The following is a 72,089-nucleotide window of genomic DNA, read 5'->3' on the forward strand; positions in this document are numbered from 1 at the left end:
GGTGGTAGGATTCAAACTTGAGAGACACATCAAGGTAGCAATGTTAGGGATGCAAATCTAGTGGAGTTGGTTTAACCTAGGTTCAAGTTTAAACTTGGGTGTAGATCGGGCTGTTTGGGTCTAGGACTAGCTTGAACTGTTTCGTTAGTTCTGGGTTGAGTTAGACCTTGCTCAGATTTGAAATTATCTATAGTTTTTGGTATGTGAGTGTGAGAAGCATATGTGTCCAATTTATCTACATCCAATGTGTAGGAAAAATGATGAAATTCAAATTCTAACATACCTTTCGTATCATCCTATCAAGATTAGATGGCTAAAAGCTATTCTAGTCATTTCTTGATGGGGGTAGACCTGACTATTACCTACATCCATAGTTAAACCAAATGATCCAACTAATGTCTTGTCCTATAATTCGACAATGGACAACTAGAGATGCATACCCCAGTCACCACTTTAGCATACAATTGTCCATCTCTTGCAATCTTTTTTACTCATTTTCGAATCCAACAGCAAGATGTGCAATTATTTTTTATGTGCCTAATGATAGCATGCGCCATAACCATCTTTGGTCCATATAATATATAGGAAATTTTTTGTAAATGTATCCACTTTGTACTATTGAAGTAAGGCGCATCTAAAGAAGTTATAAAATAAAGTTCGTTTCAATACTAAAAAAAACTCTCAAATTCATCATCCCAATCCTGAGTTGAATGGTTATAAAAAAAAAAATATTTTAAGTCATTAAAACAATATTTGTAATGCATTATCAAGCTTCTAGACCATGTATTATAAAAAAATTTAACTTTTTATAGATATGCTCGACTGCATCATTTTTTGAGCTTTAAATTTTATGGTTATGGGCGACAATAGATTTTCATGCCCTCGTAATGTCTTTCGGCACCAAAACTGTATCTTTGGGAATGTTTTTGAGGAGCGCCTTATATATATATATATATATATATATATATATATATATATATATATATATATATATATATATATATATATATATATATATATATATATATATATATATTTATATTTATATGAAAAATGCTGGGATTATGCCACTAGTTCAAATGAACATATGAGCCTGACGACCCAAATTGAATCTGGGCCGATCTGACGGTTACGATCTCATTTCGTATTTTAATTTTAATTTTTTGTCTATAAATTCAAATAACTTGAAATTTTAGGCGTCCATTCCTCTCATCAAGGTGTACCTAATAAAAATATTTAAAAAATAATTAGTAATAAATAAATTGACCAAAATACTCTTAAAATATTTTAGGAGTATTTTGATCAATTTATTTATTACAAACTATTTTTTTGATATTTTTATTAGATTCTCCTATTTTTTAAAAACATACGCCTAAAATTTAAAATTATTTGGATTTATAAAAAAAATATTAAAATTTAAATACGAAATGAGGACGTGACTGTCAAATCGGCCTATATTCAATCTGGGCTGTTGGGCTCATATGAACACATATGTTCATAAGAACTAGTGGGTTATGATCATTCCTATATATATATAGAAAAGTTTATATAGAGCCGAGGCTCTAAACAATCAGATTAGAGCCTACCTCAAAACTTTCACTAGAAGAGGTTGTTTTAATGTCCAAATATTCTGATCATCTCAACATCAAGATGCATGACATGAGAAAAAAAATATTTCAAGTTTTGAAAATAACGTATTTTATAACGCATTTTTGGATCGTCAATTTTCAAGATTTTCAAATTTTCATGGATTTGTTGATCTACACTATTTTGAAGATTTAAACTTTATAAATAAATATGAAAATATATTTTAAGACATTCACAAAGATTTTCAGTATTGAAACCACATTTCTCAACAGTATTTGAAGGTAGGCTCTAATTTGATTGTTTAGAGCCTAGGCTCTATACAAACTGCACCCCATATATATATATATATATATATATATATATATATATATATATATATATATACTGCAACTCTAAATGTTGAACTTGAGGGCAAAATCTTAAGGGTACAGTTTGCATATGGATGCATCTGTAGGTGTAGAGTTAAGGTGCACCTTCAAATTTTATCATGGTATATAATTTTGATGTAAAATGTTCTTAAGATTATCTCAAAATCTATTTTTATATCTAATTATAAAATTTTAAATTTAAAAAATAGTTAAAATCAAGTAGATCTATAAACATATGAAATTCTTGAAGATGGACGGTGTAGATAATGTGTTGTAAAATGCACTATTTTTTAGACTTAAAATCTTTTTATTTTCCATAGTCATATATCTCGATATCGAGATGATCAATCAAACGGGTTTTCAACATTTAAACTACCTTTTTCAATGGATTTTTGAGGGGCATCTGTAGTTCTACATTATAAGGATCTTTATATAAACTTTTTCCAATTCTTAAAGGAAAGGTTTCTATACTTCCCATACAATATAGAAGCCGGCCAATTTTGATGAAGAGAGCCACTCACCGTTTGATCCTAGATCCGATGTCTTAAAGTATTTTATTTTTAGTTTTTTGTATACAAATTGTATGAATATGAAATTTGGTATGTGCCATCTTCTCATTGGGGCACACCTATAAAAAATGTTAAAAATAATTTTTGGATAAAATATAATAACCAAAATACCCTTAAAATTTTCAGAGGTATTTTGGTCATTTAATTTTTTTTTGAAAGTATTTTTTTTATATTTTTCGTTAATACGAGTTTAATAGAGGATTGGATGTACAAAATTTGGTATTAAAATAGTTTATAGAAAAAAATTAAAAATAAAAAAGTGTAAGAATGTGACATTGTGATTGGAGCAATCTTAGCCCTCCATTCAGAATGGATGGTTGGATAACGGGATGTATATAAGTTTTATGTTGTAGGGGAAGCATAGAAAGCTTGCCCAAATTTTAATGCCCATATCTCTTGGAAGTAAGTAATATCCAAAAAAATATTATTTGTTTCTTAAAATTGGGGATTAACGTCTCAACTAAATATGGAAATCATATCTGGGAAAAGTTTATATAGAGCCGAAGCTCTAAATAATGACATCCAAGCCTCCCTAAAAAATTTCACTAGATGATAAGTGTTGGAACCACATTTTTCGACACTATTTAAAGGTGGGCTCTAATTTGATTCTTTAGAGCCTAGGCTCTATACAAACCACACCCATCATATCTTCATGCAAGTTGCTATGGGAAATCAAGGCAAATCAACAACATAGAGAGAGTACGAATCTTCCACTGAAGAGGAATGAAAGTGAACCAATTATTATTCTAGAGAGCAACGAGAGCACTAGTTTTACCATAAATAATATAATTAGAAATCAAGATCCCAAAAAACTCATAATAATATTCAATAACAAACAAAAGCCAAATCGCCAATCAATTCATTTCATGGGTACAAATAACAATTAACACAACAAATCACGCCACATTCAACATTAATTTTAAAAAAAAAAGAGGAGAAAAAAAAACAAAAAAACCTTGACAGCTAATTAATTGGCAGAATTTTGTGGTAAAAAAATCTTACAGGTTTAGAGCTCAAAGTTTGCATATTTAGGTTTAGGTTTTATTGAATATCCTCAAGACTATTCACAGTTTGCATGTTTAGTTTTAGGGTTTACAGGTTTAGGGTTTTATTGGACCCTTCAAGATTATACCATGAATTGTTTAAGCTTTTTTTCATCAAATACTGATCATTTTCTACAAAAAATCACCCAATCACTCATTTTATCATTAATACATCGACTATATGCTATAGACAAGCTCAAGTCTTCAATTTAGGTAAGGTATTAAGATTTGGATTTCACATTTTTTTTTACTCCCAAAGCCCTGAATCTGTCATTCCTTTTTGTTCTTTTTCAAATCTCAACCAAAAAACCTGAATTTTATTTCAAAATCTTGGTAATTTGACCCACTAGCAAAGCCCTGGAGAAATTGCCTAAAAATGTTTGATGTAAGTGAGGTTTTCGTATCCAATTTGAGATTTTTCTTTACCGCAAAGCCCAATCTGCCACTACTTGTTTTTCTTTCTAAAATAGTAGCCGAAAAATTTGACATTTGTTGATAATTGATCCCATCAGCAAAACCCAAGCTAAATTGGTTAAAAAATGATAGAAATCTCCATACGAAAAATAAAACGAACAAATAAAATCCTACTAGTGAATTTTTTGAGGTAGGCTCAAATTTGATTATTTGGAGCCTCGGCTCCATATAAACTTTTCCCTTTGATAAATGCATCAAAATATGTAACATATGTATCAAAATTTTCCCACAACCAACTAAATAAGATCAGCCCTTTTAACATATTTGAAGGCAAAAGTTAATATAAGGTTGCAACCTTAAAATGTAGAATTACAGATGCATCTCAAAAACTCATCGAAAATGTTGTTTTAGTGTTGAGAAACCGTCTAATTGATCATCTCAATAGCGAGATGTATGAATATGGAAAAAAAAAAAAGTTTTTGAGCCTCATAAATAATACATCTTGCAACACATTATCTAGACCGTCCATTTTCAAGACTCTCATATGTTTATCGATCTACTTTATTTTAACCATTTTTGGAGTTTAAAATTTTCTAATTAGATATGAAAATAGATTTTAAGATAATCCTAAGAATTTTTTACAACAAAATTACATGTTATGACAAAATTTGGAGGTGCGCCTTTATTTGGATTGTTTAAGGTTGCAACCTTATAGAAACCACACCTTTATTTGAATATTTTTTAATTTTTGTATAAACCCATAATAGCCCAATACATCCAAGCTAGCTGATCCACTGAGTCGACTTGGACCCAGCCGTAGCCAGGTTGGACCACCAGACCCGACATTTCAAACAATGATATTGAACATTGGTGACACAAAATGTTCATCATATTGCTGAGCTTTCTTTTCCTCTCATGCTCAAATTCTCTCCCCCCAATTAATTAGAGTTAAGAAATATTAATCACACCAATATCTATCTCACCACGCTCTATGCATTAGCTGTCCATTTATATTTCCACTCTCTCTCTCTCTCTAACATTAGGAATAAAGGCCCGTTGGTTAATATGTAAAACTTGAAGAGAAGAGTGTTTAAGGAATCCCACATCGTTGAGGAATGGAAGTATGTCATGGTGGAAGAGTTATATAAGAGATGGATATCCTTCGTAGCCAAAGCCCGGAGCTGTGTGGTGAGCACAGAGCGAACTATTCTTTCGCCTTTTACTAAAGAATACCGTGAGCTCGTCACAAATAGCGGCATACGCCTATTTTTGGCAGGGTTATCTCCTTTGAGATTAAGCCCTAACAAAACAAAATTAAAAAAGTTCGCAGGGCATTCTCCTTTGAGATTACCGTTATTCTATATACAAAAGAAGGGTATATAAGATAACCCTTTGAGATTAAGCTCTAACAAAAAAAAATTAAACATGTTCGCAGGGTATTCTCTTTTGAGATTACCGTTATTCTATATACAAAAGAAGGGTATATAAGTGTCAAACTTTTGTCATGTTGGTTATGTCACACCTTCTATAGAAGACATCATACTCTTGTTAATGACAAAAACAATATTTTTATTAAAAGAAAAAAATAATATTTTTATTAAAAGAAAGTTTTATGTATAAAAGAATGGTATATAAGAATCTAACTTATTGAGTACAACGATAAATTACTTTGTAGTGTGAGCATCTTAATATAATCCTATTATAGATGTTGAGAATACAGTAACATGATAAATAATATGATAGATCATTTACCATTGGTTCAAGGTCACAATTATTTATGACCAACTTATGATCGTTCGATGTGGAATCTAATAGTTTGGGTATGTTATAAAATTCGAGAATTTTTTTTTTTTTGCACTTTGAGCTTGATTAATAGAATAAATGAAGCCACCCAATTTTACATCCAATGGTCAAAATTAATTGTGATAAACTAATAACTTTGTACCAAAGGTAAAAAGTCTCACTGTATATGTTTCCCGATAGATTTTGAGGATGTATTATAGATAGAAAATATATACAATGAGATCATTTATTTTTGACACATAGAGGATACAATCATAATTGATATTTAGATTTAAAATTGGATGGTTGAGGACTGACTATACAATTGATATGATCAAACGGATGTCCCATACGACCAATCAATGTGCTCAAGACGATCAAATTCATCCACTTTCACTTCGTATCTGAAATCAGGGTCTTGCTCTCTCAAACTTGTATATGGCATTAGAAGCTTAGCAATGTCATTTTTGCGTTCCCCGACGCCTTGATAAAAGAGAGGTAATTTCGTACGTCCCTATCACTAAAAGGCAAATGACGCGGTTCAAGGCCCAACTCCAAGTCCAAATGTCCGAAGTATGCACTTCACATCCATTCCAGCTTTCAAAAATAATGCAATTCGCTCTTCGATACTTTTAGGTATACTACGATGTGCTGGTAGAAAACGTAGTTCATTCTCACTCAATAATGCATAGTTACAATCATTGGTAAAATAAGATACCCTCCATTTTAGACTACTGAATATCACATATATTCATTTTAGCTGGACATCTACAACGTGCTGTTTTTCATTTCCTTTTGCCACCACTCCCTTTTTTTTGGTTTAGAAAAACCAGACACACTCTGCTTTCTTGCAATGCATCTACTTGTCTCATTCAACCCATAACTTTTATCTTGCCGTACAATGAAACCACAACTCTTGGCAAAGTTGCAATAAAGTTCATATGCCATTTGTTCAGTTGGAAATAGTTGATTCACATAAGGAAGTTCACCAATGGCAATTGATTGTATTCGGGATTGATTTGTATTTTCCGTCCCTTGCAACATTTCCTCAGATGCCATACCCTATTCATGTTGAACAAGCAACAAGTAAGCAAATATGTAGTAAACTTTGTAATATTATCCATATCACTTGGGGAATTACCGTCGAACTTGCTTGATGCAACCATATCATAAAATTCATCCATGGATGATGTAACATAGAATCCATCAATCTTGCTTGGTTCAGCCACATCATGAAAGTCATCCATGGACTAGATGCAATGGATTGGAGGTCATACACAAACTCTTATAAGATTCCAAGTGCTGAATGCTTATCAACGGCAGCACAATGTACAATTATAAGCAATTACTCAATATTCAAAGAATGAGAGATAGACTCTCATTCTCTCTCTGTCAAAATCATTTAATGCTTTTGTATCTCGCTTTGAGGTTAATGCTTCTGTCTGCAATGGCCTACCTTTCTCTCTCATCTTCCATCTGGTTTCAAATAGAAAGCTCTCTTTCTCCTCTGTGAATTGGATTTAATACCATTGTCTCTGTTTTTCTTGTTCGGTACTACTGTCTCTCTTTCCAAGTTTGAAGCATTTTCTTAAATCCATTTTTTTATCATTATCTAACGTTACTCGATGTTTGCCACTACCCGCTCTCTCCCTCTCTCGTCACTACTACTCTCCGTGTGTGTGTAAATCATGGATTCAATGGACTGCAGAAAATGTTCACCAGTATCAAGAGTTCTCTAGATCATATCTGGTTTTTCTTTCTAGATCATATCCCAACAAATCTGGTTTTTCTCTCTAGATCATAGTCAAGAAAGAGAGCAAAATCAAAGTCAAGAAATACACCATGCAAATCAATAGGGGAAAACCCCTGAAATCTAGAGAGAGAAACATTTAGAGCAACAAAATTGCGTAAGAGAAAAAGCAAAATTATACCCAAGAATGGAAAAAAAAATGACAGTCAAGATTAAATACCTGTTTGTCCTTATAAGTATTGAGATTTTATATTTCCTTGTTCAGTTGGAATGAGAAAGAGGGATCCTGAGAGAGAGAGCAAAGGGAGATAGAGATCGCTTGGAACTGGAAAAGGAAGAGAGAGAGAGCTTTGTGTTGGTATCAGTGTTTGTAAAATCGAACCGGAACGTTAACCGGTCATGAGGTTGGGAGCGGTTCGAATCAGAACCGGACTAATCGGAGCGGTTAACCAAACTAACTGGTCAAGTAGATTTTTTTTTTTAAAAACTGGATCAAAACCTCCCAAAAAGATAGAAAAACTTAGATTAAGTATACAATATCATATTACATATATTTATCTTATAAAACAAAATTGAAACAACTTTTTATATAATTTAATATTTAAATATTATGGAGATATGCGAGACAATTTATAATTTTACATAAATTCAATTGATGAAGTTACAAAGTCCAACTAACATTGGATGATGCAACATTATATGCTTCTATATTATTTTAATGTTCATGTTGAAAAATGTTGTTTTAATGTTGAAAAACCCTTTAATACGGTTTAGAATTGGATTTCATAGCGTATTTTTTGTAACATGATGAGCCCAATTTTGGAAGGGTTGTGAGTTAAGGTAGTAAGAGAGAGGACATAATTTACGTAGTAACTTGGTTATCAAAAACAAGGTGTGGGTCAAAGTGTTAAGTGTTGCTTCAAATGGCCAAATCTCATATTTATTTTAAAAAATACTGCCCAGTTGATTTTCAAATGGCCAAATCAATTTTAAAATGGCCAAACCTCATTTACTCAATAACCTTTTGGGTTAGGTTTTAACATGAAAAAAAAAAATTTTATATAAGATGGCAACTTTAAAATGTAGAATTAAGATGCATATTAATAAATAAAAAAAAGTTTAATTTTTTATCCATTTCGGCATGTGGAAGCATGAGAGATAAGTAAAACACTTTTTAGTTTCTACCTCTTTTCTTCGTAGTGGCTAATAAATAGATTTAAGGAGTATGAAGTTGCAAAAAATGATAGATAGCTTGTAACAAATAAAAAACAAATTAGAATAAAATGTCACAACTAAACAAGAAGTTGAGAACTAAGACAACAGTAACATGCACCAAAAATATCCTTAAAAAGAAATAACTTTTTTTCTCATATTCATCACAAAAAAAAATATTTTTATAAAAAAATATATAACATTAATACCAATCCAACAAGCTCACCAAAATTATATAACATTAAAAAGAAGGAAATATTTTTTTCTCATATTCATAAAAAAAAAAAAAAACATTTTTTTGTAAAAAAAAAAAAAAAACATAAAAAACAATCCAAAAAGCTCACCAAAAAAATATAAAATTAAAAAAAAAGAATATATTCTTTTTTTTCTCATATTTATCACAAATAACATATTTTTGTAAAAACAAAACGTAATTTTATTTAAAAACAAATTTTTTTTAAGAACCCCCTAAAATCGAGCCCAAGAATACATAAACTTTAGAGTCAAAATCAACCCCAAATCTTTCATTTTTTGAATAAATTGAGATGGGATATGATAGATACTTTATTTAAGATTCAAATGCCCCAAATTTCATAAAGATTTATTCACTATTGTAATCTTTATTCAAAAATTTGCAGATTTTTCACTTCACAAAAATTTTTGAAAAAAAACGCAGCAAAGAAAATTGATATAAAAATATTTAATCGGATTGTAAATCAAAATAATTAGTTTATTTGATACATGAGACCTTTATGATCAAACTTCAGCGATCAATTTGATAAAAATCGATCAATTGATCGATCAGAAATCAATTTGTTTGGATAAATAACAGTTCTTCGAGCAGCAGTACTTCGGGCCCAAAAAAACCTCAAATCTTCATCGTTTTGGAAATTTTGAAATATGTGAACATTGAATCCTTCAACAATGAATCAAAGCACTCCATTTTTATGAAAATCTATGCGGTATTGAGGCTGCATTTGATAGAATGGCGGAAAATTTTAATTTTCAAAAATCCCCATTTCAATCCACCAAGAACTCTTTGTTTTTGGAATTTTGATTCAATAATCGACGATTATAGAAACTTTCCGGTATATAACATCAATAGTTGACCGAAAAAAACAAAAACTATACAAAAAAAAAACCTCCAAAATCTTGTTATGTGAAGAATAACGGTCATGTATCAAATAATGACCGTTATTTGATGCGTTGAAAACACTGTTATATCGGGCGTTAAAACGGTAAACCGGATTGGTTAGAAAAAACCGGCCGGTTTATATTAAAAGCCGCCTGTTCGACCTCAAACTGGCTGGTTTTGGTGCCGATTTTTTTTGGAGAGTGTCGTCTTATGAGGTGTGTCGTAAAGTTGGCACTAACCGAACTCACCACCCCACCGATCGCGATCTAACATGCCGGTTTTGTGAACACTGGGTAGAGAGAGAGAGAGCAGGACAGTGGAGGGATGTTTTGTTTAACAGAGTAGCGGGAGAGAGTATTCTTAATAAAAAAAGGACAAAAATAACCTCATTGAATGAATGTTCTTCATTTGATTTTGTGGGTTTTTTAGTCCAAAACCCTTTAGATTATGCATTCTTAAACACTTGATTTGTCTAATAACTGAACGATCTTTATTCAATGTTAAGGCTTTGCATATTTTTCAGGCGCAACAATATTCTTTTGAAATTTTCCTCTTTTGAGGTTATGTGCAAGGTTGAAGGGATAGCAATCAAATTTAGGCGCAGGTGCCCTATTCTAGGTGTTGACACATATGACTATGAGGCCTTAGGTGTCTTAGCCTACAATTGTGGGAATCCAATGTTCATTTTAATTATCCAAAAATATATATCCAATGAACGTTGGATGAATATCTTGAGATCAGGGAAACCATTTTTTTCTCAGAGACCCGTTGGAGACATATTACGGTTAGTCTTTTTTCTCCCTATAAAATGGGAAGCCAGAGAGAGGAAGTGAATAGTAAAAAAAAAAACGTAGAGGGATACAGAGCTTCTTCTGTAAACACAACTTTACTTTCTCTATCTCTCTAAAAGGCAAGCAACAAGGGTTTCCTAAAAAAAAAATCTGGGCTCTGCGATCACCAGCCTCACAGAATCTCTTTTCTGATCTCGGGTTTAGTCTCATTCGTGCTCCATCAATTTTCACTAACATTGGTATCAGAGCATCCATGTTTCATCTTTCATATTGTTTTGGTGTTATTTTTCTTCATGAGTTTCTTGTTTTTATATATATATAGGGAAAAGTTTATATAGAGCCGAGGCTCTAAACAATCAAATTTGAATATACCTCAAAAATTTCACTAGAAGACGTAATTTTGATGCCCAAATATCTTCAAATTGATTATCTTGACATCAAGATGTATGGACATGAGAAAAAAATGGATTGAAAGTTTTGAAAATAGTGCATTTTGTAACGCATTTTTTGACCATCAATTTTCAAGTTTTCATAGATATGTCGATCTACACTATTTTTGAAGCTTGAAACGTTATAAGTAAATATGAAAATATGTTTTAAGGCCATCACAAAGGTTTTCAATCTTGAAACCACATTTCTCGATACTATTTGAAGGTAGGCTCTAATTTGACTGTTTAGAGCGTAGGCTCTATACAAACCACACACACACACACACACACACACACACACACACACACACATATATATATATATATATATATATATATATATATATATATATATATATATATATATATATATATATATATATATATATATATATATATATATATATATATATATATATATGCGCAATGACGCGTATTGTGCTCCAATGGTCCAATGGGTAAGATTTTTCCCATCTAATCAGACGACTCAAAATCGATGGGTTTGAAATTCAAACCCACTGCTTCTCTCACTCTATCACTCTCTCTCTCTCTCTCTATCTCTCGCTTTCTCTCTCTCTAAGCACACAATCTCTCCCCCTGTTATGTCTCGGTGGATTTTGATATTTCCCCAAACTTTTCGCCATTTCTTGTCTGCATCGATTGTCTCAGTGAATTTTGATGCTTTCATTATCAACAAGAAACCATGTGTATGAAATTCCAACTTTTGGGGGTTTCGGTTTTACAGACATTGAATGTCTTACATAAAGTCACTTTTTATTTATTTATTCATTGATTACGGGTTTTTTTTTAAGCTCATTCATCCATATTGAACATGAAGCATTTTGCAGTAAATGATATGAAATGCCAAATGTGGCAAAAAATTCTGTGAGATACCAACAATTTTTGGGGGTTTAGGTTTTACAGACATTGAATGTCTTACACAGAGCACCTTTTTTTTTTTTTTTTATTGATAAGTTTTTTTAAGCTCCTTCATCCATATTAAACATGAAGCATTTTGAAATTTCCTTAATCATATGGGAAATGATGGGGAACGCGATTTTTTGTGTTACACAAACATTGAATGTGTTACATATACATTGTCTCAGTAGATTTTGATATTTCCCCAAACTTTTCACCATTTCTTGTCTGCATTTATTGTCTCAATGGATTTTGATGCTTGCATTATCATTAAGAAATCATATGTATGAAATGCCAACTTTTGGGGGTTTCGGTTTTACAGACATTGAATGTCTTGCATAGAGCACGTTTTTTTTTTTTTGCTGTTTTTGTTTAAGCGCATTCATCCATATTGAACATGAAGCATTTTGCAGTAAATGAAGCCATTTGATCTTCCTTTATTAATCGATCACAGATTTTGCTTACTTATGATCTGTAAAAATTAATCAGTATGAAATGTCAACTTTTGGGGGTTTCGGTTTTACAAACATTTAATATCTTACACAGAGCACTTTTTATTTATTTATTTAAACTCCTTCATCCATATTAAACATGAAGCATTTTGCAGTAAATGAAGCCATTTGATCTTCCTTTATTAATCGATCACAGATTTTGCTAGCTTATGATCTGTAAAAATTAATCGATATGAAATGTCAACTTTTGGGGGTTTCGGTTTTACAAACATTTAATGTCTTACACAGAGCACTTTTTTTTATTTTTTATTTAAGCTCCTTCATCCATATTGAACATGAAGTATTTTGCAGTAAATGAAGCCATTTGATCTTCCTTTATTAATCGATCACATATTTTTTTTGCTTATGATCTCTACAAATTAATCCATCACAAATTTTGTGGCCACATTTGGGGGTTTCAGTTTTTCAGTGATTGAATGTATTACACAGAGCAACAAAACTATGATCATAGAAATTTATTTAGAACTTGGTATCTCACAAAATTTTTGGCCAGATTTGGGGGATTCATTTTTTCAGTGCTTGAATGTCTTACTCTGAGCAACAAAACTATGATCGTAGAAATTTCTTTAAAAATCTGTATCTCACAAAAATTTTGGCCACCTTTGGGGGTTTCGGTTTTCAGTGCTTGAATGTCTTACACTGAAAAACCATTTGATCTTCCTTTATTAATCGATCACATATTTTTTTTGCTTATGATCTCTACAAATTAATCCATCACAGATTTGGTGGCCAAATTTGGGAGTTTTGATTTTTCAGTGGTTGAATGACTTATATAGAACATTTTTTTTTTTTTTTGATTGCTGTCATTTTTTTTGAAGCTCCTTCATCCACATTGAACATGAAGCATTTTGATATTTCCTTCATCATATGGGAAATGATGGGGAACACGATTTCTTGTGGATGCCAATTTACCATGGTTGCTTGTGAATGCCAATTTACCATGGTTGCTCATGGATGCCAATTTACCATGATTGCTTATGGATGCCAATTTACCATGGTTGCTTATGAATCATGTCTTGCTTATTTAAAGTTTGAAGTATAGCATCTGTAATTGTTTATTCAAGTTGGATGATGACTTGTTTATGAGACATGATACTATTGATCCATGTTTACGACCTGACTCTCCCCAACAAAAAATGCGGTGCTGAACAAATACAAAAATATTATTGAGTTCACCCATTTAATAATGTAAATTGTTTCCAATAGAAAAAAAGCAAAGAACTTCTGATTGTAGCTTATGTTCCACGTTTTTTTAAGGAAAGGTTAACTTTGTATTAAAGAATTCTTTGGCACATGTGGGGATTTGGTTTTTCAATGATTGAACAGAATTTTTGCTTTGATGCATCATCACTTTTTTTATCATGTAATCCAAGCTAAATTTGTTATTTCACTTGATGAATAGCATGTCTCAAGTGATGATATGTTGCTTGCACATTTACAAAATCCATGCTTCAATGAATTTGGTGGTGATTTTAAGATTGGTTCACTTTTCATTTGTATCATCATGTTCTGTTCAACTTTTGTTCAAATAGTTCTTTTATGGTCACAGTTATCTTAATTTTTCTTTGAACTTGGACTATATTATTTGGATTTGTGTAAGTTTTATGAAAAATTATAGTGCTTAGCCCCCACTTTTGTATATGGAGATGTTATTATGTCTATATAAAGGTTTGAATACATATATTTATATAGTTTACCTTTTTATATAGGGGTTACTTGAAAAGCTTAGATCGATCACACCGTTTCAGATTGTGTGTCAGCTCCCACTTGCGCAATGGGAGACACCACTGAGCTCATGGAGCAGGTTCCTTATCTTGCAACCCCTCCTAGAAATTTCACAGAAATGCAAGATGGAGAACCTGACTCCTCAACCAAACTCTTAGAAAAATATGTACCCCGTGTAGGAATAGAGTTTTCTTCAGAGGAAGATGCAATTGAGTACTATAAGGCTTATGCATTGACGAAAGGTTTTAGTGTCTGTAACGGCACTACCCATAATGAAAAAGGTGAAAGGATTCACATAGAAATTCTTTGCTCTAATGAAGGATTTCGCAAAGCAAATGATCAAGTCAATGGAACAGAACTTCTTAAATCAAGGTGTGGGTGTAAGGCTAAGCTAGAAGTCACTAGAAAAGAGGCCAACAAGTAGGTCGTGACTAGGTTCATTGATGATCACAATCATTCACTAGTCAGTCTAAGGAAAGCTTGTTTAATTCGCAGCCACCGAACATTATCTAGTGCCACAAAGTTGATGATAAATTCAATGACTTTGGCAATGGTTAAGCCAAGACATATGCATGACATATTCATAGAGCAAGCTGGAGGGATCAAGAATGTCCCATGTACACAAAAAGATTTCAAGAATGAAATTGCTAGTGCTAGAAGGAAACTAAGAGGAGAAGATTGTAGTCTAATTATGCAATGACTGTATAAAATGAAAGAATTGAATATATTGTTCTTCTATAGTTTGAAATTAGATGAAGACGGTCACATTCTCAGCATCTTATGGGTAGATGCGACATGTAAAGTTTCATATTAATACTTCTCTGATGTGGTTACATTTGATACCACATACAAAACAAACTCTTTTAGTATGTCCTTTGCACCCATACTTGGTGTAAATCACCACTTCAATACAACCTTATTTGGATTTGCATTCATATTTGATGAGAAGGTAGAATCATTGTTTGGGTATTTGAAAATTGGTTAGAAACAATGGGTGGACAACAACCGCGCATTATTCTCATAATCAAGACCATGCAATTTCAGCCACAGTGAGACAAGTTTTTTATAAGAGTGAGCATCATTACTGTAAGTGACATATACTTTTGAAAGTTAAAGAAAACTATGTCATGTCTTACGCATGCATCATTCCTTTTCAGATACCTTAAGGAGTTGTATAGCTAGCCTAACAATAGAAGAATTTGAATTGGAATGGAAATTAATGATTGAAAAATATGAGTTGGATAGCAATGAATGGCTAAATAGGCTTTATGGTTGTTACATGCAATGAGTGGATGTATACCTGACTAGCAGGTTCATAGCGGGTATGACTTCTACCCAAAGAAGTGAATGGATGAATAAGCATTGCAAGACGTACTTGACATCTAAAACTAGCTTACGTACATTAATGGAAATATGTGCATAGGTGCAAGCTAAGAAGGTACGAAAAGAAAAGGAAAACGACTTAAAAAACGTTCAATCTACTCCAATATTAAGAACAACTTCTTTATTTGAGTCATAGGCATAAAAAATATATACTCAAAAGATTTTCAAGATATTTATGGAAGAGGTTGCCAATTGTCTGAATTTTTGAAATCCCTCTAGCATACATAATGAGGCATTAGTCAAAGGACGTACGGAGGGGCTGTTTTGTTGATGAAAGTGGCAAACAACTTCATGACAAATTTGTGCTACCACCCTCCATTCGATATAATAATGTCTTGCAGACTGTTCGATACCTCGCTGAGCATGCGTAGGAAAGCATGGAGGTTCATGATTTTGTAATATCTTTAATACACAATGATATTATAAAGGTTGATGATAAATTCGGTTGTAAGCGATGTCCACAGGTTGACACCATGACCCATGTCAATGATGAGAGGGGAGCTTCTGGTTCTATTGACACACCAAGGAAGTTACAACTGCCTTAAAGTCCTTGATCCTCCATGAGCACGGGCAAAAGGGCGGCCGACAAATGCAAGAAAAAAAGCTCGATCAGAGGGATGGAAGCCAGTGGAAAATATTAGGAAATGTGCAGTTGGTCAGGGCAGTGGGCATGACAAAAGAAATTGTCCATCATTCGTTCGTGAAAAGTACTAATCTATCCCTTTATATTCATTTGAATTTTCATTGTATTAGTTGTTTTGTTTTTTCAATAATTAACTATTATGATCAAGGTTGGGCTCTCCATCTAGTTATTCTACATGTTTCCAAAGAAATATATGTTAGTAAGCCAACATGTCGTGTATGACTTGGTTTTCTATTCTTGAGATGCTTAAATGGTGGAATGGATTTCTTTTGAAAGTTATCTTACAAACTCTTAAAGTGCCACTTATGTATAGCTAGTGATTTGCATTTTATGTTTTCCGAACTGATGTGTATTTTATGTTTTCCGAACTGATGTGTATATCGGTTAAGTATGTGAGCAGCAATTTTTTCTCCTCTTCGGGTCATTAATTCTTTGCAATCGATGCAGATGATTTTGGATATTGTTGTTTCAGATGATAGAAGAAAAGGAGGGCAACCTAAGAAACTCACTCGATAAGGTATTTTCTCATTTTTCAATTGTCATTGCAATTGCAAGGACTACAGAAAACTATTCAAATATTATAAAAACTGACATAAAAAAAAAATAGGGAGGAACTATGATTATGCCACTATCTTTGAAATGTTTTACTAAAACTTGCATTGTTTTAGAACTTTTTAGATCTTAGATACCACTCATGTTCTTAGTGACTAAAATGCATAGCTTTAGACATGGTGTAAAATTGGCCATTTGATCGCAGGTTTATTTTGGTAAGACAAAGGAGATGGTTTTCAGTCTACGACGACCTCCTGACATGATGCAACAACAGCAAGATAATTTGATTGTAAAGTCATTTGTAGATTTTGTTGTGCTCAGAGTCACTTGTACATCTGGGTTTTGGTTGTGCTCAGGTTGATAGTTTCAATCCCTATTATCACATTGAAACAAATTTTTTTTTGGTCAGCTTATAACATAAGATTTGTAATATTAAAACCTTCTCAAACAGAGGTTTCAATATAATCCATTGGTTTGGATGACTATGTGAGACAAAGAAAAAGAAGTGTATTTTGGAATCTCTTGTGTGGGTGTTTGTTCCTTGGCAAGATAGAGTAAAAATGGAATCTTCTTCTGCCAGCCTCTATCCACTAACTTGCTCCAATTTTTGTTGAATGCATAAGCTATATATATATATATATATATAGCTCTTGTTGTTTTGTAAAAAAGTACAAAATTGTAGTCCTTGAATGGGGCCAGGTTCAATAGGAACCGTCAAAAGCAGGTTGAATGGGGTTGGAAATGAATTGTAGACTTATAATTAGATGTTGATTATCGTACACATGATGCAAAGCTACCCAGTTATCAATGTAGGGTTATGTTAATTTCTTTCATTAGTTCAATATAGATTTGTTTTCATGGTTTTACCTTTGGAATGTGAGTTTGTGAAATCAAATTTCACAATAGTGAAGGAAAAAAGAATTAAAATTGAGCCTTATCATTTTACCATTTGGAAAAAGAGAACATAAACACCATTTTTTGAGATCTACTCCGAAAGTCTATTATGGTCTCCTTGAAGTCCTTTTATTCTCTATATGGGTTGTGTTCAAATTTGGCTGATGTTGTATCTCCAGACTTGCAATATTATGCAGAGATGGGATTGCGTACATGTTTGGTTATACATTCCCTAGACCCTACTGCAGAGTCTTTGTTAGGATGTAAAATCGAAAGTACTCCTATTGCATGTAATGAGAACCTATTAGCTATGAGATTGGAAACGACAAAGGTAATACTATTTCCTTTCCTTTCCTTTTCTTCACTTTGGTCTTGGGGCCACATTGGGCATCCTTAGATGAGGTCTTATAGCCCTTACTTGCTATCGGTGGCATTGCCAGCTTGGCACGCCACTGCACAAGGGGGAAATACCACTACCCAACATCTTATCAAATGGAAAGAAAACAAGCAGTTTGACTCGCAGTGGATATTATGAATTACGAATGCCTATTTTTTGGTTGCACCTGCAGATGCCATTTAAAGTTCACTAGGATATGTGATGAAACAAACACAGAAACCCAACCTTGACTAGCTTCTAACATGCATCAATGGCCAAATATAAATAAATTGAAAGAAAATACCCAACAATTAAAAACTAATCAAAAAGCAAATAACCTTCATATCAGTCATTGTTAAAACTGGTTACATACTCAAATCTTATGAGAGTAAACTTGTTACATACTATCTAGTCATATCAAATACTTTTCAATAAAAGTAATACAAACATAAAAGTATTCACTACACACAAGAAAACTAAAAACTGTTGCATACGCCTTAAAATATCAAAAATTTATTGTTGAATGACCATCGGTTCAGGCTTGACCATAATACGCTCTTGCGATTCTTGTGACTGATTGTTCTGGTGTATATCACGACATCTCAAGTTTATATTGTAATTCATCCCTTCCATATATTCATCGTACCTTTGAAAAAAAGTACAATTTGTACAACGATATTACATTCTTCCACGGTTAGATCGGGAGCTTGATGTACTTAATTTGCATTGTAAATTGCACCGTGGACAGGTTCACCATTGATATCTCCTCCAGCATTTGTGGAAATTGATGACATGCTATGTACTTCAAAGGTCTAGACCTGCATCCCAATTTCATAACAAGGAAACAATGGAAATGAATTTCTCTTGTATAGCATAATCAAATACTCAAGTAACCAATAGAAAAAAAAAAAAAAAAACTCACACAAAGAGCTTTCTTGTGCTACAATTATATAGACCACAAACTAAGCATGATTCATCCAAAACAAGCCTCATTATTGACAGACTAATTGTGTTACACAGACCCCCAAATCAGGTTTGTCAATGCTCGTACGATAAAAGAAAAACCCAAAGTCCTGATTCATTTTGTAAACTAATTTTGAGCTCATACAATTTTACAGACCATAAGTCAGCATTACTCATCCAAAAAACCTCAAAAAACAGATCTATGAACATAATTTAGTTACTCCGTGTAAGACATTTAAGCACTGAAAAGCCGAAAACCTGAAATGTGGCTACAAATTCTGTGATCGATTAATTTGTACATATCATAAGAAAACATCAATCATCCACATGCAAGCATTAGTAAAATGACATCACTCATCCATAAGAAAGCATAAGTAAAATGACATTACTCATCCATAAGAAAGCATAAGTAAAATGGCATCCATAAGAAGCATTAGTAAAAAGTAAAATAGCCATGGTAAAATGGCATCCATAATAGTTTAGTTGCTCTGTGTAAGACATTTAACCATTGAAAAACCAAAACCCCCAAATGTTGCCATAAAATTTGTGATCGATTAATTTGTACATATCATAAGCAAGCATAAGTAAGCATTAATCATCCATAAGCAAGCATCAGTAAAATAACATCACTCGTCCATACAAAAGCATCAGTAAAATAGCATCACTCATTCATAAGCAACCACGGTAAATTGGCATCCATAAGAAGCATCAGTAAAAAGTAAAATGGCCATGGTAAAATGGCATCCACAATAGTTTAGTTGCTCTGTGTAAGACATTTAAGCACTGAAAAACCGAAATCCCCAAGGTGGCCAAAAATTCTGTGAGATACAAATTTTTAAAGAAATTTCTATGATCATAGTTTTGTTGCTCTGAGTAAGACATTCAAGCACTGAAAAAACGAAACCCCTAAATGTTGCCAAAAATTCTGTGAGATACCAATTTTTAAATAAATTTCTTTGATCATAGTTTTGTTGCTCTGTGTAAGACATTCAATCACTAAAAACCGAAACCCCCAAATGTGGCCACAAAATCTGTGATGGATTAATTTGTAGAGATCATAAGCAAGAAAAATCAGTGATCGATTAATAAAGGAAGATCAAATGACTTCATTTACTGCAAAATGCTTCATGTTCAATATGGATGAAGGAGGTTAAAAAAAAACAGAAAAAAAAAAAGAAAAGAAAAAGTGCTATGTATAAGACATTCAATGTCTGTAAAACTGAAAGCCCCAAAAGTTGGCATTTCATATTAATTAATTTGTAGAGATCATAAGCAAGCAAAATCTGTGATCGATTAATAAAGGAAGATCAAATGGCTTCATTTATTGCAAAATGCTTCATGTTTAATATGGATGAAGGCGCTTAAAAAACACAGCAACAAAAAAAAGAAAAGACAAAGCTCTTTGTGTAAGACATTCAATGTCTATAAAACCGAAACCCCCAAAAGTTGGCATTTCATACACACGGTTTCTTACTGATAATGCAATCATCAAAATCCACTGAGACAATGGATGCAGACAAGAAATGACGAAAAGTTTGGGGAAATATCAAAATCCACTGAGACAATGTATATGTAACACATTCAATGCCTGTGTAACATAAGAAATCGTGTTCCCCATCATTTCTCATATGATGAAGGAATTTTCAAAATGCTGCATGTTCAATATGGATGAAGGAGCTTAAAAATAAACACAAATCTAAAAAAAAAAAAAAAGTGCTCTGTGTAAGACATTTAATGTTTGTAAAACCTAAACCCCCAAAAGTTGTTGGTATCTCACAGAATTTTTTGCCACATTTGGCATTGCTATCATTTACTGCAAAATGCTTCATGTTCAATATGGATGAAGGAGCTTAAAAAAAACCAGCAATCAATAAAAAAAAAAAAAAGTGCTGTGTGTAAAACATTCAATGTCTGTAAAACCGAAACCTCCAAAAGTTGGCATTTCATATACATGGTTTCTTGCTGATAATGAAAGCATCAAAATCCACTCAGACAATCGATGCAGACAAGAAATGGCAAAAAGTTTGGAGAAATATCAAAATCCACCGAGACAATAGCATTTTCATTAACTCTGTAAAAAAAAAAAAAAAAACGAGGATGAAGCAGCAAGATTTTCCATACTTGAAATGGGGAAAATTCCACAGATCTCAGTTATTGTATGTTTGTGTTGTAAAGTGCGCTTGATTTTACAGTCTCATCCACTGCCCGGTTCCTCATCCACAGTAGAGAGAGAGAGAGGGAGCATGATAGAGTGAGTGAAGGTTTCAGCGTCAGAGAGAGAGAGAGCAGTTTCATAACAGGGGGAGAGATGGTGTGCTTAGAGAGAGAGAGAGGGAGCACGATAGAGTGAGAGAGGCAGTGGATTTGAATTTCAAACCCATCGATTTCGAGCAGTCCAATTAGATGGGAAAAATCTTACCCATTGGCGCACGACACCCAAATACGCGATATCGCACATTCAATTATTTCCTATATATATATATATATATATATATATATATATATATATATATATATATATATATATTCAGCAAGTTTGGTTCTGATAAAATGCAAAAAATCATGCCTTGCATCTTGCTGTAAATTTTGTTTAAAGGGAAAACCCTTAATCTTTACGAGCAAACTAGCCTCGTTTCCTTCTCCACCATAAATGTAGACTACAATTTTATTTCTCTATTAATTAAGAACTTTCTCTCCCTCTAAGTTTTTTCTTTTTTTTGCAGAGAAAACGTACTTCCTACTCAAAAGCACGTATTTGGTCTTTGATCCCTCTATCTTATCACTGCTCATGCTTTATCTTGTATTGGATCCATATATATTCAAGCTTATCTTCAATTGTGAGGCATACGTGAAGCATAGGTTTTAGTTTATCCTACATGTCATGTATTTGCTTGCCCTTTGATCCATCTATCTTCTCACTTTTCACACTTTATCTCGTATTGGATCCATATATACTCAACCTTATCTTCAATTGTGAGGCATACATGAAGCATATGTTTTATCTTATCCTATATATCGCGTATTTGCCCTTTGATCCCTCTATCTTCTCACTGCTCACACTTCATATATATTCAAGCTTATCTTCAATAGTGAGGCATACGAGAAGCATATGTTTTATCTTATCATATATATCACGTATTTGCTCTTTGATCCCTCTATCTGCTCACATTTTATCTTGTATTGGATCCATATATATTCAAGCTTATCTTCAGGGAAGCCCATATATTTTGTTGTCACTCAATAATAGCATATATATCTTAATTTAAGAGATTGCTTATAATTACAGAAAGATATAAAATGATGGGCAGCTATCTAAGAAAATAGTTAACTTTTAGTAGGCCCCAACCTCACGTATTAGGTGTGTGCAAGTCACTGCAACCCCATCATTAAATCACACATATATCGCATCTCTGTTAAATATTTTTATGGTGGATTATCTGTTACAGAGATACAGTCACTCTGAACATATATCACATCTTTGAATATATATTTTATTATTTTGTTGTCTTATATATTGATGATATCTCTATCAAAATAAATGAATAAATAGAAGACTTATTTTTCTCTTTTTTAGTGTTGTTGATATTTAAATGCGCTTACTGTCTTCGTGTGATATAGAAATTGATTTGTCTTTTAAAGTGAATCACATACTTGATATTTGCTCTTTTATTATAAGGGCTTACACACCCTTGATATTGCTCATGCACCCTAAATAAATAACATAAAGGAGTAATTTTATATTATTTTTGATAAGTGTAGTGCTTAGTTGTAGATAGGGAGATTTCCTATTTCATATTTTTTTAAGGCATCACTTTATAACTGATATTGTTTTATGAAATAATTGTAGCTCTTTCTGTACAAGTATTGACCACATATTAAATTTTTGGTACCTACTTTAGCTTCTTTAAAACTTAGAAAGTATTAGGTTGCTCACACAAAACTTAGCCAATGACTAGTAGAATTGCAATGGCTGAACTTTTTAAAGTTAAAATATTGAATGGAAACAATTTTGAGATGTGGAAGAGGAAGATGAAATATCTCCTCATCCAACATAGAATCACATATGTACTAAAAGATGATCCACCAGTAGTTGGTGATAAACCAACTTAAGAAGAAAATAAAAAGTTTAAGAAAATTTTTTAGAGGATGACCTCATAGCAAAAACTTCTATGTTAACTTTTATGCAAGATGACCTTATTAAGGTTTTCGAGCATCATGAAACATCAAAGAAAATGCAAGAGGCAATAAAAACTAAATATGACTCAACCTCTAAAATACACCTCCAATTACTATTAGAGTAATATAACTCATTTAAAATGAAAGAGGGTAATAATGTAGTAGAACATGTAAACAAGATGATTATTATGGCTAAAGACTTGGCCATTACTGAGAATGAAGTCCCCGAGCACATGCAAGTTTCCACTATCTTAAATAGCCTCCTACCTTCATGAAGGATGATAACAATTGTACTTAGGTTGAATGCAAAATCTCTTACATTAGCAGACTTACCTATGTAACCAGCCTTAGAGCAAGAACACATGAACAAAGATAAAATGAGTGACTTCATGCATGCTCAAGGACCTACAAAATCTAGCCAACCCAAGCCTAACACCCACAAATTTCAAGGGAAGTTTAATAAAAAGAACAATAAGTTCAAATACAGATGAACTAAACCCTATAACCAAGAAATTAAACAGGGATCATCAAAATGCTTCTTATGTAGTCAGCTCGGTCACTTCAAGAACCTATGTCCATAGAATAGAAACCTGCAAAATCCAAAGAATAGCGGGAATAGAAGCAAGAGGCGTGAAGTTGTTTGCGTGGTTTCTGAGTGCTTGTTGGCAGATCACGACATCAAAGGATGATGGGTTGACTCAGGCGCTAATTGGCATATCGAAATCTCAAAAGGCCTCTTCAAGAACTTCAAAGAAATAAAGAGAAATGTATCTACATGAAAAACAACACCTATTCTGATGTATTAGGTGTAGGAACTTATAGGTTGTATGTAGAGACAATCGACCTTGTATTAACTGATGTATATTTTGTCCTTTGTATGAGACGAAACATTGTATGTGTCCCCTTACTCATTAGAAAATGTTTTGAAGTCCGTTTTCAATCATTGTAAGTATCAATCGAAATGCGTGGACAAATTTATGCTTGGGGACATGTAATTGATGACCACAACTTGTTCATTCTTCATGTAAATGAGAAAACTGATAATAAAATTTCAACTTATTCTGGTTATGTTGATTGTGTATATGTTGTTGATGCATATACTTGGCATCTTAGGCTTGGCCACATAGGAAAAGACAAAATAAATAGGGTAATAAATAAATGTCTTATTCCAAATCTAAATAGTATCGAATTTCCAACCTGTCAGCATGCTTGTCCTGAAAAATGACTAGAAAATCATTCAAAAAAGGAGAGAGAGCTAATGAGTTATTGAATGTGGTTCACTCAAACATTTGTAGGCCCCTCAATGTTAAAACTTAGGGATGTCATACTTCATCACTTTTATTGATGATTTTTCTAGATTGGGATATGTTTATCTAATCGTCCACAAATCAGAAGCTTTAGAAAAATTTAAAATATATAAAAAAGAAATAGAAAACTAATTGGTTAAGAATATCGAAGTTCTTAAAACTGATAGAGGAGGTGAATATACATCCGAAGCTTTCAATACTTATTGACAAGAATATGATATTAAAAGACATACCACTATGCCTTATACGCCACAACAAAGTGGAATAGCTGAAATGTATAATAGAACCCTCTTAGAAATGATTAGATTCATGATAACTCATGCTAATATGCTCAAGGCCTTTTGGGGAGAAACAATAAACACATTTATGTATATCTTTAATAGGGTTTCAACTAAAGCAATAGATTTTACCCCTTATGAATTGTAGACATGTAGAAAACCTGATCTATCCAACTTAAAGAAGTGGGGGTCAACTGCCGATGTCCTAATTCCATATCAGAATAGAAAATAAGTTAGAAAACAAAACTCTAATTTATAATTTTATAAGATATCCCAAAGGATAAAAGAGATATTGATTTTATCATAAAGATAAGGGACTCATTGAAAGCAGAGATGTTGAGTTCCTAGAAGATTTTATTGAAAAAAACTTACATGTAGGGGATAATGATAATCCACTTAATATTACAAATAACTTAAAACCACTACCTACAGTGGATATGGATAGCCCTGATCAACATGATAATGTTGAAGTACCCACAAACCCAATGTTAAGTGGTCAAAAGTGGTATAGAGTTCCTCCATCATACCTTCATGATTTCTATGTCTAAGTGAATGAGAAGATAGATAACTTTATTGACCTAGATGAAATCTATGACTCTTTTGACTTCAACGATGCTATGAAATCACAATAATCTCAAGAATGACTTAATGCCATGAGAGAAGAAATATATTCTATTAAGAAAAATAAAGTTTGGGATCTATGTGATTTACCACTGGATAGGAAATCTATAGGTTCTAAATGGGTGCTTTAAAGGAAGTTAAAATCTAATGGATCAATTGATAAATTTAACGTTAGGTTAGTAACAAAGGGTTTTACCCAAAGAAAAGGAGTAGACTATGTCGACACTTATTCTTCAGTTGCAACGTTTATATCCATTAGAATAATTTTGGCAATTGTTGAATATTATGACTTAAAACTTTACCAAATGGATGTAAATACTGCATTATTAAATGGTGAACTAAAGAAAACCATCTACATTAAGCAACTTGAGGGCTTCACAATTAAAGGTCAAGAAAATAAAGCATACAAATTAAATAAGTATTTATATGATTTAAAATAATATTCAAGACAATGGTACTTAACATTTCATGATGGCGTCCTACAAATGGGATATGAAGTAAATAAATTGGATCATTGTGTGTATGTCTTGAAGAATGAAAGTAAATTCATAATACTCTTATTATATGTAAATGATATCCTAATAGTTGGAAATGACTTAGAAATGATTGATAAGACTAAGTCATGGCTTTCTTCTCGGTTTGAAATGAAAGATATGGGAGAAGCATCTTATTTCTTAGGTATAAAAATAATTAGAGATAGAAATAAAAAATGTTGTGCTTGAGCCAAGAGAGATATCTTGAGTCTGTTCTCAAAAGATTTCAAACAGAAAATTGTAAACCATTGTCTACTCTTTTTGAAAAGGGTGTAAAGTTGTCTAGGAAGGATTGTCTAGCAGAACGACAAGAAAAGCCTTACGCTCTTTGTGCACAAGGTATTTGTAGCTTGGTATATGTAGTAAGATGTACGAGACCAGATTTGAGTTATGCCGTAGGACTTGTTATTAGATATCAAAGTAATCCCGACATAGCTCATTGGATAACAGTAAAAAGAATTCTAAGGTACATTAAAGGAACAAAGCATCTAAAATTGTGTTTTCAAGCAAATAAGCTTAAAACTACAGGATATTCAGATGCATATTTTGTTGGGGATAAAGACGATAGTAAGTCCACTTCATGACATATTTTTCTCTTTGGAAGGGCGGTTGTTTATTGGTCTAGGTAGAAACAAGGGTGTGTAGCTAGGTACACACATGAAACAAAATACATTGCATGTAGCGCTGCTTGTACTTTTCCTGTCTGGATAAAGCGCTTCATAGATGAGTTGAAGCTGCAAATAATCTATGGACTGATCTAAATATTTTGTGATAATCAAGGTACAATTAAATTAATTCAAAGTGGAGCAAATAACTCCAAAGGAAGACATATAGATGTCCAATATTACTATATTCAAGATTATGGTGAGAAATATGAAGTAATTGTTAGTTACTTATCCTCATCAGCTATGACCTCTAATCTGTTAACAAAGGGTATAAGTGTCAAACTACTGTCTAAGCACACTAGTTAATAAGACTTAAAAATGTTTAAGTCAATCAGTTTTCATGATGACAAATCCGCATAAGCATGAAAATCCTCATGATGGATATTTGTTATGAAAGGCATTCCACGAAAGTATGAGAAAAACCTCATGACAAGATATTTTTTTAAATGTCTTACTCAAAAGTGGGAGTATGCATGTGACTTATTATGCTCCGCCATCATAGCCAAGTAGGAGAAGTTGACACATATGGCTCTGAGGCCTTACGTGTCTTGGCTTACAATTGTGGGAATCTAATGTTTATTATAATTATCCAAAAAATTACATCCAACGTTCATATGGTCCAACATCCATATGAACGTTGGATGAGTATCCCTGAGATTAGGGAAAACCTTTTTTTGTCAGAGACCAACAGTTAGCCATTTTTCTCCCTATAAAATGGGAAGCCAGATAAAGGAAGTGAAAAAAAAAAAAAAAAATACAAACGTAGAGGGATACAGAGCATTCTCTGTAAACACATCTTTTATTTCTCTCCTCGAAAAGACAAGCAACAAGGGTTTCTAATCCAAAAATCCGAGCTCTGCGATCACCAACCTAACAACACCCTTTGTCTGATCTCGGGTTTAGTCTCACACGCTCCATCAGTTTTTACTAACACTAGGGGCGTAAAGCAATGAGTTCTAACATTCCTATATTTTTATTAATGGAAAAACGGGTAGGGGTCTCCCCCACCCTTACCCCAAAAAATAAAAAAGCCATTAGACTTAAAATTACTCGTAATTTGGATTTGGATACGGAAAAAAAAATATTTCGTCTAAAAAAAATAATACTGTAAGATATTAGCTAGACCATTCAGATCTACACGCATTCATATATCTGCTTGATTGAAATTAATTTTATAATTTAAAGTTCTACCATTATAAATAAAAATAGATCTCGATTCATTATAAAAATTTTCCGGACCAAAAGTGGATTTTTACGACAAAGTTTGAGGCGCGCCTTGCTTAGTTTAAGATCGCAGCCTTGTGCAAAATAAGAGAAATCAGGAGAAAAATTTCGACCAAATGGCGAAGCTCTTTACCCCTGGGCTTCAAACACCCACTTCATTAAACCCTGAGTCTTATCTTCATCCATTTGTAAACCCTAGTTCTTCTCCTCGTCTCTGCCACGCTCTTGCATTGAACCCCAATCTTCAATGGCGTTATTTGGGTCGTGAATTGAAGTGTAACCCCAAATTTTATCTTCCTTTCCGCAACTCTGTTGACTTGAGTCCCGATCTTCAATGGACGATTTTGAGGCGTAAATTGAAGTGTACGCCCAGAAATTTTTGCTTTTTCTCAGAGGGAAACAGTAACAAACAGGTATTTATCTTGGTTAATCAGGGTTTTGAGAATGTGCTGATGAGTTACGGGGGGGTTTCAGTTACTAAATGCCATGTTTTTTGTATTTCGACTTTGTTTTGGGCGAATTTTGTTTTACAAGTTGCTAAATGGAATGAACGTTGCTTGCATTTTGAGTAGTTTTAGTGGGGTTATTGTTTTTTTATGGACTTAGGTCGTCTATTTATTGTTTGGTTTAGGTTATCTATTTACTGTACGGATAGCAAGGTTCCATTTTCTTGAACCACATAGTCAGATACTCAGCAAAAATGTCAACGAATGCATGCCTGTTTATAAAATTCATTTTCTTTCTCTCCTTTAAATATTGTTAAATTCGTAGTGAAATTGTTGTGTGGACATTACACATTTTGATCTTAGACTCATTTTTTGCTTAAGTTCTTTGATTTGTTACATTGTTTGCATACTTTCATTACAATCTTGGTTTATTAATTGCAATCATAGACTTAGTGCTTTTAAGCCAGCAAGAAACTCTCCATTTTTAGGGAAAGATGTATTGCCTACTTCTCAAACTATTTGTAGAAATAACTAAAACACTGCTAAATCTATAAGAAGTAAGAAGATAGTCTGTTAGAGTTATTCACTTTTGTTGGATCCTCTCTCGGAGTCATTTCTTGTACTTTTATGATTGAGATGTTCTTCTTGAACTTATCGGTGTCATGCTGTTTTCCGGTTAACTTTTTCTGTTTGAGGAGTTATTGTACTCCTTTCTTGCTCTACATTTCGTGTTAATTATACACAGCTCTACATTATGTTTTAATGATACACAAAATCTACTAACATTTATCAAAAAATAAAATCAAATTGAAAAGAACTCGTTCTCCTGAAATTTTAGACGAGTTGTATGTCTTAAGATGTATTTAGTTGTACTCAACTTTCAAAAAACATTTATTCAATTATGCTCAAAAGAAATCGGCTTTTTTATTTATTATTATTGTTATTATATTTTATTTTATTATTATTTTTATTATTTTTCTTATTTTTTTATTTTGAACTTGTCAAGTCCTGTTTCAGTGGTTGTTATTCAGACTTGGATGCTAGTTTCGGTTGAGTTTCTTCAATGTGTCATTGTCTATTAACTGCAGAGTTTTTGTTTATCACATTGGATTTATTGTTTAAAAAATTGTTATTATTTTTATTCTCACATTTATTTTCGAGAGTTCAAGCTTGATTTCTGGTCATAGTCACAAAATTAGGGTCAGTTTCATATTTTTAATAACAGGATTATACCTTTGTTGGGGTTTGGCTTCGGGCTTCCTATTGATATCAGGAGCAAGCTAGAAGAGCATTAGAAAGTGCCCTTGGTGGAAAAAAGAGTGAATTTGATAAATGGAATAAAGAAATTCAAAAGAGGGAAGAAGTGGGCGGGGGGAATAATCATGGTGGTGGAAGTTGGTTCGGCGGAGGTGGTTGGTTCGGTGGGTCTGATGGTGAGCATTTTTGGAAGGAGGTGCAACAAGCAGGTCTCACAATTGCTGGAATCATCATCTTGGTACTCACTCTCTTTGCCTATTGTATTTTCCTTCTTTTGATTGATGGATGCATGAGGCACCCGTTCGCAGGCTGCCCATGGCCTGTGGGTGGAAAATGCCCTCAGGCCATGTGAAGTTTCATCTTCCTCCCCATACTAAGGGGACAAAAGACAAAGGGGACATGCCAACCCCTCATCACTCCCAAGACTTTTTAATGAATACTTTTAAGATTTGATAAAGGAAAGATCTTTGAAAAATCAAAAGAAATCCAAAATATTTGGATTTGATTCTTTGTGAAAGAATTTTATCAACACTTGACCAGTGAGGGCATTTGTTTGGTTAGAATGGCAGTCTGGATCAGTCATGTAGTTTAACAAAGCAAAAAATGCAAAATAAATAAAAAAAAAACAAAGAAATATTAAAAAGCCAAAAAATATAGGAAGCTCAGTAAAAATTTTAAAAGAAAAATAGTAGGAACAAAAATAAAAAGATAACACACCATAATATTGAGAAGGGAAAATAATTATATCAAACTCAACTAATCCACATGGACCACATCGCTAATTCTCCACACCTATGGGCCACCCATTGGTACCAACTACAAACTATAAACTATTGACTCAAATTCTCAATTACATAATCATAATTCATATATTATATAAAAATACGAGTGTTATGCAATATATCAAAACAAGTTGATACTCTTGTTATTCACCATCATCTACTTCCGCTTCATTTCCACTATCTTCCTCATCAGTGAACTCCTCCTCTAACTCATCATCTCTTCTGTAAAGTTGTACAGTAAGTTATCAATGTTTCAATTCAAAGTTTCAAGTCTCAAGTTTAAACTTTCAATATAGTGAATATAATATAAGAAATAAATCAATAAAGAAATTTTATGATTAAAGTGCTCAAAGTTAGAAAAGAAACAATAGTAAAAAACTTAATAATAAAATTACCTTTTTGTGTTGGATCCATCTTCATTCAATTCTCCTCAATTCATTCTATAACGTCTCTGTCTTGACAACCCTACAACATCGATACTCTTCAAGTCAATGGGGTCAGACCATATGGTTTGGACAATAAGTTAAAGCGTAAATCTAAGAATGAGTTGAACAATAGCAGAAAAATGAATAAGTCTATTATCTCTGCATCAAGCTAAGGTTGTATTGGGCAAAGACCAAATTATTGAGCTGCTTGTGCTCCAACTTATTTCAAACATTGATGTGGATGCATGAGGAAACACTCCATTTCTTCTCGCAGCCACATGCATTGCAAGTTTGGCTGAGGACGCAGACAATGAATCTCTGTAGCTTTGGAGCTTCATCAAACTTCCTCACCATTCCTCTGAAACATGAAAATGGAAATTGAATATTAGAATTTGAGGTAGTTAATTAACCACATGAGAGGGCAAAGTGAGTAAACTTTATGGAAAAACATAATAATGAAATGATGTTACTTGGGAGGATCTCACTGTGTAGGTTAATTGGCATTTGTCTCGAAAACTTGTAATATCACTCCAAGCCGATGAAATAACCATGGCTCTCAACCCATTCTTCAATTGCAATATGCTTTGCAAGGTGAGCAAGTTAGTGACAAAACTAGTTATTGCTAACCTCACTACCTCTCTCCCATTTGTACGTTTTCTCATAAGATTGAGGACAAATGACGTTGTAGCTAGGTTTTGTAATCTCTTTTGCCCTCTCTGCAATCAACTTAACATGGGACATTTTCCCTGTTTGCTCAAGCATCAATCTAAGCATTGTGCAGCATATGAGGTCCAAAAAATGAGATGTGCATAGTGCTCTTGCAGCCCACAAGGGCGTAGTTGGCTGCATTATCAATAATGAATTACACCACGTGCTCTGGCGCAACTTCGTCTACAACCTCCCTAAACAACTAAGACGATGCTGAACCAATCTTAATAATATATGTTGCATCCACGGACCTCAAAAAAGCATTCCCCCTTATGATAGTAAACCAAAAAACCACCCATCAGACATAATAGAGCACCCATGGGTGGCACATATCTCCCAATAGCTCCCTGTGAAATCCTTAAACCTCTTCCACATTTTCTTAAGCAAGCTACCCCTCACATCATCATAGCTGGGGATTTTTACCTTGGACCTTTGGGTTCATTGCATCCAACATAGGGTAAAAAAATCAGAGTTGACTACCTTAAAAGGGATGCCAGTGTGATACATCTACCGGGCCAAATACATGTGTACTCTACGCTCTTTGTTACTTTCTCCCAAGCCAAGGCACATTTGATGGTTGGCTGGGAGCCCCATTGTCCTATGTGGTAAATTGCCCCCCATCTCACCTGACCTCCTAGGCTAGCTAGACACTGTCCCACTTGAAGCTGTACTAGTAGACTCCTTCCCTATCCTTCTAGTCATGGACAACTAGTCCTTCTCTTCTTCCTCTTCAGAATCCTCTTATGTAGGAGTTGGATAAGGATTCTTGATGTCATGTATTGACTGCCTCCTTTGCTTTTAAGTACCATGATCTTCAATGCTCCTTTACATCTCATGCATCATGTGAGAAGAACTTTAGGGCATTTGGTTATATTCCCTTGGTTGTGCACCAAATGCTCCATCATTCTATGTATTCCCCCTCCCTTTATTTGTTTATTTCAAAATATGCATATATTTTCTCATATCTTGCTATTTTTTTTTTCCCTTGTAACATGCCCCCATGTCGGGTGTGAGTTTTTATTAGACCTGTTAGAGGCCATATTTAAATCCTTAAATTCCTGAGACAATGATTTCAACCAACCAAAAATTACAACTTCCAAGAATCAAGCTTAATCAACCAACACCAAATCTCTTACTTAAAATATCTAAACCACCAAACTAAAGTCCGAATCCTCATCAAGTATACTTCAAAGGTCAATAATGTTAAGTTCACCAACCCTACATAAAAATAAAATAAAACGAATAAATTAGTAAATCAATGAAACATTTTCAAACAACCCACCCCCAATTTTCTACATCCAAACTGAAAATATAAAGAAATGTAACAGAAAATTTTCCATGGTCTATCATTTTCCTTGTAAGCGTTTAATATTTACTAAAACAAAAGAATGCATAAACAATAAATTTTCATGCAAATAAAAACATTATAGTATCAATTTGAAACATGTTTCACAACAAGTAGCTAAAACAATTTTCATACTTTAACAATTTTCATGATACGATGATAGCCTTCAAGCATTAATGGAACAAATAAATTCATAAAAGAATATTGGGTTAAAAATAGAATCGACCAAAAATCTAAAACTATAAAATGACTAAGAAGCCAGGAATAAAGTAACATATATCCAGTATAAATGTTTTTCATACTCTATAGTTTCATTAAACTTGGCCTTTTTACAGTTTGATGAGTGCTAAAGAATAAAAATAAAAACAACCCAAACCTAGTATAATAGTATTTATTTTTAAAGATGCATACAAGGCTTCCTAAAAAGCAAAATATACACAATAAACTTAAGATAAAACAACCTAAAATCAATGGAAGAAACATTATTTTGCATTTGTTTAAAAAGAAAATCTTTTATGGCAAGAATTGTAAAAAACGAAAATGATAAAAAAGTAATTTAATAGACTTGCTTGGGGCTTCAAATCGGGCAAAATGATGGCCAAATCTTCCCCCAAGATTACTGGAAAATAGGAGAAAAATGATTAAAATGCTTTTCTCACTCAAAGCAAAGGTTTTTAAAACCTTAAAACCCACTCTTTTAATCCAGAAGATAAAAAAGCCCCTTGGAAAAAGATAGAAAAAAGACCCATGCAACCACCAAAAAGGTGGAAAAATGAAGAAAATATGAAAAAATGGAGCGGAAAAGGTACAATTTTTTAGGGTTATTTGGACCAACCAGTTCATTCACAAATCCGCAGACTGGCCGATCTACCGATCCAGTCAATGGACGATTTCATCCATTGGTTTGTAACGGCTCGGTCTACTTCTAATGTTGGGGTTGGACGGGACTGAATTGGTCGGTTCCCAGTCCAAACTAGCTAGTCTGGTCTTTTTTACATAACCCTGTGGGAAATATAAGAGAGGAGGTTTGAAGTGACTGAAACCTTGAGATTCATCCAAAACATTCAAGTTCAGTGATCAAGCAAGAAGTGTATCCATTTTTGGTTAAGTTCATTTGTATTTGAGATCTTTCAAGATTCCTTTGTGGTGGTGTTGCATGTGTGAAATGTGATCCAACATTGGCCTAGGTACTTCTAAGATGTTGATTTATTCCCATCATTCTATTTTTAATGTCTAATTGATTATACACACCCTTTATATAAAGGGTGTGGTTTGCATAAGGTTGCTGCCTTAAACAATCCAAATAAGGTGCACCACCAAATTTTATCATAAGATGTACTTTTGATGTCAAAAGTTCTTACGATGGCCTGAGAATCCATTTTCATCTCTAATTATAGAATTTTTTATTCCAAAAATAGTTCAAATCAAGTAGATCTACAAACTAATGAAAATGTTGAAAATGGACTGTCTAGATAATGTGTTGCAAGATGCACTACTTTTGGGACTTGAATTCTTCTTGTTTTATATTCATGCATCTCGACATCGAGATGATCGAATAGAGGGTTTTCCAACTTCAAAACAACCTTTTACAATGGATTTTTTAAGTGCACTTTAATTCTACATTTTAAGGTTGCATCCTTATATAAACTTTTTCGTTATATAAAACATGTAATGTATTCCATATGTATGTAAATGCTATAAATTAGTGTTTAAAAACCCAGAGCGGCTGGGCAGATCGATTGTTCAGGGAACTAGTTCGGATCAGTGGATCAACGATCCAAATAGGTGGATCGGCTGGATCGTGCAATTCTGGCCTTAAAAAATTTCTAAAATTTTTAAAATTCATTATGAATATTTTTTTGGGTTTTCAAAACCAAAATGGGAGTAGTGCATTATGGATTATCATGATTTTGTAGAAGTACGTGAATATTGAGAGACTAGTGTCTATTTGAATGTCTGTTGACCCTCACACTTCATTTTCACAGTTAACATTGGAGCATACAATTAGGAATCGGGCTTGGGTCAAGATGGTAGAGGCTGGGTTTTCACAGCACAACGTCCCTAGTTCCATTCTTGTGTAACCTTGTCAAAAAAAAAACAAACAAAAAAGAAAGAGACATTGGAGCATACAATCATCATGAATATGAGTACATAATCCAAAAAGAGCATACAATTATGAAGATACAACCTAATATGAAAACGAAAGACAATATTCTTCCTCTTGATCACATTGTCTTCCACTCATTGATTTTTTGAGACGATTTGTAGAACCAATTCATGTACAAAATCTGGGATTTCAAACTCGTATCTGACTGACTAAATTCGATAACCCAAGGCTGGTGAACTGCCCTCCTAGCTCAAAATCCCCATGTTTGTGCATTCCTCATGCTTGCTCTCATGTATCCCTCATGCTCGCTCTCATGCTCCTGCTGCTGGGGCTCGAGCTCCGTGTATCTTGGTTGGGACTGCACGGCCTCATAATGATTTTCTCTCTCATCTCTCTCCCAATCTCCATCCCCCTCTGCTTCAATAGGTAAAAGATAACTTACATCTATGAATTGCTCAAATATTGGCTGATGACTCCTCCTTCCTCATCGACATCTTTTTCATCATCTTCATGCTCTCTTATATAGCATTGGCTCCTCCTCTTCCACCACCCTTTGCTCAGGCTATATCTATGAAAAATATTGCATCTAGATCAATTGGGTTTTTATTCTCAATTTTCTTACTTATTTTCACTCTATGTGGTTCAAATTATAATGAACATATACGAGCTTTTGAAGTTACCACTCCTACTTTTTCTTACACCCTATAACATTATTGATAAAGCACCTTGATTGCTATCTTCCTTAAATGACGTGCGTCATAACCATGTATCTCCCACCATACAATTAAATAAATTGCCATGGGCCTTGTGAGAAAGGGCTAAAATATTTCATAATGTAAATGATGTGAAAGAACACATAATAGTTAATAGATGATATGAATCCATCGCATTGCGAGAAAACCTAGGAAGCCTTGTTGGGAATGAGCCTTCTGCATCAAAATTTAAATAGAAAGCTGAGAAAAAATCATGTTTTAGTTCTTTAATTAGATGCCACAAATTTCTTCTTACTTCAAAGGTTAAGTTTTACCTCCGTCAGTGCCTGTATTTAGTTCCTATAGCTTCTCCCCATTCGTCCAATGAGGTATTTCACCCCTTTCATAACCTTGTTGGCAATGACAGATGTCTAGTAGAAATATTTGCGATAGAAGTAGAAACCGAGATAACCCTAAGATGGAGATATTATTTATCCTCACAATGATGAAATATTTAAATAATTAAATTCTTAAAAGTATAAATAAGCATTTACCTGCATAGTGACTTGGTTTACCCAACTAGTCATTCCACCCTCTCTCAATGGTCTTTACCACTTTGTTTGCACTTCTCTAGAGGAGCCGCCTTCACTCATTTGATCCCTTCATAGAGGAGCCTCATGGCGACTTTCTTGTCAGCATTCAACAGCCTTAACAATGTCGCCAAAGGAGCTATGACTCCACAATGCTGACACACTTAGGTCAAAACTTATTGTCAATGACTATGCCCTTCACTTTCATGCCCTCATGGGATCTTGAGAGGCGGTCTTTCACCCTCTCTTCAGAGGTAAAAACCCTCTTCAATATGGCTTGCGGCTATAGAATAGAATCTACGACCAAGTAGTTTGTCACGAAGCGGGTGATGGTAGACTTGATTAGGTCCTTCTTCTCAGTGTGATGTCTCATCAATGGAAGGAGTTTGGCATGGTTATAAATGAATCTCAATCTCGCTTATCTCCTCTAACATGAGGTCTTTGCAGCGGGCAACACAGGGGGTCTGCACCAGATGCTTCCTTTTGAGCATTAACTTCAACCCTACAGTATCCCATACCCTTAGCATAATTGGTGATAATCTGGTCTACATGCTTCTCTACCACCACAATTATTTGATCCATTAGTTCTGTCAAGAACTTCACTTATTTCCCTACCCCTGTAACCTCCTTGCTAGACAAGAAGGTTGTCCTATGTGCGAAATAATCCACAAAATTTAGATAACCTTTCTGATTGGCTATATCCTCCAGCCGTCACTCATACCCATTCTTGCAACACCCCTTAAAGTCCCCAATGAATTTTCAAACATTCTCTACCTCATCCAAGATTGGCTCATTGAGTTTGTATGCCGAAGGAGACTTCATCCTTAGACCCCTACCCTTTTGAATGGCAATGATCATTGGCCCGCAATATAGGCTGTTGGTTGCATTGAAGGGCATCCCTTCATCATAAAACCATTTTCGAGTAACTTTTCACTGCCCCTTGCACTTGTAATACAGCTACGGGCGATGTTCATCTATTGCCACCTAGTCTTGAAGAGGAATGGGTAGACATGACTTGGAGCCATGGGCCGAGTAGGTCTACTATGTGCACCTCGACTAGTCTCCATGGCACTAGCATTCCTGGATAAGCCAAGAGTAGTTTTTTCGACATGTGATGCATGGGAAGAGGTAGCCCCAGACGACCCTCTACCACAGGCCCCTCCAAACATGCCCATACTGGCTCTTCCATACATGCCGATGCTGTACCTCCATATCTACTATATATACCCATGTTGCTCTTCTTCCATGCTTGCTCTCATCACAAAGTCATGTTGAGGTGGAATCGCTCATCTGCTCCCATTCCATTGGATAGTATATAGAGGCTTGCAATCTTCTCATCCATCCTTTGTTTAGCAATCTTCTTACCCTTTTTGGCCTTACGAAGAACGGCCATCTGCTTCATCACATTGCTATGAACATCAATACATGCGGCAACCTTACCCCTGATCACAGCCAAGTGTTGACCACAGCGTGTTGATTAAACCTATTTATCGCACTATTGATCACCTGTAACAAAAGTTACATATAAATTTGTCCTTTTTATTTGGGTGTTTTTTGACCCCATGTTGTCGTATAGGGTCGTCTTTAGGTTGAGATATAGTGAATAAATGGAAACCATACTATCAAAGGGACAAAAGACAAACCAAAATTGTTAGACGTGGTGAAGAATTTGAAAGAATATGAATATTTTGATATGAATACTCTATTAAGTGCACAAACAAAAATGTTATACTTTATTGGAATGATCTAAAAACTTGTTTACTAACAGTCTAATTTTATATTATAAAAAAAGACTATTACAATTATTATTATTTGTTTAAATTTTATATATTCTGAGGTAATACATATAACAATTAAAATTACAAGATAATACTTTGTTTAAAAAAAAATTATACATTCTTTTGCAAGAAATACTGCAATTACAAAAAAATAAGTATTTAGAAATTTGTACTTTCAATTTTAATAAATTGAGAATTACAATTTACAACATAGTGATTTTTAACATTATTTTTTAATAGATTTACAATTACAAAAAGCAATTATCAATATTTAAAATTCTATACATTCTATTCTAATAAATATAACTACAATTTACATGATAGTGCTGTTTTAAAAAAATAAACATTTTATTGGAATAGAGACTGCAATTACAAAAATTAATTGTATTATTTAATATTTTATACGTTCTATTTTAATAATTTTTATCCATTTTATTGTTACATTATTGAACAATTATAATACGCAATAAGTTTAAAAAGAAAAACAATTATAATATTCAATATAACAATTTTTAAAAAATAATTATACACTCCATTATAATAATTGATAAACATAAAAATATTAAACTTTTTAAAGAAATTTTATTTTATAGTAAAACAAAATAAAATATATAAAGTAAAGTAAAATCAATAAAGGTTAAAAAATTCAATAAAAAAATAATATAGACCCTGTAAATCAAAATCCCTAATAAAATTTCACACTAAAATATCAAAATAATTTTTTTTAAAAAATGTGAGCTTTTATTTAGTGAATAATTAAAATAAAGCCAAGAAAAATCATGATATTATAAAACAAACGAAAGAAATTAATTTATTATCATTTATTCTTCCCAATGAGGGATCAAACAAAGCCCCTAAGAAAAGTTTAGCGAACTTTTAGCAACTTATTTTTGTTTTTTTAAAAGTGCACTTTTTAGGAAACAGCGGAGATTTTTTGTTTTTGGGATAATAATTGATTTAGATCTATCATATTGGATCAATAATATTGTCGAGAGAAAGTTAACATTTAAAAAAAAAAAAAAAAAATTGTTGAGAGATTAATGAAGCTTCATTTGAATCAAATTTGAACAAATTTGGTTCAAAATCGAAGAAGAAACCAATGATTTGGTGTATTTTCAAAATTACAATGAAACCATGATATAGATACCTGATGTAGAAGAAACCAGGCTCCTCCTAGATCCTAAACTCCCTCATCAATTTGCAGAAAATATAGTATAAACTTTGATCTTTGGCGGGTTTCCAGAACACAACTGCAATTAAAACCAAATATTTTCTGGCCAGATCCATATAAAATTGAGGTTTTATTAATTAAATTGAACATTTGATCTTGTAAAAGGTTCAGTTAGGATAATGTAGAACCAAATCTTAAAGAATTTAGCTTAAAATTAAATGAGATTTTTGATCTTTGGCGAATTTCTCAAAACACAGCCAAAAAAAAAAAGTACTGTTTTTCTCACAAAAACAGTAATTTTAGCTACAAATGATCTTGGGAAACAATTTTAGTGAATTTTGCATTCGATCGAGGTTTTAGTATAGCCCAACGATCAATAGTTTCAAAGAACTATTGATTTGTAAAAGTTGAAAAAGATTAAAAAGTCTTAATTATTAGTGGATCAATTGATCCATGAATTCCATAATAGTGGATCCCCGATTATCTAATAGGAAACAATGATCCACAACAAGACTTGGCCGGTTCCTGATACCATTGGGGAACTGGACCATCTAGTAATGATTTCCTATCTTGATCGGGAGATCTCGAACCACAGATGGGCATCTTTTACAACCCTGGTAGACATATATTATATACAGGTGCCCTCCCCCCAACCGCGCCTACTGCTTTTTAATACCTTGTTTGAAACTTAGTGATTTTCCACAAATTCTTCCAAAGTAGTAACGTATCAACAAGCATATTATATGCGTATATCTATGATTCTATGGTTTGATGGGCTCTCTTTTCTGGTTAACAGTATCTCTTGGTTGCCAAGGGCGATGTATTGCTTGCTGTTGTTTGCAATTCCTTGCTGTTGGTATTACGTGGAACTAGAAACAACTTCAGATCCATATTTCTCTTACTTAATCGAAGATCATCATTGGAGCCTGAGTCCAATGAAGCAGCAAATGAGATTTCTTCAAACAAGCTTTCGGCAAAAGAGAGTGTGATAAGGAAGTGGGGAACAGATTGATTTCTGCAGATGTGCGCTATGCTTTTCACGGATTGCCATCATAACCCTGTTTTGAGGTGGGAGCAATATCTTTGGAGGAAGCTATGGGTTTTTTGTTTCATATGTGACAGTGGGAATTACAGGTATGTAAATCTTGGATGCTTAGAAATTTTCTTGATGCATATGCAGTTTTGTTACTTCACAAGAAGCTTGTAATATTGAGGTCTCTCTGTTTGTTTTGGGATTTTGGATATTCTTGAATCATTTGTTGTTTTTGTTCTCTCTCTATCTATCTCTCTTCTAAATTGTTATTATTTAACTTTTGGTTTTGGCAACTAAAGTACAATGAGTAGAAATGGATATAAAGAAAGACAGCTTTTTTTTAGGGGTGCTTTTTGTATAGAACCTAGGCTCTAAACAATTAAATTAGAGCCTACTTTCAAATAGTATCGAGAAATGTGGTTTCATTATTGAAAATCTTTGTGATTGCCTTAAAATATATTTTCATATTTATTTATAAAATTTAAAGTTTAACAAATAGTGTAGATCGATAGATTTATGAAAACTTGAAAATCTTGAAAATCGACGGTTCAAAATTGTGTTACAAAATACACTATTTCCAATACTTGAAATCCATTTTTTTTCTGATGTCCATGCATATTGATATTGAGATGAACAATTTGAAGATATTTGAGCATCAAAACAACCTCTTCTAGTGATAACCTCTTCTAGTGAAATTTTTGAGGTAGGCTCAAATTTGATTGTTTAGAGCCTGGGCTCTATATAAACTTTTCCCTTTTTTTGGTGAGTGAAAAGTATGAGTGAAATCCTTATTTAGGAGCGAAAAAACACATAATGCAAAACTTAGAGAGCATTGTGGATTTCAAAAAAGTGATATTTCTCATGAAGGGACTTATGAGAAAGAAGTCTTGACGGTTATTGCTTTCTGTTAATTAACTTCTACATTCCGTTTATGTGTGCTTTGTTCTTCAAACTAAATTGGTTTGAAAAATGGCTGAGTTATATGTACAAGAGGCATAATAAATGAATGGTGATATCACAAGAAACGGGAAAATTTTACACATTTATACCCCATTTGGAGAAACTGATCAGCCACTTCATTTAGTTACCTATGCACCTGCTGAAATGGAATCTCCTACACACAAAATCTAGAATCTCCTCAATAATGTTTGCTATGTTCTTTGGGCAAGGGGTTCCTTTCAAGCACATTCAATCATATCAAGAGAGTCACCACCTATTTTCAGGGGTCCCTAAAGGACTCTTCGAATATTCTTGGTGCATATGATAATGTTTTTATCTCCGCATAGGCAAGCTGCAAATCCTCCTCGACTCCCAGCTCAATCCTAATCTATCCTATGAATTTTGTAGGACCTGTATTTACATGGTGCTGCTATCATATGCATTAATACCTCCTTATATTGACTGCTCCATACTTCCTGTTCCATTTCAAAGGGGCTGCACTGCCTAATTCAGTCGACATTTCTGCATTAATCCTGCGACTGGTTTAGTAGAATTCAGAGTATGACAATAAAGAGGTGTTGGAGAATATGAATGCAAACTCCTGCTATGTTGTGGAGCCTGAATGCAAAATATCTCCGCACAAAAGAGTTTGCACTTTTTATTCCTCTTTTGTACTGAATGTAGAAACTTGTTTCTTATATTTGTTCCATTGATGTCACAGTACCCTGTCGTAGATTATATGGTCTGTAGGCATCCATTCCAATTGTATATAAGATTATGTAGTAGACAATTAGTTTGGGTTGAAGAACAGATGCCATGAATAATACACTTTTGAAGCCCAATTGCGAGTATTCCTCCTGATCTTTATATGGACTCTCTGTCAAGCAAGGCTTAGGGCTAAGGGGTGCTGGTCCTGTGAAATTAATGAGATGTTGACTTATGATCGCATGAAAATCAGCGTATCTGAAACCTATGTATTCGCCAGAGAAGGTTTTAAGAACTAAATCTTTCATGCCATGTAAATATGTGTGAAAATTTTTGAATGATTCTCTTTGATATAATGAATACCATAGATTATACTTGCACACATCGTGGTAAATGACCTTAAAATTATAGAAGTAACTGAAGGCACAGCGGCATTAAATAATTACAAATCTTTCTACCGCTATGCATGAAGGGTAAAAGTGCAGAGTTGATTGACTTGTCATGTGCCAAACAAAGTCAGATCAGTGAGGCAGAGCCGAGTCTTTTGAGACAGCTGCCCAGATCAGTGTGATGAGGCTGAATCTTTCGAGATGCACTGAGTCTTGCAAAGCATTGAGATTCAGTGGAGAGTCCCATGTTAACTCACTGTTGTTTAAAACTCTTCTTATACACTATGTAAACGTACTGTATCTGTACATTGTAACTACTGTCACATGGGCTAACTACAACGAGTTAAATTCTCAAAGTTCTGGTTACCTTCACTCCTCGTGAGAAGTTTAGAATGTTTATGACCTTGGTTTTATATATGGAACTTAGTCTGGATGATTCCCAAGCCCGTTGTTGTGATTCTCAAGCCATTATCTGTTAACTTTATAAAAGTTGGCCACTGTATGGGCACAAGGATAAAGAATGGAGAGTTTCAGAGGTAAGGGGAAAGGGGATGCAGGGCAATAGAAGAGTTACACAACCCTGATTTACATACTAAGCTGGATTGTGTGACTGAGAGTGAAGTTTCAATGCAAGTGACTTGTGTTGACTATTCTCTGGGGGGATCAATAGCGCCAGCAAGAAGAACCAAGGATCTAGGGTTGCAACTCTTTACTTTTTTTGTGTGTGTGAGAAGAACCAAGGTTCTAGGGTCGCAACTCTTATTTTTTTCTTTTCATGTGATAACCCTTGAAAAAGGGTATAAGTATGGACGGTACGGAGGTGGAAACGGGGAGAGGATACTCATATAGGGTACCCGGATGTAAGGAGGTACAAGAGAACCATAGAGAATGTGATGATCACGAAAGTCGGCCAAGTAGTTTTTACTCAGTCGAGTTACTCGAGCTCTGGCCCTTGCAGAGCTCGAGTTGGGTGTCCAACTTGGGGATATTAAATTTTTTTAAAAAAATCCTGAAAAATAAGAAATTTATTTGGAATATTTTTTTATTCATGTTTTCTATCATTTTGGTAAAGATGGGAAAGTGTTTTGGCTATAAATACTTATTTTTTATATTTTTTCCATTGTTTTGGATTATTTAGAAAATACCCCCAATCACAAGTTGATTTTTTAAAGACGGCGTTTGTATCGAGCCTAGGCTCTAAACAATCAAATTAGAGCCTACCTTCAAAACATGTCGAGATATATGGTTTCAATACTGAAAATATTTGTGATAGCCTTAAAATATATTTTTATCTTTATTTATAAAGTTTAAAGCTTAAAAAATAGTGGAGATTGACAGATCTATGAAAACTTGAAAATATTGCAAATTGAAGGTCAAAAAGTGCGTTACAAAATATACTATTTCCAAAATTTGAAATCCATTTTCTTCTCTTGTCCATGCGTCTTGATGTCGAGATGATTAATTTGAGCATATTTGGGCATCAGAACAACCTCTTCTAATGAAATTTGATGTGGGATCTAATTTAATTGCTTAGAGCCTCGGCTCTATATAAACTTTTCCCTTTTTTAAAATCTATTATTTTTTTTTTTTTACTACTTTTTTAATCCCATTTTGATGTGTTTTGCATAATTTGACTTTAAACATACATTTCCTTTTTTTTTTTTTTTTGGATTTTTTATATTTTTTAACAGTTTTCTTGATGCTACAGTACTTGGCACTACTGGGGCCAAGATATTTAGACTCAGTTTGAGTAATGGGATCGGGCATGGGCTGAGTACTTAGCCCGATTAGTGGGTATTACAACTACATATGAGCCCAATGGCCCAGATTCAATTTGGGCCATCCAGTGATCATGATTACATTTCATATTTAATTTTTAATATTTTTCTATAAATCCAAATAACTTGAAATTTTGAGTGTGTGTTCTTTAAAAATAGGAGAATTTAATAAAATTTCAAAAAAATAATTTGCAAAAAATATATAAACCAAAATAGCCCTGAAACTTTTTAGGGGTATTTTGGTCAATTTATATTTTATGAATTATTTTTTTAATATTTTATTAGATGAGCCTTGATGAGAAGAATATCGTCTAAAATTTCATACGATTTAGATTTGTAAAAAATAATTAAAATTAAAATACGAAATGAGGTTGTGACCATCAGATTAGTTTAGATTGAATCTGGACCGTTGGACTCATATGTAGCGGTAGTTTAGTGGGCTTACACCAGATTTTTCTTTATTTATTACAATTACTTGTGAAAGCAAAGAGAATTGCATTTATGACCATTGAAATTGTTAAGGGGGCATTTGGGTACTTTGTAAAAAGGAATTGTGTTTATATAATCCATTCCAACACAATGCTCCATTATTTGTGGTGCTTTTCTTGGTACTAGAATTCAAGGTCTCAAAGCAAGCCCTTGGGTCCTACTGGAGCCCATTAATGGTTTTATGCATTCACCCATAGCCAGAATGAGATGGTTCCTAAAAGCCATCCGATTGGTGGAATTATGTATGACCTTCACTGTCAATGATTTTCATCTCTATCTATTCAGTCCTTTTACCATTTAGATAGGTTTATCTCTATTTCTATCAAAAGGTCCACCATGGTAGTTTCTTTTCTTTGATAAGGTCTTTGTTGTTCTCCTTGGTCCTATGATTCCATGATTTAGGAAAAAGAACATCATTGCTTTTCGAGTGCGTAGACAGTATCATGCTTTGGTTCATCACCTTCATCTTTGCTGAAAGTCATGTGGTTTAGTATTTTTTCTCTTTATTTTAAGAAAACGTTTATGGAAGGGGTCAACATTATACCGCAAAAGTAAGGTGCACTGTAGATTTTTACGTCATCACAGGGGTTTTCGGTCCCGAAACTGCATCTTTTAAGGATATTTAACGATGCGCTTTACATTGAGTATTTAAGGTTGATATCTTATAGATACCGCACCCTTTTTTTTTAATAATAAATTTTCTTCTGTCCCTAAATTAAAGTAGTTGTTTCTCTTTGGATTTTGTAACAATGCAATAATACATCTTCCTAGGGCAGTTGCCTTCCTGCTCTCATCTATTTCCATCATGATCTACCTGACATAAACCACTACAATTGATAAAACATCGTCCCCCATCTTTCCTTCTGCTTCATATTGGCTCTTAGAAGAAATTGTCTGTCTTCTTACTCTTTTCCTTTCATCATGGAAATTCAGTGCAGTTAGGTATCATGTTTCCTTTTTTGAGGCCACAGCAGGAATTTCTTGCGTCCTTTGTTTTCTCGTTTTTGGGAGTAGAGGTTTTCTTCTGAAACTCTTATTGCATATGATATTGCAGTCTTTTGCACATGCCATTTGGAAATAAAGAAGCCTACAAGATTTGCTCAATGTCTCTCTAATCTGGAGGCCTTTAATGTTTTTTGCCTAATGCCTTTGCTAATTTGGACTCCTTTAATGGAGGACAGGGTTTTCATGCGTCCTTCAAAAAATCCATACCAGAGATGAATGTCGGATCTAAAATTTCATTGGTCAATAATCCACGATCATGTATATTGGAAAAAAAAAAGATTTTTTAACTTTATTTTTAGGAAATCCTTGGCTCTAAATTCTGTTTCCACCATTGATTATGAAATTTATAGCTAAAAAAATAACACAGATTTTATGGATATGTAAATACTTGAGAATGAATGGTTTAGATAAAGTGTTGTAAGATGTGATTTTTTAGGGTTTGAAATCCTTTCTTTTTGTTTTCACAATCATAATGAAAAAGATCTAGATGATCGATTAGAAGGTTTTTTGCAAAATTAAAACTATAATTTTTGAAGAGTTTTGATGTGAGGTCTTACTTTTTGCTAGAAGTCTTGGCCTTATTTTAAACTTTTGTGACTATATGGAAATAGTCAGGCTCTTTGGCTATCTCATATTTTAATTATCCATTCTTACCTGTTTATGTGGTTTGATCCATTTTCTAACTGTAACTGTTTGGTTTATCCCCAAAAGATGAATTTGCTCGTAGATGTGATGCTTCTTGATGCACAAAGGATTTCCAGTCCTTTGTCAAAAATTCTCCAAAGATAGCTTGGTTCACCCGGGGAACAAAGTTGAAACGTTCCAATAGTTGACTTGGTACCAATTGGGTGTTCATTCTCTCACAAAAGCCCAATATAGCTTGGTCCAACTCTTAATGTTTTAAACAGTACCTTAAAGATGGGCAAGCTTTGTACGCTTTCCTACTGCATAAAATTTATATACTTCCCCCTATCCAACCGTCCATTTTGAATTGACGATTGAGATGACCCAAATGTCACATCTCTATACTATTATATTTTTATGTTTTTTCTAAAATATATTTTAACACCAAAATTTGGGCGTCCACTCCTATTTTAAACTTGCATTTGTATAAAATATCAAAAAGGGAAATTATCGCTAATATACCTTTATTCTCGTAAAATTGGAAAAAAACTTCTAACTTTTCAAAACCTCGCCTCCACCCTTTCTCACAAATTTCGACTTTTTTTGAACCAAAATGACCTTCACAGTAGTCTTTTTACCGTAATACATTTTAAACTTTACGGTAATTAAAACACCGTAAAAAATTCAATTAGTAATACGATAATTTAAATATGGTAATAGTTTGAATTATTATTACGGTAATTTAATTACCATAATGTGTGGGGAAGTCTTTATGGTATTCTTATTACCGTAATACTTTCCCGGTCAATTCTAAACCCCTATTGGTTGAAAACCTTCAAACCGAAGCTAATATCAAGGCTACCCCCCTCCTCTTTTCACGGTAGTCTTCTTCGAAGCTGTATTTTTTAAAAAATCCATGTTCCCCTGGAAGCATGATGTGGATCTACTTCTTCAATCAAAAACACCTATTTAAGAATGTTTTTGTTCTAAAATTTTGAGAACCATATAAAAATTACTAAATTATTTTTGAAAGAATTGAATTGTGAGTTCTGTGACACTTAAATCTAGCTCTTTGAAAATTGGATAGTTTCTATTCAATCTTGAAGTGTTAGGTTTTTCTAATATACAGAAGAATTTACTTGAAATTTTTTTTTTGTTGAAATTATTCTATAAGCAGTAGAGATTATACCTTAAAAATTTGAGATTAGAAAAATATAACAGCATGGATTTTTGTCGAGGGAGTAAATAGATAATAGACTCCCAAGAATATAAAATATTTTGTGTTCTTTGAATGAGGCGTGGGTAATATTAGGGTAATTAAATTACCGTAATACTACTTTAAGGTATTACGGTATTTTAATTACCGTAATGCTCTTTCAACTTATTACGGTATTTAAATTAACGTAATGCTATTACGGTAATTAAATTACCGTAATATTACTTTAAGGTATTACGATATTTTAATTCCCGTAATACTCCTTCAACTTATTAGGGTATTTAAATTATCATAATATTATTTACGCTAAAAAAACTATCGTGAAGGTTATTTTGGTTAAAAAAAAAAAGCTGAAATTGTGAGAACGGGTGTAGGTGAGGTTTTGAAAAATTGGGTTTTTTTTTTTCGATTATAGTAAAATATAGGTATATTAGCGATAATTTTCATATAAAAAAATAATCCCAATAAAATAAAATGATCAAAATACCCTTGAAAGTTTTAAGGGGTATTTTGGTCATTCTATTTTATTAAAAATTCTTTTTAATGTTTTTTAGGTGCATCCCATTGAGAAGATCATACATAGCAAATTTCATAGTCATACAATTTGTAGAAAAAAACTAAAACTAAAATGCCCTAAAGCGTCAGATCTGGATCAAATGGTCAGTAGCTTACTTGATTTAAATTGGATGGCTGGATTGGCGGTTGCTACGTCCAAATCTAGTTTATCTGATCCGAGTCATTCAATTCCCGAGTCGCATTAGGCTATAGTTAAAGAAGCAGAATTAGCCACCTCCCGATTCAACTTCGGTGATTTTGAGAGTTGATATTCGGTTTTGTATTCAACTTGATATAGAAGTTACAACCATGATTGCTTGTGTCACAACCATTAATGTATTTTTATTTTTATTGTGGCGAGATTTTCTCTCTCTTCTGGTTTGAGAGTTGCTCTGTTGGGTTTATGTGGCCTTATGAGTGTGTATTGAAATACTTTTATTATAGTGAAATATAAACTCAGTGGGAGTGTGGTCCCTCGAGGACCATACTAAGCAAATGATGTTTGCTTATACCGGACTGTGCTTATCGATCTAGGCCAGACGGTTGGAAAACCCAAGGTACATGGGCATAAATAATTAACCAAGGAGGGTTTTGGGTTAGCCTTTGATGAGGTCGGAGCTTATGCCTAGATGAGAGAGCCGAGGGACTGTGTGACCCTTGTGTGTGATGGTAGGCCTACTGAAACGGGGGCCAAAACTTCATCCATGTTTTATCACGCTGCATGCATATTGATAGATCGTTTAAGAAAGCCAGATATCCACCTTTGGGTGAAGGGTATGCATGTGCGAGAGATACCTCTATGTGCTATAGAGCTGTGGTCGCATTAAGTCGTGGTGACCTTGACTTGTCTCTAGGGGAGGACCTGTAATCCACAGACTGGGATTGTGTCCCCTTGATTCATGGACCTGACTTTGGTGACCTGCTAATAAGCCCCTGCTTGAACTATGGATCATGGGAAACACTAGGTCGGTTCGATAAAGCTAGTGTGGTCTGTAGTACATAGTTGAAGGTGGAGTACCCCATTATTACAGATTGAATTCCTAAAACCATATGGATCATTTTTCCATCATATTAATTTAATTGTGTTCATTTTATTATTGAAATGGTTTTAGTTTTATTATTTGAATTTTTATGAATCACTCAATTTTTGGACCTATAAAAATACAGTTATTATTCTTACAAAGTTATGAAAATTCGAATATATATTTTAAATTGTTTTATTCAATTTTAAAATAATATATATTTTTATAAAAATTCCATAGGGGCCCATAGTACACATGAGCCCACTATGTGGCATGTGGGTTGGGGCTCACACGTGCCACATAGGGGTGGCACGCCCCACCCTCTTGGATAGTCTTTGTTGATTTTGGTTGTAAGTTGTTTAAATTTGGAAATAATATCTTATGTCATATCTTGGAAAGGAAATAATGACTATGACTTATTTTGTATTTTGGCAAGTTTGTTTTAAATGGATATGATCAATTTAAATAGATAGTAAATCTTGACCTTATCTTGTTCACATTTGGTAGTATTTATTTACTTGATTTTTGTTGATATATTCTTATGGAATATGTGAGATGGATCATGCAATTTTATGGAATACATAATATTTATTTTATTTAAATATATTGATGGGAAAATGGTTTAAAGAAAGGAGCATAATGGTTCATGCACCTTCTATAATATTGATGGCCCATCTATGGAATGGAAGACTCAGATCTCTTACCCCACAAGTCACATTGATCAACGGTCTATATTCAATATAAAAAAAAAGATAAACTATGGGAAACCCTAAATAAACCTTAGACCTAAATTTCACTATAAATAGGGATGCTCTCCCCCATCTCAAAACACCTCTCTCTCCCATAAACTCTCTATATCTCTTCCCTAGGGGCCACCCCCTCTCTTTCTACTCTCTTTTTCCTAAAAAGATCCTAGGGGGCATGCCCCAACATAGACTCTCTCTCTCATGATACATAGACTCTCTCTCTCATGATCTAATCTAAGGGTTGGGAAAATTATGGTTTGAGCCTAATTATTATGGAATTAGGGTTTCGTAGAGATTTAAGGGTGGTTACCTAGTTTGGCTGAAATTAGCTTTTTCGGTTCGAGATTGAAGCTAAACCGCTGATCCCGCGCCATTGGATGTGGTGACTCGGTGTGGGGTATAAAAAGCCCGGTTGAAGTAATCTCCAGCATCTTTTCTTTTATTTGTTAATTCTTTTATTTTATATTCTCAAACATAGTATTAGGTTGCATTTATGGCTTCAAGTAGTTGAGATTTATTTTATTGATGTGTTATTTATTTTTGAAATTTTTATTGTTTATAATAAGACCATATGTGAGTGCTCTTGTTGCCAAAATTATAAGGGGTGATTATTATTTAAAAAAAAAAAAAGTATTTCCCTGACAAAAGATCACATAGGTCTCTCTTTCATGCTCACTCTTCTTTGTTAGAGAGAAAGCTTCTCTAGTACGCAAAACAAAAAAAAGAGAGAGCCAAGCTCATGTTCATGCATCTTGATATCGAGATTTTCAATTTGAAGATATTTGGGCATCAAATCAACCTCTTTTAATGAAAATTTTGAAGTGCGTTCAAATTTGATCGTTTAGAACTTTAGCTTTATATAAATTTTTTCTTTTAATATTTTACACGTTTGCAAGTAGTCCAACTCTTTATTTTCTTTCTTTTTCTTTTTGTTTTAATGTTAATAGTTACTTTCATTAAAAGAGAGAGCCAAACTCCAAATTACAATAGTAAAAAAGAGGAAGAAATAGAGAGATCTGTGCATAAAAAAAAAGACCAACTTAGACTAACAAAACACGTATATCCCTCTATCTTGACAGTCCCTTATATCGCCTACAAACCAAAGAACCACTTGAGACCTGCAAAGTGGCTTCCTCAGGCAGCAAACTCTTAGACCTCGACCCAATCCAACCTCTGCTCATAACCCTCAGTAATAAGTTAATAACCATTTGTTCATCAATAACCTCTTGAACCCGGGTTGGGACAACACACCAACCCGCTCCAGACTGACAAGACGCCCATAAGGGCAGCAAGAAAAGCTTGGTAGCATAGCTGTGTTGATTGGGGCTTTATTAGTAGGTGAGGGGTGGTAGAGAATAGTAAAAGCTTTGCAAGTATTTCAACTCATTGCCGTGTGTGTTTTTTTAGGTATTTTGGAATTAAATCAAACTATACTTGTAAAATGTTAAATAATACGCCTCTCAATCATTAAGTTGATAAATTCACATAAAAAAGAATAATAAAAAAAAAAACAGCAGCTTTTCTTTTTTTTACGAATATTATGGGCTTTTATTAATGGGTGCGGTTTCTATAAGGTTGTAACTTTAAACAATCCAATTGAGGCACACCTCCGAATTTTATCATAACATATAATTTTGCTGTAAGAAAATCTTAGGATTATCTTAAAGTCTATTTCATATCTAATTAAAAAAATTTAAATTTTAAAAATAGTTAAAATCAATTAGATCTATAAATATATAAAAATATTGAAAATGGACTGTCTAGATAATCTGTTGCAAGATGCACTACTAATAGGATTCAAACACTTTTTTTTTTTCATATTCATACATCTCGATATCGATATGATCAATTAGAGAGCTTTTCAAAATTAAAACAATATTTTTGATAGATATTTCAGGTACACACATGATATTCTACATTTTAAAGTTGCAACCTTATATAAACTTTTCCCTTTATTAATAAGCTTCTCAAACTCTCATTAGAGTTTGAGAATAAAGTACGCGGTACAAGCTTCCATTAGAGTCGAAAAAATAGAAACTGCGTAGAAGCTTCTCCACATCATTCAATATAGGGGTGTGATTTGTATAGGGCCGAGGCTCTAAACAATCAAATTAAAACACACTTTCAAATAGTATGAAAAATATGGTTTTAATACTAAGAATCTTTGTAACAGCTTTAAAATATACTTTCATATCTAATTATAAATTTCAAGACTAAAAAATAGTGTAGATCACGTAGATCTATAAAAACTTGAAAATTTTGAAAATTAACGGTACAAAAATTCATTACAAAATGCACTATTTCTAAATTTTGAAATCAATTTTTTTTTCATGCCCATGCATCTTGATATTAAGATGATCAATTTGAAGATATTTGAGCATCAAAACAACTCCTTCTGGTGAAGTTTTTGAGGTGGGCTCTGATTTGATTGTTTAGAGCCTCGGTCCCATATAAAATTATTCCTTGAACATATCAGGGGAATGAATTGATTGGGAATCGATTTGTGTGGATTAAAAGCTCTTAAACCATGAACAAACGCCAACTAACGCCACGTATTGGATTTGTGCCTTTACTCCAATGGTTGTGCATGCGGCAATAGCTAGGTAGCACGTGTCTGTTTTCCATTCGTTATTTCCATTGGAATGATATAGGACACCACTAAGACCCAATCACATAAAGATTTTTTTTTGCTGGTGACATCACATACAAAATACCAAAGCAAGACATCAAATTACCAAATAAAATTTTACTAAAATACCTTTCAAATTTATAAAAAAAATGTTTTTTTATTTTTTTTACCCTTTTCAGTAATTATTGAAACCTACATCCATGCATGTATAATGATCGACTATTATTGTCAGGGTGTAAATGGCTCGGTTTGGGCATATCGGATTTTGGTCGGCTCTCACTCACTTGTCTTGACAAATTTAAGGTTGGATGAGACCTAGACCCTTGTCAGTTCCGGTCAAAACAAATTTTAAAAATTTTATATTTATTTTGTTGTATAAAAAATGCATGTTTTAATCTATAAAAAAAACCCAAACATAGCATAATCGTGTTACTTCTTGTTGAAGAATACACAAGTTGACAACTCCCAATTATAGTATTTTATTTTTAAAAATCAAATTAAGGAGTTGTCCACCTATTTTCACAAAATATAGGGGTACTCTTGTCATTTTCCCGCCAACCATTATGGAACCAAAATGACGCACAATTCCGTCATTTACCATAAAGACAGGCAATAGCCCCTCATATACGACGCGCCCTAGTCTCATCCATACACGTATCCCACTATGTATCTATCTAACCATTCACAACCAACCACGTGTCCTCGAACTAAACGTGGGAATCAAGCCCTTAACAGCTTGGAAATATCGTCAATTAAAGAGCAGTTAGCGTGGCAGCTTCCAGTCCCGGAGTTTGTCATTTCAAATTTCAAAAGAAAATTATATTAATATTAATTATTCTCTCTCTATATATGCGAGGTGTACGAGTTTTGAAGCTTGCAGGAAAATTAGGGTAAAACTTCCGTTCTCTCATCAAATTAGGGTTTACTCTGTGTGAAAGAGATTCAAAATGAAGAGAATTGGGGCTTTGATGGCTTCAATTGCTTCGGCCTCTGCTGTAGCCGTCTCTGAATTTTCTGATGAGTCTTTCTTGAGATTTTCCGGCGAGTTTTCCAATTCCGGCGAGTCTAATTCTCGACACTCTGGCCGTTCTGGCAAGTCTTTGTCTCCAGGTTCTGGTGAGGTAAGGCTGGGTTTCTCATAGACGTTCCTAGTCTCTTCTTTCTTGAGGTTTTTGCCCTTTTCTTTTCAGGATTTGTTTCTGATTTATTTGTTGTTTGATCTTGATCCTTGGATTTGTTTCTGATTTCTTTGTTGTTTGATCTTGATTCTTGAACTAGAGCTTGACTTTTTTACTTGCTCTGAAATCTGGGATGAGCTTTTTAAGTAATTTTGGCCAAATTTTATGAAGAATTGCGCTGACTTCTTTTTCTCTCTCTTTTCCTCTAGGCTTCTGCTCAAACTCCATGTTGAGTAGTTTTTTCCCACAAAGAAAATATTTCTCTCCAATTTGATTGGTTATTTTGTCAAAATTTGGATGAATTTTATCAAAAATCGATAAAACAGCAGGCAATTGCGATGTTTTGGAGAATTTTAATTCAAAATTTAGGTCATGTAGCCGCCAATTTTTTATGGCTTTAGAACTAACACTAGCTCTGTATCTCTGCAAAATCAAATAAACCTGAAAATGAGGCAACTTAAGTTTTAAACCAATAATATTAATTCTCATATTCTTTGTGAGTGATATCTTATATTGTTGGCTTCTTTCACTAATTTAAAATTTTATTATTTCTCTGTGACTGAAATCCCAATGGTACTTGCTCTGTCTTCAGGAGGCATTATGCAAGAGCATGACATATGGTGATCCGAGCAAATCGCAGCCGTCTGATAAGTTTGCTCCGAGATTTGACGGCTTGAGATTCATTGAGACGTTGGTGACTGCACATAGATGAAGCCTCACCCAATTTTATTGACATTTTGTGGTTTACTTTTTTTTTATTATGTGGTTTTCTGGTTTGTCATTGACATCATTGCCATTATTGATATTGTATGGTCCTAAAAAGGACTGTAATTCTTTATAAATACCATCTCTATTGAATTGTTTAAGAGTTTATACTTACTGATATCTTTTGTTCTTCATGTCATATTGTGTTGGCAAAAATCTATTAAATAATATCACATTTTAATGAACCCTGTTGCTCTTTCTAAAATTTAAACCAAGAAGGTTATGTGCTTCACCAGAGTATATAACACGAAAGGTATAACTTCCTCCCCGGTAAAACTATAAATTTTAGGACCTCACGTTCATGGGGTTTTAACTTCTTTCCCAATGCAGCGACCAACCCAAGAAAGAAAGGGAAAATATCGATTTATCCTTTATTTTTAACTTTCATAACTGATGTGACCCGAAAATTGAAAATATTTCCCATCAGCAATATGGTTTTATCTTTTCTATCTACCAATCCCCTTTTACTTAAACAAATATTAAAAGGACATCATATTCAAACAATATTTTTATTTTTTATTTTTTTTTGTCTTTAGAGAAAGATGGAGTTTGGGTTATGGAGAGAGATGGAGTTTTAGAAAGGGAGTATAATAGAATTTGAGTTTTAGGGAGAGAGATGAAGTTTAGAAAAAGAAAGATGATGTAAGAGAGAAATGGAGTTTGGGTTTTAAAAAGAACTAGAGGTTTGAAAGAGAGATAATGATGTGAAAGAGATGGAGTTTTAGAGATAGATAATAGTCATTTTATAAGTTATTGAGATCAATAATACATGGTTAAAAAGTTTAGGGGGTTGAAAGAGAGAAGAAGAAATCTTTTTGCTTATAAATAATATTTTTAATTCATAATCTGATGAGACAGAAGTTAAAAATGGAGAATAATAGGATATCTTTTCAAAAAAAAACAAGGGCTATAAAATATATTACATGCTCAAATGTGTCTGATCATAAATAAAAAATAACATGGGATAGTACACCAAGATCATTTATCTTTAGCATGGGGATGTCACAATTACTTACAACCATGCAATGTGAAACTTGATAGCTTGGCTGTGTTACAAAGTTCGAAACAATTTTTTTTGAACTTTGAGCTTGGTCAGTCAAATAAATGCAGCCACCTAATTTTATATCAAATATGATAGGGAAAATTACAAATAAATCCTAAGAATAGATTTCCTATGCAACTTACTAATGACCAATTTTTTTTACTTTTTATTCGAAATTTAACTTTCTTTAACAAATACCCCTCAATAGAAAAAAAAAAGAAAAAGAGAAAGCATGCGGTTCGACAAAAAATGGGGCGGTCCGGCACTTTGCTTCTGGAAAGCATGCGGTCCGGTACAAAATAGAGGCGGTCTGATGGGCTTCTGGAAAGTATGTGGTCCAATATAAAATAGGGGTGGTCTGGCACAAAATGGGAGATTCAATTTGAGATAAAATTGTTAAAAATATATTGTTGGGGGTGGGTTGTTTAGAAAGTCTTTTTTTTTTTTTTCAAATATGATAATTTGGAATAACAATGTACTGAAATAGAAAATAATCATATGGAATAGCTTTTTAGGAGCTTACAATCCAACCTCCATTTTAATTTATGGAGGGACCACTATTATCAAATATTCATCTCTGTTTATGCGACCAAAATCTGGTGAGAGCCCAGATGTGATCCACTCAAACTTGCGCACAAATTGTTAAAAACTTAAAAACCTTCAAAATCAGAAGAGATGTGGGGCCGGTCCAACTGCAAACTTAAAACAAGTTCAGATCTGAGTAGAGCTTGCCTTTTATAGATGTACTGGCTGTGCTGGCTGAATTTTCACATCAGATTCAATTTAGAGGGTCGTGGAACTTATCTCATGACCCATATCGAGTTGTGGGCCCAGTTCAGACCCTGCTAGGCCCAATCAGCCGCACTACATCTAACAGTGCATTTTGCATTTTCTGATGCATTTGACTTGTCATTTGGATTGATCTAGTGGTTTCTAGGGTAGTGGACTATGGTATAGGTGTATTGTTGTCTGCTAAGCTATTATGGTCCTTAAGGCGCAGAATTATAAGTTTATGGGGATTGTTTCAGCCGGTTTTAAGGGGGTTGTCCACAATCTCTAAGATGGATTTTTGATCCATCAGGGATGTATATGTAGACCAGCATCCCTTGACTTACAAGATACTTTTTCTTTGTATTTTTAAAGAAAATTTATAAATATAGAGATTAACTATTTAACATTTTACCCATTTAAAACTATTCCATTATCATTTATTTTTTATGGATATTTTGAAATCTCAAGTTTGTATACCGTACCCCCCACTTGTACAAGTAAGGCACACTTCGAAAATTTGTTAAAATTTTATGATGGCTTGAAGATCCATATTCAACCTTGATTATGAAATTTTAAATTAAAAAATAAGTATAGATCGAGTAGTCTATAAACACTTGAAAATCTTGAAAATAGATAGTACTAATAGCTTGTTACAAGATGCACTTTTTTCCGGCTTCAAATTATTTTTCGGTTGGGTGTGTGGGCCATTAAAGGCTTTATGAATGCTTGTAATTGAACATTTGATATAATGGAATTTGAATCCATTGGGACTGTGGTCATGTGATGATCATACTAAGCAAATAATGTTTGTTGATATAGGATTGAGATTGACGTGCTAGGCCAGTTGGTTGGAAAAAACCCATGTTACATGTGCATAGAAATTAAATCGATAAAGGTTATAATAGATCATCCCTTGATGATGTCAAAGTATGCTTAGATGAGTGAGCCGAGGGTCTATGTGACCTTTGTATATGATGGTGGCCCTCAGAGACAGGGGCCAAGGATCATCCGCACACCATCACACGGCATGCACATATGATAGCCGTATCGGGTCAATGAAAACCTTTCAAGATGAAACATGTGCATGTGCGAGAGATTCCCCCTATACACCATAGAGCTGTGGTTACATCAGGTCTAGGTGATCTTAGTTCGTCTCTAGGGGAGAACCTGAAATCGAAAAACTGAGATTACGTCCCCTTGCCTATTGGCTGACTTTGACATCCCAATCATGAGCCCCTGCAATAGAATGTTGGCCATGGAAATCACTGAGTCAGATTGAAAAAGCAAGAGTGGATCGTGGTCTACAGTAGAAGGTGGAGTGCTCCAATATTTTAATTGTTCCTAAATCATATGGATCCAATTCCTATAAAAAATATTTAATTATATCTGTTTTAATGTTATTTGATTTTTAGAATTGTTATTTTGGTTTTTTTTCTGAATCTCTAGGTATTTTATTTATGAAATTTGGATTTATAAAAACAAATATATTGATTTTAGTTTGTTTTAATTATTCAAATGAAGAGTATAAATTTCTTAAAATCATAAAATTAATTTTGAAATATATTTTTGTTGCATGGAGCCTATTGGTGCACATGGGCCCACCATGACAATTTGGTGGGGCCCATGGAAGTCGACCATAGGGGTGGCACACCCTACCTCATGCACCTTCCTTTTTGTGAGATCTAGCCCTATGGCTTGAGGCTTAAGAAATAATGTGTTTTAGTAAGTTTGATTTTATGGAGTTTTTGAAATCAAAATAAGGAAGATATAAAGATGCTTGTGCATGGATATAGAAGACACAATATTATTATTGATATTTTCATATTTAAAATAATTGATGAGAAGTTGGTTTAGAAAATCGAGGATAAAGCATCTTCTATATATCTTGATGTCTAATATATAGAATGGAAGGCTCACATCTCTCACCCCACAAGTCACCCAAGAACAATAGTACAAATTCAATCTCACTAAAGATGCAAACCATATGGAAACTCTAAAAAATCCTATTCTCAATGACGCACTATATATGGGGTGCCCTCTACCAATTCTCTACACATCTCTAATCTCTCCCCATAGAATTCAAAGGGGCACGCCCAAGCATAGAGGTTCTCTCTCTCTCATCATATACGGGCACGCCTCAAGTAGATAAGCTCTTTCTCTCTCTTTCTCTCATATGATAAAGAAGGGATACACCCCACATAGAAGATATTCTCTCTCCTATCTCTCATGGCCTATGGGTTAAGGGTTTAGTATTGAGAAGCTATCTCTCTCGTTTAGATTATCAAGAGGTAAACCATAGATCGAGATTTGAGCCTTGTAAAGAGTTCTTGTTCTATTATAAGGTTGACCATTGATCCCACGTCATTAGAGGTAGTGACTCGGTGTGGGGTGTATTAAGCTCAGTTGAAGTAATCTTCGGCACTTATTTTCTTGTTTATTACAATATTTATTTCTTATATCTTTTTTTTATTTTTTATTCCGAGCATATTGTTGTGGTTTTTTTTTATTAATAAAAGAGCTGTTTTAGTGGCATCAAGTTTTAGATCCTAGATTTATTTTCTTTATTTTTTTTTCAAGTCAATTTACTGTAATGAACTACTTGTGAGTGTTCTAAGCCGAAAAAGGGAAAAAAAAAAAATGAAGAAAAAAACAAATATACACACCAACCAGATCACATAAGTGCAACTTTCATGGATATATAAGCATATTTTACTTGTTGTCTTTAGTTGTTTTTTCTCTTTTTTTGAGTCTAGAAAACACTTGGGAATAAGATATGGTTGCTAGCACCTTTATCTCGAAGATCCTAAAAGCCGAAAGGTTTGATGGAACTAACTATGCCTCATGGCAAAGAAAGATGGGGTATGTGATCTATGAGGAAGGATTGCAAGAAATGCTTTATGGGCATTGCCCTTATCGACCAAGGAGCAACTCATCTCAAGAAACCAAAGATGAGTACGTTTCATGGAAGCACAAAAACATGAGGTGTTGGCACATTCTATTGTGTGCAATGAGTGACTCATATGCCTCTGAATATGAGTCAATAAGCATCGCAAAGGTGATCAATGATAGGCTTAATAGGGAGTATGCAGATCACTCTCTCATGAAACAATCCATGGTCATGAAGAAATATAATGAATTGAAGATGTCCGTAGAGATGGACCATATGCACTCTTTTCGTGTACTAGTCTGAGAGATGGAGGTTACCTGCATGAGACGCTTGGAACCCATGCAAGTGGTTCATCTCATGAACTCTCTCCCAAACTCATGGGAAACCTTCGCCACTTCCCTCTCCGCTTAACAAAAGGCCTCGACGTTGGAGGAGCTCATCACGGCTATCAAAGGAGAGGAAGAGAGGAGGAACTCAAGGCATGCACCAATGCCAACTCCAACACTAACTCAAAGGGAAGCCGTCCATATGGTAAAATCACAACTTTTCTTTAAACCTAAAAGGTGAAAGGGAAGAAACAATTTTAGAAAGAGAGGGGAAGATAAGAAAAGAGATTTTGGGAAAAAAGGAAGGAGAGAAACTATAACTTGTTTCCTTTGCAAAAAGGTGGGCCACATAGCGAAGTATTATCGATCCAACAAGACTGGTGGGACCAATAAGGAACTTGCTTGTGTCATATTTAAAACATTGCTAGCCGACCCCCCAAGGGTGCAACTTGGGGTTTTGACTTGGGAGCTACGACTCATGTCACAAACACCAAGGATGGCTTTCACTCTTTTATTCCCGTGGGGTTGAGTGAGCAATATATCTATATGATAGGGCACCAAATGATAGACGTGCTAGGAATCGGGGATAATGAACTACAATTGAAAAGTAGGAGTATCTTGATCCTAAAGAAAACACTTTATGCTCCCGATATAAGGAAGTTCTTTGTTTCGGTTCCCAAGATGGTTAGATCGGGTTTTGTCACTACCTTCGTTGGAGATAAGGTGGTAGTGAAAAATGAGAACAACTATGTTACGACTGGATGACTTGTGGACGGTCTTTACATTATTGAAATGAAGAAAATATTGCTTACGTCTCGTCCCCAAGTGGTTTGGTATTTGGATGTTACTTTATGACATATGCGGTTAAGACACGTAAATTACAAAAGAATGGAAAAATTGAAAAAAGGATGGGATCCTTCAAAATTATAAGGGAGATTAATCAAAAGTGTATGATTCATGTGTACAAGAAAATGAATAAGAAAGAAAACCACTACGGCAAAAAGAGCTACTAACGTATTAGAAAGCATTCATATTGACATATATGGTCCTATGAATGTGGCTACCAAAAGCCACAAAAGATATTTCATCACCTTCATCAATGACCACTCGCGGTATGGCCATATGTACCTAATGCGCATAAAATATGAAGCCTTAAAAAACTTGTTTTTTTTTTTTGGGTAAGTGCCTTAGAGAAATTTAACGAATATAAAGCTGACCTACAAAACCAAACAAATTTGAAAAATCAAAGTTTTAAGAACCGATAGAGGGATAAATACTCATCCGAACTCTTTAAGGACCTATGTGTAGAAAGTGAAAGTATCCATTATTGCATTATGCCCATCACCCCGGAATAAAATGGAGTTGTCGAGAGACGAAATAACACCTTGATTGAAATGGTAAGGAGTATGGGGCATGCTATGCTCTCTCTAGAATTTTGAGGAGAAGTCGTATTGATGGTATGTTATATCTTGAATCGGCCTCCCACAAAAGCTACCACACTTACTCATCACGAAATATTCACTGGTCGTACTCCTTCCCTTGACTATCTAAGAGTATGGGGTTGTTCAGCTCATATCCTGGTTCCTTACCAAAATAGGACTAAGTTTCAACCCAAAACTGTGAAAATTATATTCATTGGCTACTCAGACCATGATAAGGAGTATCGATTCTACAATCTTAAAACCATGACGGTTATTGAAAGTCGCGATGCTCACTTCTTCGAGGAAGAATTCCTTAAAGCAAGATTGAGTTACAAACAAGCCGACCTCTTTGAGGGGGCAAGAGACAAGGGCGTGTTTCGAGAACCTGAACCTGAAACCTTAGACAGACTTGAACTTGAACCTCAAACCTCAAGCCAACTTGAACCGAACCCAAACCTGAACCCGGACAAAGAAGAAGCCACCGAATTAGTATGCCACCTCAATACCTTGAACACTTTATCTACTTGGGGGAACACTATGATAGGGTTGGGGATGAACCAGATGTTGAGCCTAAAACTTACCATGAAGCCTTGACCTGTCCCAAAAAGAACTATTGGGTAGAAACCATGAAAGACGAATATGCTGGCATAAACTAAAATCATATTTGGGAATTAGTACCTTAACCACGGAACTGTAAGGCAATATGATGTAAGTGGATCTTCAAAAAGAAGTTAAACTCAGAGGGGTGAAATAAAAAATACAAAGCCAGACTTGTAGCAAGGGGATTCACCCAAAAGAAGGGATAGGCTATGATGAAACCTTTTTTCTAGTCACGAAGTTTCCATTTATAAAACTCTTCATAGTCATAGCTGCTTATTTTGATTTTGAGGTCTATCAAATGGACATGAAATCAACATTCCTAATTGGAGTTTTGGAAGAATAAATCTATATGAAACAACCTGAAGGATTTGAGGAAAAAGAAAAGGGAAACCTAGTGTACAAACTTAACAAATCCCTCTATGGCTTAAAACAAGCATCGCGATGGTAGTACATCAAATTTCAAGAGACCCTAGCTCTTGCAAGGTTTTTTTCAAATGAAGAGGACTATTGTATCTATAAAAGGGTTAGTGGGAGTGATGTGGTATTTATCTCTTTATATGTGAATGATATGTTAATCGTTAGTAGCTTGATTGCTCTAGTTGTAGAGACAAAAACATTCGTTGCACAACACTTTGACATAAAGGATATTGGAGAAGCCTTATATGTGTTGGGCATCAAAATAATAAGAAACAAATAAGAGAAAACTATCCAACTTTCTCAAGCAACTTATTGCAAAGGGATACTGAAAACGTTTGAAATGGATAAATTAAGCCCATGTTTACCCCAGTCGACAAAAAGGTGAAGCTCAGCAATAAGATTTGTCCTACTGAAGATGAAGATAAGAAGTGTGGTGAGATCCTTTATGTATGTCATGGAGGGAACAAGACCTGACCTGTCTTTCGTCATGAGCATGGTTAGCTAATTCCAACCAACCCTGGAGTTGAGCAATAGAAGGCAATTAAGAGAATCCTCATATATTTGAAAGGGACCGAGAAGAACGTGCATACATATGGAAGAAGATTTGAAATTGCAATTCAATGTTACTGGAATGCAAGCTACTTAGGGGATCTAGATGATGAAAAGTCCACATTTGGATGTGTGTTCCTGCTTTGAGGAGGGATTGTTTCTTAAAAGTCAAAGAAACATGATGTAGTGGCATTGTTTACTACAGAGGTTGAGTATGTTGTATGTTGTTTGGCGACCAAGGAGGCCATATGGATTAACCAATTTCTTAATCGACTTGACTTGGACCTCATGTATTGTGTGATAGTGAGGATATTATCCGATAACACGACTGCGATTTGTGTGTCAAAAGAACCATATTTCCACAATAACTCCAAGCACATGAAGCCTTTCTTCTACCACCTGTGCAATGAAGTGAGATTGGGAGAGATCGAGATTAGCTATACACCTATGGAGGTAATGATAGCAGACCCTCTTACAAAAAGGCTTGCACTTAATATTTTTGTTAGACATGTGAGAGAGATGGGGATGGGAGAATGTGAGGAAGAGAGAATGTAAGGTCTTCAAAGGCCAAGTGGGAGATGTTGGGTGTGTGTGGCCATTAAAGGCCTTATAAGTGCTTGTAATTGAATATTTGATATAATGGAACTTGAACTCATTAGGAGTGTGATCCTGTGTGGACTATACTAAGCAAATGATGATTGCTGATACCAGACTGAACTTGACATGCTGGACCAATCCATTAGAAAAAACCCATGTTACATAAGCATAAAGATAAAATCGTTAAGGGTTATAATAGATCATCCCTTTATGAGATCAAAGCATACTCGGATGAGTAAGCCGAAGGTCTATGTGGCCCTTATGTGTGATGGTGACCCTCTGAGACGAGGCCCAAAGCCTCATTAGCGTACCATCACACGACATACACATATAATAACAATATTAGGAAAGCAAACCACCTTTCAGGGTGAAGCATGTGCATGTGCGAGAGATTCATCTTATGCCCCATAGAGCTACAGTTGCATTAGGTCTAAGTGACATTGGTTCGTCTCTAAGGGAGAACTTGAAATCCACATACTGATAGTACGTCTGACTTTGGCGGCCCAATCATGAGACAATCATGAGTTTCTGCGATAGACTGTTGGTCATGGGAACGACTAGGTCAGTTTGAAAAAAAACAAGTGGATCGTAGGTCACAGTAGAAGGTGAAGTGCTCCAGTGTTTTGATTATTCTTAGACCATATGGATTCAATTCCAATCAAAAGGATTTAATTATATTTGTTTTAATGTCATTTAATTTTTAGAATTGTTATTTGAATTTTTTTGAATCTCTGATTATTTTATTTATAAAATTTGGACTTATAAAAATAAAGATATTGATTTTACATTGTTTTAATTATTCAAATGAAAATTATAAATTTTTAAAAATTATAAAATTAATTTTGAAATATGTTTTGATTGTATGGGGGGCCCATTGGTGCACATGAGCCCACCATGGCAATTTGTTGGGGCCCATGAAAATCCACCATAGGGTGGCACTCCCACCTATGGTGGAATCAAGCAATATGACTTGAGGCTTAAAAAACAATGTGTTGTGGTAAGTTTGATTTTATGGAGCTTTTGAAATCAAAATAAGGAAGGTATGAAGAGGCTTGTGCATAGATATCGAAGACACAATACTATTATTGATATTTTCATATTTAAAATAATTGATGGGAAATTAGTTTAGGAAATGGATGATAAAGGTTCTAGCACCTTCTATATGATCTTGATGGTTAATCTATGGAATGAATGACTCACATCTCTCACCTCATAAGTCACCCAAGATCAATGGTGTAAATTCAATATCACTAAAGAGGCAAATCATATGGAAACTCTAAGAAACTCTAATATCAATGCAGCACTATAGAATGGGGTGCCCTCTACCCATTCTCTACACATCTCTAATCTCTCTCTTCTCTCTCCCATAAAATTTAGAGGGGCACGCCCCTAGAATAGAGGTTCTCTCTCTCTCTCTCATACTATAAGGGCATGCCATAAGTAGATAATATTTTTCTCTCTCTCGATCTGTCATATGATAAAGAAAGGGGCACGCCCCACATAAAAGAGGTTCTCTCTCTCTCTCCCATTTCGTATCTCTCATGGCCTATGGGTTAAGTGTTTAGCATTGAGAAGCTAAATCTCTGGGTTAAGTTATCAAGGGGTAAACTATAGATTGAGATTTAAGCCTTGTAATGAGTTCTTGTTTTATTGAAAGTTCGACCTATATGTTTTCCCATCTTAGAGATTGAAGTTGACTGTTGTTCCTGCGCCATTGAAAGTTGTGACTCGGTGTAGGGTGTATCAATCCCAATTGAGGTAATCTGACACTCACTTTCTTGTTTCTTGTCATATTTATATCTTATGTCTTTTTTATTTATTCCCAAACATATTGTTGTGGTTTTCCTTGATTAGTAAAATAAATATTTTAGTTGCATCTAGTTTTAGATCCTAGATTTGTTTTATTTCTCTTTCTTTCAAGTCAATTTATTATAATGGACTACTTGTGAGTATTTTAAGCCAGAAAAGAAGAAAAAAGGAAAAGAGAAGAAAAAGAAGAAAAAAAACGAATATATACACCGACTAGATCATATCAATCCAACTTTCATTTTCTTCTTTATTTCTATATATCTCGATGTTGAGATGATCAATTGGAAGATTTTCTCACTTTGAAACCCTCTTTCTACTGTAATTTTTTGCGGTTTACCTTCCATATAGAAAAGGTTGCGACCTTATATAATCTTCTTCCTATTTTTGAAATAAAATTAGAAGATATGGTAAAGTGTTGAACAATCACTCTCTTATTGGCAATTTGAAAATTTTCCCTATTATTAAAAATAAGGGAGAGGTTTGTATAAGGTTGGCTCCTTAGATGATCAAAGTAAGGCACACCTCCAAATGATGCCGAAGGATACTATTTCAATGCTGAAAATCCCTATGAACGATACAATTTTTTTTTTTTTTTTCATCTTTGATTATAGAATTTAAAGCTTAAAAATGAATGTTGATCTAACAAATCTACAAACACTTGAAAATCTTGAAAATTGACGGTTTAAATAATATATTACAAATATCAATGTTAATATCTATATAATCAAGGAAAAGTTTATATAAGGAGTCAACCTTATATTGTACAAGTAAGGTGCACCTAAAAACCTACTAGAGAAGATTATTCCTATGTTGAAATACTATGAAATTGATCATCTCGACCTCAAGATTTGTAGACATTAAAAAAGGGATTTCTAGTCCCAAAAATAGTTCTTCTGACACATTATCTGCACCATCTATTTTCAAGATTTTCAAGTGTGTATAGATCTACTTGATCATCACCATTTCTGGAATTTTAAATTTCATTATTGAAGGCAACAATAGATTTTCATATCATTGCAAGGCTGTACGGCATTGAAAATACAATTTCAATATAGTTTTGAGACGCACCTTACTTTAATAATATAAGGTTGACACCTTATACAAACCTCACCCTATAATCAATTAGAGGTTTTTTTTTTATTATTAGATAACCTTTTCTAGTTAGTACTTGAGGTGCGTCTTACTTCAGCAGTAGAAAGGTTGACACTTGCATAAACATTTCCTTAAAATTTAGTCATATGGAGACTCTAAATTCTTTTGCCTTAAGGAGCATGGGTTTGGCTTGCTATGCTGGATTACACTATCCACGGACCACATCTCAAATTAAAATATTTATCGAAGGCAAGATACTTTTACTTTCCTAGGAGAACTACCAAATAACTAGTGGCCTTTAATGCTTCATGTGGGTGATATCACACCCATGTCAATGACATCACACCCTTCTTAATGATAAAAAATGTCCCTACTACAAAAAAACTCCACATACAAAACAATGGTATATAAGTCTTCAAATTTATTGAGTAAAATGATAATTACTCCATAGTATGAGCACCCTAACATATATATATATATATATATATATATATATATATATATATATATATATATATATATAATGAATAGTGATTTCGCCTACTTCCATCACCGTCCAAAGTTCATCGCATGATCACGATTGTCCGATAGTGTTTCATTTGTCATTTTTTTTCTACTAATTGGAATGACCTGAAATTTGGAGCGTGTATTTAGGGGAACCTTCAAAAAATATAAAAACAATATTTTACATGACAAAAATTGACCAAAATAACCCCAAAAAGTTTCGGAGGTAATTTGGTCAATATTAATTTTGCGGATAATTGTTTTTATATTTTTATTAGATGCGCCTCAGTAAGATGTACATACTCTCCAAATTTCAGGTCATTCCAATTTGTAAAAAAAAAAATTAAAAATAAAATACTATTAGACAATCGTGACCGCATGATGAAATTTAGATAGTGATGAGAGTAGACAAAATCACTATTTATTTTTTCCTATAGGTGTTGGAAAGACTTTTCCATATATATATATATATATATATTATTTTTGGGTAGGGTCTGGTTAAGTTCAAATCTAAGTCCGATTGGGTCTGAGCCTGGGTCCAATAATCTTAGGTCCGATAAGGTCCGGGTGAGTCTGGCTGGACCCAAACCCTATTAACCTGACCCATTGCCACCCCTAAGTCTAAGACCTAAGCACAAGCATATTGTTTTGTTGGTGACACGTCATGCAAAATTCCAAAGAATGACATCAACTTATCAAACAAAATACCAAGATACCTTTCAATTTTGTTCTTTTTAGCTTTTAAGTAATTATGGAAACTCCTATCTTGCATCAAGGCTTCTATAATGTTTGGCCATCCTGGCTAGGGGTGTAAATGGCTGGAGTCAACCTCCACGTGGACGTGACTTGACATATCCATGGTTGGAGTTGGACCCAAACCTGGACCTAGACCCCTGACTCAGACTTTATCGGGTTTGGGTCGAATAAAATCTTTTTAAAAATTATATTATGTATTTTTATAATGTAAGTTTTTAGTGAATAATCTGACCTGATTGGGTCTGGGCTAGACCTGGAGTCAAGACTAGATAGGTCAACAACTTGAGTTTAGGTTGGGGCCATTTTGCATACTAACAAGTCAGGTCCGAGTCCAGAAGTATAGGACTTGAGAGTCAGTTCAAGTGGACTACTATAATTTTTTCCTAAACATGGCCTTTAACATGAAAATTAATTATTTATATTTTAACCTTAATGGCGTCTCTTCTTATATTTAGTTCCACATCCATAATTGTGGAGGGAGATATGTCTTTTCCCAAAGGAGAATATTTTAATTGAACCAAATATAGCACAATCGTGTTATTTGTTGCTGATGATTTTTTTTTAAAAAAATATTCTTTTATTTTACTATTTTTAAAATTTTCAGATTTAAGGTTATTTGAGCTTTTTAGATTTCTTTAGAGGTATTTTTTACTTTTATAGCTATAGAGATTTTAAGAGTAAAATTAGGAAGTTTACTTTATTTTAAGATAGAAAGATATATATGGTTGGTTACAAGATAGATATGAACGAATCTCTCTTTCTTTCGGGAAAAGGGCTTGGGTGATGGTGGTAGCACCCCACACCCTAGTCACTACGTTATGGTTTTCATTCCTATAACAAACACCATCCCACTAATTTTTTCAAAAAACTAACTCCCAATCTACTTGAAAAAATGGATTGAGGACTGTCTTCCCCACTGAATTACCCAACAAAGACAAAAAAAAAGAAAACCAAATCTTTCATATTTATATGATTTAGTTGATGTAGAGAGAGACGTTTAGGGGGTATCACGTGAGATTGAGAGAGTGGGTGATTTACATGATAACGAGAGAGAGAGACAGGGAGAAAAAAGTGGGAGAGGGAGACTTTTAATGGGTTTTTATTTATTTATACTTATTTCTTTTTAAGTTTGTATTTGAAAAGAGTATATCCCTTATTTGAAAGAATGATATTGAATGGAATATAAAAAAAGTGCTTTGATCTTGTGAAATTTTGTTTGAGGTAGACGAAGGAAATCCAACCATCACAATGTCACATAAACTTGCTCCTACAATCAATGGGTATAGCGATACAATATGAAGCGTATAAATAAAGCCATAGAGGAGAATATGAAGGGCATAAATCGAGCTATAGAAAGAATTCAAGCAGAGATCAGTGAATTGAATCAGTGGTTTCAATTATTTGAAAACACTGCTTATCGAGAAGAGGGTGCTCGTTGTTGGGAGGTGATGCCAAATCACCACCCCATGTGGTATTTCTCACCATGGTGATGGGTATTTTCGTCACTAAAAAAACGCTTTTTTAGTGGAGGTTTATAAAAGGTTTTAAAAGTTTTTCTAAAGAGAGAAACGTGATGAAAAAGAGGGTGAACTCGTTTGTAGAGAAAATGGAGTTTGTAGGGTTTTGTAACAAAACCCTAGCACCACTATTTGGGGCTCATCTTGGGCCATTTTATCGGCATTTCTTCGCGACATCTGTGAATCGAAGAAATGAGTCGATTGTAGATGGTTTTATGGTAGGAAGTTATTTGTTTGAGCATTCTTTGAGATTGTATAATATAACTCTACATAACCTCAATCTTGTAAGTTTTATTCTTGATAGTGAATACGCCTTTGCCATTTTGCCTATGGGCGTAGCCCATCTTTTGGGTGAACCACGTATATGTGTGTGTCCCTATCTACTTTCATTTGTGTTGTGGTTTGATAATTTCCCATATTACTTATTTTATTGTTTTTTATATTTTTCCTAATTATATTACACTTGTTATTGTATCTTGGGCATGTTATTTAAGTGTTGAAATCATTGTAGTGTAGTACTCACCACATCAAGTGGGTTTTGAGATATCCCAATTTGCTCAAAAGGGGTAATTGGGTTATCCCGATTTTACAATAGCTGTTATCAGAGCTCAAGGAATTAGTGTAGTATATTTGAAAAAATGGCATCTCACAAGTTTGAGGTGGAGAAATTTAATGGGAAAGATAATTTTGAAATTTGAAAATTAAAAATGTAAGATTTATTGGTACATCAAGGGTAACACAAAGCATTACTTTGAAAGGATAAGAAACCAGTAAATATGACTGATGATGATTAAGACGAACTTGATATGAAGGCATGGGCTACTATTCGCTTTTGTTTAACGAATGAGATTTTTTTTAATATTGTTGGTGAAAAGACAGCGAAAGATTTGTGGGAAAAATTGAAAAGTTTGTATAAAACAAAAGCTCTCACAAACTGAATTTTCTTAAAGAGGAAATTATATACCTTGAGAATGAAAAAATGTGCAAATGTGTTGCAGTACTTGAATGAGTTTTATAACCTCATTTGTCAACTTAAGAGTATTGGTGTGAGAATGGATGATGAAGATAAAACGGTCACCTTGCTTTGTTCATTACCGGAATCCTATGATAACCTTGTTACTACATTAAGTTGTAGTAAAGATGATTTGTTTGATTTGGACTTGGTGTGTAGTGCCCTACTTGCCGATGAACTTTGAAAGAAGGCATCTTTGGAAAGTTCGGTAGAATTGAAAATGGAAGCTCTTATGGCAAGTCGATTGAATGAACGGGGTGATTCATCGATGAATCATTCAAGAAGTAATTCAATATTCTATCAAAATCGGATACAATAGTGGAGCCACCATCACATGTGCCCCCATAGATCATGGTTTGACTTATATGAGTCATGTGAAGAAGGATTGGTATCCATGGGAAATAATTCCATTAGAAAGGTGGTTGGAATGAGTTCGGTTCACCTAAGGATGTTTGATGGTACTATTCAGGCAATTAATGATGTCAGGCATGTGCCAGAACTAAAAAATAACTTGATTTCCCTATCTTCTCTAGATTCAGAAGGTTATAAGTTCATTAGTCAAGGTGGACTAATCAAAATATCAAAAAGGTCTCTAATTGTGATGAACTGAGTTCTTTTAGTTGGGAGCTTGTACACGTTATTGGGAAGCACAATAATAAATGATGAAGTGAATTCTGTGGTCGAAGGTGAAGAAGTTCCATTTCGCCTATGGTATAGAAGATTGGGGCATATGAGTGATAAGGGTATGGAGGTCTTGATGAATAGGAATTTTATTCCTACACTTAAAATTAATGGATTCGAATTTTGTGAGCATTGTTTCTATGGGAAATAATATAGACAACCTTTCAAGGCTGAGAAGCGTACAAGCAAGTACAAACTTGATTACATTCACTCGGATGTATGGGGCTCCTCACTAATTATATCTTATAGAGGTGCATTATATTTTGTTTTGTTTGTTGATGACTTCTCAAGAAAAGTATGGATTAAAACTCTCAAGTCCAAAAGTGATGTGTTTAGCGCATTCAAGAATTTTAAAGCCGAAATTGAAAAATCTATGGGGCATCACATCAAAGTTCTTCAGACCAATAATGGTGAAGAGTTTGTATCAAAGGAGTTTGAAAATTTTTGCAAGGTCGAAAGAATTACTAGGCATTACACAAATACCTATAATCCTCAATAAAATGGTGTGGCCGAGAGGATGAATCGCACTTTGATGGAGTGTGTGAGGTGCATGTTAAGCAATGCTACCTAGAACAAGAGTTATGAGCGGAAGCCGTATTAATGACTTGTTACCTTATCAATCAATCACCTTCGGTAGCATTGGGAAGTAAAAGTCTTAATGAGATATGGTATGGAACTCTGATTTGAAAATTTTTGGATGCATACGCAATTTTTGGTTGTGAGGCATATGCACTTATTCCAAGTTGCCAAAGGAATAAATTGGATCCAAGGTCAAACTAGTACATCTTTGTGGGTTATAGCCAGGGTGTGAAAGGGTACCGGTTATGAGATCCATGTACTCGAAAAATAATTACTAGTCGTGATGTGCATTTTGATGAATCCAAGGTATTGGCAAAAGCGATGATGATAAAGGACAATGGTCAAGAAGTGCAACAAGAGAGCTAAGAATTTCAAGACAACCCCGAAACACTTCCACCAAGTACAATTATGCCCTATGAGAATATAACCATTGATCATAGTGAAGAACATGGTGAAGAATTAAGAAGTCAAGATGAAGAACCACATGGCCATCATGATGAAGTTGTGCCTTTGACATATTGGCGCTCTACTAGAGAAACTCGTGCACCCGGATGACACAAAGATTATGTGAATCCTAATACTTTGCATGCTTTGATAGCTGAAAATGAAGAGCCAATATCATTCCGTGAAGCCATTGATAGCAATGACACCGGGCATTGGAAAAAGGTTATGGAAGAGGAGATATTGGTCATTTAAAGAAACAAAACTTGGGATTTGGTAGAGCTACCAAAAGGTAGAAAGACCGTTGGTTGTAAATAGATTTTTAAGATAAATAAGGGGCTTGATGGCAAGCTTGAAAGATATAAGGCAATATTGATAGGAAAAGGTTTTTTTACAAAAGGAAGGGATTAACTTTGATGAACTTTTTGCACCGATAGTCACGTTGGTCTCAATTCGCTTGGTACTTGGGTTAGTTGCTATGTATGATTTAGAGCTTGAGCAAATGTATGTGAAGACAACTTTTTTGCATGGAGAACTTGAAGAGGAAATGTACATACAACAACCGGAAGGCTTCATAGAGAAAGGCAAAGAAGGACTTGTCTGCAAATTAAAGTTCTTGTATGGGCTTAAGTAAACATCAAGACAATGGTATAGAACATTTGATATGTTTATGTTGAGCCTTGTGTACACAAGAAGTAAGTATGACCATTGCATCTATTTAAAGTTATTTGATAATGGTACATACTTGATTTTAATCTTATATGTGGATGACATGCTTTTGATGTGCAAAGATAAGTAACAAATTGATGAGCTCAAGACTTCTTTGAGCAAAAGATTTGAGATGAAAGATCTTGGGCCGGCAAAG

The 72,089-nt window shown here is 34.0% G+C and overlaps 3 protein-coding genes and 1 non-coding gene across 7 annotated transcripts; all 4 read left to right on the forward strand.

Moving 5' to 3' along the window:
- Window positions 1-5,160: 5,160 nt before the first annotated feature.
- LOC148779760 (U5 spliceosomal RNA) lies at window positions 5,161-5,277 on the forward strand. Its single transcript, XR_016045116.1, has one exon. It is a non-coding gene; the product is annotated as a U5 spliceosomal RNA (small nuclear RNA).
- A 22,668-nt stretch (window positions 5,278-27,945) lies between these two features.
- Window positions 27,946-42,659, forward strand: LOC18444807 (sulfate adenylyltransferase subunit). Of its 4 annotated transcripts, none has more exons than XR_016044915.1 (4): window positions 27,946-28,262; window positions 29,569-29,790; window positions 39,947-40,284; window positions 42,300-42,659. XR_016044915.1 is itself a non-coding variant. In XM_006854959.4 (3 exons), exons 1-3 carry the CDS (start codon window positions 27,966-27,968, stop codon window positions 40,160-40,162), a joined length of 735 nt encoding a protein of 244 aa, XP_006855021.1. In that variant the 5' UTR covers window positions 27,946-27,965; the 3' UTR covers window positions 40,163-40,427. The 4 variants fall into 4 exon arrangements, 2 of the variants coding, with proteins under 2 accessions (XP_006855021.1, XP_088708581.1); XR_016044916.1 differs by lacking the exon at window positions 42,300-42,659 and adding an exon at window positions 41,531-42,207; XM_006854959.4 differs by lacking the exon at window positions 42,300-42,659 and having other exon boundaries at window positions 39,947-40,427.
- Window positions 42,660-53,103: 10,444 nt separating this feature from the next.
- LOC18444808 (uncharacterized) lies at window positions 53,104-54,331 on the forward strand. The gene is made up of 2 exons (XM_006854960.4): window positions 53,104-53,401; window positions 54,051-54,331. The coding sequence occupies exons 1-2, from the start codon at window positions 53,228-53,230 to the stop codon at window positions 54,168-54,170; spliced, it is 294 nt and encodes a 97-aa protein (XP_006855022.1). The 5' UTR covers window positions 53,104-53,227; the 3' UTR covers window positions 54,171-54,331.
- A 4,478-nt stretch (window positions 54,332-58,809) lies between these two features.
- Window positions 58,810-59,226, forward strand: LOC105421493 (uncharacterized). The gene has a single exon (XM_011629005.1). The coding sequence runs from the start codon at window positions 58,810-58,812 to the stop codon at window positions 59,224-59,226; it is 417 nt and encodes a 138-aa protein (XP_011627307.1).
- Window positions 59,227-72,089: the final 12,863 nt, after the last annotated feature.

This window comes from Amborella trichopoda, chromosome 11, assembly GCF_054954075.1.
Source record: "Amborella trichopoda isolate Santa Cruz 75 chromosome 11, AtrichopodaSantaCruz75HAP2 v2.0, whole genome shotgun sequence".
Classification (NCBI taxonomy): domain Eukaryota; kingdom Viridiplantae; phylum Streptophyta; class Magnoliopsida; order Amborellales; family Amborellaceae; genus Amborella; species Amborella trichopoda.

What these genes read in the sequence shown, in the direction of transcription:
- LOC18444808 (XM_006854960.4), top strand. Translation starts at nt 53,228, where the DNA reads ATGAAGAGAATTGGGGCTTTGATGGCTTCAATTGCTTCGGCCTCTGCT. An exon ending in TGTCTCCAGGTTCTGGTGAG is followed by an intron (nt 53,402 to 54,050) that starts GTAAGGCTGGGT and finishes CTCTGTCTTCAG; the next exon opens with GAGGCATTATGCAAGAGCAT.
- LOC18444807 (XM_006854959.4), top strand. Translation starts at nt 27,966, where the DNA reads ATGGCGAAGCTCTTTACCCCTGGGCTTCAAACACCCACTTCATTAAAC. An exon ending in AGGGAAACAGTAACAAACAG is followed by an intron (nt 28,263 to 29,568) that starts GTATTTATCTTG and finishes TATTGATATCAG; the next exon opens with GAGCAAGCTAGAAGAGCATT. An exon ending in TTGCTGGAATCATCATCTTG is followed by an intron (nt 29,791 to 39,946) that starts GTACTCACTCTC and finishes TCTGGTTAACAG; the next exon opens with TATCTCTTGGTTGCCAAGGG.
- LOC105421493 (XM_011629005.1), top strand. Translation starts at nt 58,810, where the DNA reads ATGGTTGCTAGCACCTTTATCTCGAAGATCCTAAAAGCCGAAAGGTTT.